Source organism: Rissa tridactyla, chromosome 1 (assembly GCF_028500815.1).
Source record: "Rissa tridactyla isolate bRisTri1 chromosome 1, bRisTri1.patW.cur.20221130, whole genome shotgun sequence".
Lineage (NCBI taxonomy): Eukaryota > Metazoa > Chordata > Aves > Charadriiformes > Laridae > Rissa > Rissa tridactyla.
The window spans coordinates 84598205-84660660 of NC_071466.1; the positions used below are offsets into that span (position 1 = coordinate 84598205).

General features: G+C 40.7%; 1 protein-coding gene across 2 annotated transcripts; it reads left to right on the forward strand.

Annotated features, from left to right (window-relative positions):
- The first annotated feature begins 8895 nt into the window (after positions 1-8895).
- On the forward strand, positions 8896-52514 carry EGFL6 (EGF like domain multiple 6). Of its 2 annotated transcripts, none has more exons than XM_054188925.1 (12): positions 8896-9021; positions 13931-14043; positions 16150-16242; positions 19117-19236; positions 22758-22877; positions 26588-26722; positions 28429-28551; positions 36522-36851; positions 46961-47041; positions 48816-48914; positions 50361-50626; positions 51867-52514. In XM_054188925.1, exons 1-12 carry the CDS (start codon positions 8954-8956, stop codon positions 51960-51962), a joined length of 1644 nt encoding a protein of 547 aa, XP_054044900.1. In that variant the 5' UTR covers positions 8896-8953; the 3' UTR covers positions 51963-52514. The 2 variants fall into 2 exon arrangements, with proteins under 2 accessions (XP_054044900.1, XP_054044902.1); XM_054188927.1 differs by having other exon boundaries at positions 48828-48914.
- Positions 52515-62456: the final 9942 nt, after the last annotated feature.

The window sequence follows — 62456 nt, forward strand, 5'->3', positions numbered from 1 at the left end:
GAATTACAGGACAGTCAATTACCATTTAACACTTATTAATATGACAAAATAAAGGTGTACATTACATGACCTTTTCATTTTTTTAAATGTAACATTATTGAACAAACTTTAAAATCATTGTTTTTTCTGTCAGAAAAAAAATAACCTACTAAGACAGAGGTACCATGTTATTGGGCTACCATATGGAAAGAGTTATATAAAAGAGGATCAACAGTGATTGAATTATTTTGTTATAGGCTAATGTAGTCGAGCAGCGAAAAACTTGTGCTTTACTAGAGAAATAACAATAAGAGAAAAAAAAAAGTCTAAATCTTTTTGGCAGGAGACCTGAAGCTAAAGAAAATCACGTCTAAAGCCAGGAATTTGTACTTATAAAATTCCTCAGTAAAAACCACACAGTGATCTCATATTACATTCATTCATAAAGCTGTTGGAAATGGCCATCCCTGATACATACATGGATTGTGTAGGTATCAATTAAAATAGGCCAGGTGGGAAAAAAGGGCCGACATGGGGGGTATCACATGTTAGATACTTGGTGCTGGGTTCTTCACACGGGACCTGCAGCACTTTTCAGAGTTCGAGGTTTAATTTGAAAACGTAACCCCTTCCTTTCTGTTTGAAAGGATGCTTGAAGTGTGGGAAAGAAAGGGGCAAACCTAGTACCGTTCTTCCATAGCCTGAGTGAGCCGCCTTCCATCCCACCCTTCCGCCCCTTTGAGTACGAGCGCAAGTGCCCCAGAGGAAAAAGCATGGTGAAGTGGGGTTCAGCCGAGTCACGTCAGTGCCTGTACTTCATGTACCTCAGCACACTGTGGAGACCGAATCTCCTCCCCTGCATGGGACCTCCAGGGTCCATGAGTCTACAGAGCTCGGTAACTTTCAGAGGGGAAGCAGCAAGTAGGAAAAGAAGGAAAAACCTAAGCAAATACACACTTGGTGCATTTTCCAGCACTTTGCAAAATACGTCACGAGGAGACTGAAGTGCATGAGGAGACTCAAGGCCTTAATTGCCTGGATGTATCAAGCTGAAGAAATAACTTTTCCACCCCGAATCTGGATTCAGAGATTATAGAGAAGGAAGCAGTCACGTGAGAGATACGAGCCTTCTCTAGGCCATCTTAATTACTGTAACTACCTTATAGCATAGCTAACTTCTAAATCCAGCTGAAAAGACAGCAGGAATATTGACAGTCATAAAAGACCCTCAAACATAATTTCATTTGTTAAAAATGATCAGCTTCAGTTTTCATTTTGTTTTCCCTTTTTATGTTTTCTTTCTGTTTGCTGTCACTACCATTCACCTGGAGCCATGAAACACATTTAGCGTGAAAGGCAAGAGGGCAACATCTGCAAAAAAACTGGTTCTTTGTCCACTAGGAACCTGAGCAGTTTCTGGCAAGAGCGGTCAGTCAGGGCTTTTGCAAACCTCTGCCAAAGCAATTGAGTTGTCACTGTAAGTAGGAAACAGATACCAGCTTCCCACCAGCGTTTAATAAGAGGAAAGCATGTGTGTTTCACTTGTGCCTTTAAAAATCACTTAATGGGCATTTTCAAAAAGTGCAGTTGAAATTTGGAGCCTAGGAAATCTTAGGTTCTTGAAGGCCAGAGATATCTTTCTGTAGAGATTCTGACAATGCTTCTCTACACCGGCTCAATCCCAGTTCCGTAGGGGTTGTCACTGCTAATGATGATGATGATGATGGGTAATGATGACGATGAATTATAGAAGAACTGTGACTTTCTCTAGTGGCTAATCTGGTCTATACAATGGGACTCAAAACTACTCAACCTTACTCATAGGAACTGTGTGAATGACCCAAAACGGAAACTCCCCTGTGATTACTGAGAGCAGCATCTGATTCTTAAATTCATAACCATAAAGGTTGTGCCAATTTTACAGTAAGATTATTTCTGATTAAGCTTCTGATAAGCTAAAATGGCATATCTGTATACTAAAATTGCTTTAAAACATCTTTTTACTTTTGAAGGCAAAATATACATCATTTAGTTTAGCCTTTTATTGTAAAAAATTACAATCTTTATGACTGTAAACCAAATGAAAGGAAGTTTTTCCATTATTGACCAGCCAATTTTACTGACAATATTTTGTGCAGGACTGAAAGCTGCCTATTTAACATAGTGATGGAAATCATTTTATGTGACAGACAAGGGAAATGCAGGGGATTATTCTGTGTTAGTAAGAAACCTAGTTAATCTCAAAGCCATATCTCTTTATGGGTCAGGTCCATCTTGCAGTATTTTTTTATTATTATTTTATACATGCAATACTCACTTTAAATACAAGAGCAATTTCATATCTGTGATGAAAACAGGGTTTAATTTCATAACGACAGAGGTCACTGAGTGGCAGGAGGTGCAATTTAAAATGTTGTGGTTTCTTACCTATTCTTGCAAAGCCCAAGCCTTTAATGAAATTAACTGCAAAGTGTTGCAAGGTTGCAACGAGCAGAAATGGGCTTGCAGAATGTGTCACGTTTTCAGGCTTTTCGCTTCTTCAGCATAAGCACGTTTTCACAGGTATCTCAATGGAGGATGCGATTGGACAGCTGTGGAGATACAATACGCAAGTCAAGCAGCCATAAACCTGATTGAAGGTTTTAATTTGAAACACCAACAGGAGGAAATGAGGAGGGTGATCAGGACCATCACCACACCACCCACCCCACCTCAAATTCAGAGCTGTTACATCTGTTCACTCCATTTTGGGAAACTGCACCCTCAGCCGGCAAAGCAGTCCTGTGATGGGGCCTCACCTGAGCCCAGAGATGACAAACTGGGGTATACAAGATAGCTAAGACCCAAAACTAGGGTCAGTGCTTCATGAAACAATAACATGAACAGTGTTCAGTCTAGCGACAGGATTAATAATTGCCATCCCATTAATTTTTCATTGTGCATTCGAAATCTCAAAAAAGAATAATGGACAAGAGGACCCATGAGCTCTGCTTTGGGACCAGGATTACATGGAGTAAAAAAGGGATTTCCTAAAAGCTGAGGGAGATTCCTGTAAGACACATTAAATATGACTCTGGAAGCCAAGGGCCACTCTTACGTCAGCCTGGTATAAAGCAGCCCCTGTGAGAGCTCAGGGCAAGATTGGGAAGATGGTCCAAAACCCACCCACTGGATTTCACACCGGAGGCAACCATGACTACAGCCCCAACAAATAGCTCCCTAATAAATCACAGGTAATGGGGGAGACCCAGGGCCAGTCCCGTTCCAGCGGGCATTGCTGTGAAATGCTACTTAGCAGGGACCACCAGGGCTGACAGATGATGGGGAAGATCACGCTGAGCTCTGGGAGTAGCCCAGAAAGGCAGGGTATTCCCCCGCGCCCCGCCGCAGGGATTTTCCTCTCATTTGTACAGGTGTGGATGAGGGGTTATTCCATTGAAATTTGCTGCCAGAAAATCCATGCAGATTCGCTGGTACAAAACGGCTGTATTGACAAAAATAAAAACATTTCCTGCAGATGGCTAAGGAATATACAGAAGTGTGTTCATGCTAGGTAGCGCATTTCTGGAGGATTACTGCCTCTTCCGCCTGAAATGGTAAGAGTGGCACTAAAAATGTACATATATGCTATGTATACGTATGGTTCACAGCATCCTAACGTTATTTTGGAATTGGTTTTTAAAGCAAAACAAAGGCATTGTAATAGAGTATTTTTTGTGTTTATGACTTTACCGACATTCATCAGTAGGCTGCGTCTCCTAATGAGTGAAAAGAAGCAAAATCTTTGTCAGGCAACGAGTCCTCTGACAAAAAAAACCCAACCTCTCAGAAACTTTCTTTTTCAGATACCTCTCTTTTAAGTGATAAAGTTTTTTCACATCTTCTATATTCTTTCCCAAATTATTTTCTAGTATTTTTTTCTGCTGCATTTTTTTTTGTGTTGCTGCTTCCTGGAAACAAGGTGTTGTGATATCAGGGCTCCGCAGCTGTGCTCGTGATTATGTGCTGCCCTTTATACATCTATTGCAAAACAACATTTCTTCTTCATAACTGCCTTTTGGGAAAAAATATATGTGCATTTTAAAATGCATTTAGAAATATACACGCTTAAATCACAGATTTTCCAAACAAATGTCAAAATAACTTAGTTTTTGCAATAAATCTGTTAAGACTTTGCATGGTCTTACAAATGTATGTTGAAATAGCAGACTCCCTATAGCCCATTGTTCAGCTAGTCGTCCCCTTTAACACATTAACCCACCAAATGCCTCCTGGCCAGGAGACAGGTAAGAAGCGGTATGTGTGAAGCATAGCCTGGGCATTTTTTGTGTCATTTACTCAGTGCAGCCTAGCTCTGTTTGCTGCAATAATCTGCTCTGTTTGCTGCTGCTGCTTCTTCACCTTCTGCCAGAGCAGTACTTTTCATACTCAGAGGAGTACAGATTGAATATATATTCTATGTATAAATCTGTCACGTTGGGAAGTTACATGGAGCCTGTGTGTTTTGTTTGTAACAGAAAAAAACCTTGAAAGTCTAGGTGGAGCCTTTTTATCACCTCACAATTTCTTTCTCTACTTCTGCACACCAGAGATTAAAAGTATGTAGAGATTAGCGGTCTAGAAGGTCAACACTGGCAGTAGTGGCTGGGGATAAGGTGGGGTGAGAAATCATAAATACATTAAAATATGCCCCACCTCGGGTTTCAGTTTAACAAGTGCTCTGCTCTGGTGGGTTAATGTTGCAGCCCCGGGGAAAGTAAAATTAAAATGTCCTGACATCCACAAGCACTTCCAAAAATGGTCTGCAACACACACGCTGTTCTCTTCTCTGTTTTTTCACTAAAAATGGCTTTTCTATGTAAAACTATCCCAAATAAGAAGGATCGAAGACTCTTCTCAACTCTTTTGTCTTGTACTGCTGTGTCACCATTTCCACTGGTACTGAAAAGCTTTGTAGAAGGCATTCCCAAATTCAGATTCCTCTGGCTACCCAAATTAAAAACAAACAAACAGCCAAAAAACCAAACAAAAACCCCTACTTAAGTCTGAACTTTAATGTTAGTGTGTTTGAATGTCAAAAACAACAAAGAGAAGGCAGAACTCTTATTGAAAAAAACTCTTGGATTTTTCCCCTTGTCCTCTGAATAAACTGTCTGCACTGTGGACAAGCACAAGCGATGCTTTGGCAGTGGAGTAAACATTTTCAGTGGGCAAACATGAGTTCGTCTTCCACTGCAAGGCAACAGTGAGGCGGCTTCTACAGCCGGCACGTGGACGGGCTCCAAACCATGAGCTGGGCAGAAGCTGCTCTCGACCAGCTGCAGATGTGAGGATGTGACCCTTGGGTAGAGGGCAGCACGGTGGGACACAGGAGCGCGTGCCACCCTGGCCAGTGAGAATGAACAGGAGAGGGTGTCAGGTGCGAGACTAAACTTTCTCTAGTGTCCCAATAAATCTGCGTTTCCTACTGGCAAATCAGCATGCTTAAACTCTGATGGAAATCACGGTTTACACACTGTGGCTCAGGTTGATTAGAACAGCTGATTAAAACATTTACATTCCCATTATAACCAGGTCAGGCAAGTTTTTTTTCCAAAATCGTAGGTAATAAAAGTATAATTGGAGCCTTGACCTCTTCTGTGGCAAAGTTACACGTGTAACTTTTTGGACGGTTAAAGCAAAACCAAATTAAAATGGTAAGTGTGAATAATATCTGTGTCCTGTTTTACTCTGTCCCGTCTTCTCAAGGGTGGGTCATGACCTGAGACTTGAGAACTTCTCACCTTGGGAATCATACAGCAAAACCCTGTGTGACAGGGCATCTCAGGAAAGCTTGGTGTCTTGCAACCCAGAAAGACTAAACAATGCAGACATTAATATCCTAGCAAACATAATCCTACTCTATGAAATCTACTGCTCTTTCTCTAATTATTGTTCTAAATGAAGGTCAGAGTTTCTGGTACTCATTTTATTACCTATCCACAAGTAACTCTTTGTAAAAAAGAAAGATTTTTGAGGAAATAATTTTAACTCATAACAGATTACATGCACTACAATTCAGAACTGAATTCTCTTCTGACTGGTAACACTCGTCTTGAATAGCGATCATTTTAATGGCAAGCCCAGCATCAAATGACACATTCGTATCTGTTTGTTGGAATAAATGTGCATAATGAAAACCGTGCATCTTTGAACACAGGCTTTAATAATTGGAATGCTTTCTAGTTGGTCCTTATTTAACTAAAATCAAAAGAGTACTCCTCCCGTACAGGAAGCCAAGTCTAATGAAGAGAGTTGGATAGTACCTGCAAGAGAAATGCAGGTACTACTGCATTTCAGAAAGACGTCAGAACAGCCACAAACCAGCAGCGGCTTTTGTGTCCAGCAGCCAGAAAAAAAGCAGACAAGTGTCTTTACCATCCTGCGGAGAACAAAACCAGCATTGCCCATGTTTGTTGTTTTTTTTTTTTTAATTAGATGTAATTTAATCCTGGGACTAAATTTGCCATCTTTTGGTAGCTCTGACTTTGTACTGCTCCACCCTTTAAGGTGACTTCTTAAATCTATTTTGGGGTTATATCTGTAGTTTCAGAAGTCTGAAGAAATCAGCAGCGGACGACAGTCTGGCACACACTCAAAACCACGAGTGAGCGTATGGGCAACACAGTAAAACATTTGTTTGTTTTAGGACCATTGGAAAAGTTATCTTATTTAAAGTGTTGTGATATAAGCATTGTGGAAACTCCTGGAAAACTTTTTTGCAGAGATTTTAGACTGACCCGAATAGGTACCACCACTTCAAATAGCTCTCTGGAGTGTAGGTGTTGATACTGCTCAGCAGAGGGTTAAGCTGGAGTGACTACAACAGTTGCCATCCCAGCTTTCCTGGGCCTTCCCATTCCTATGGCAAGGACGACAGAAAAACAAGCTGGCCAAAGGCTTGCGCTTAAAATGCTGAATTCAGTATGCCAGCATACAAACGCTCTCCTGCAACATCCCCGGCAATCCCTGGGGACCACAGACAGCTGGCAGCGCTCACTGTGCCAACCATCCCAGCCCAATCCGCTGAGGCATGCTTGTCGACACCTCCTGAACCGAATGGGGTGACTCACAGCAAGTGACCTTGCAAGAGGATCTGTTTTATTTTCCTGCCTTTACAACAGACTTCCTGGGAGATCACAGGTAAATCACTCATTCCTCAGCTTTCCCTTCTGTCAAAAAGGGAAAATTTGTCCCTTCAAGCTCCCAGCAATGTTCCAGGACCGACCTCACACTCACAAGGGTCTATGAGATGCCCGAGTGGGTAGAGTGACTCCAACACAGTCAAGAGTGATAAAAGCTTTCCCTATTTCATTTGATGTTAGGTACCTCATCACCACAATCAGAGCTATTGTAGGTGTCTCATAAGAAATTTAGCCAGTAAACAACATTGATTGGTGGTAGTGGTGGGTATTTTTACTCCAGAATTATCATTGTAGGTCAGAATTCTCTCAATGTAAACATTCATATTTGTTTCAACACTAGTTTTATAAATATGTCTGCTTTCTGAGTCAACTTATTGATTGTGAATATTACATTGCACATGTCAGCACTTGGGACTTTTAAGTATGAATTACTACTTCCTTGTGATTACTCAGGTTGTAACCTTCCATCAAGCTGGCCTTTGTAACAGCTGCTCTTTACACTCCCTGGTCTAATTCTGGATGCATCCAACTAAAGATGGGCTCAGAATCCAGTATCCAAATACTTTTGATAAGAACATTAAATCTGACTAAATAGCCCCTGCTTTGTACAGATGCTATGCTATCTCTGCTGATTCTGGCTGCCCTCTCCACATGCTCAATACAGCAGAGTCGCTTTTAATAGGAACTGCCTAGAGCTTGGGATGGGGAAAATTGTTCATAGCAGGGTCTGGAAATTGGGAACAGAGTCAATGGCTTTTTGATACAATATTCCTTATTGTGAAAAAGTGTTTAGCAAGTAGGCTACTGTGAACATTGGCATAAAAAAAAAAAAAAAAAGAAAAAAGAAAAGAGAGACATATCCTTTTCCTGCTGGGTGCTTTTGTAGTATGAGGAAGGCATCAAGGGATACAACACAGGCAGAACACAGCTTACCAGCACTGCACTGAATTTTTTTTAAATTTCCTAGCAAACATCAGTCACATCTCAACCAAGTTTCTCCATCACTTCAAAAAGACAGAGTCCTTGATTAACATTGGGAAAAAAAAACAAAAACAAACAAATAAAACAAAACCAAAAACCTAATACGAAACCCAGCACCCCCCAAAATGCAAGCATTATCCTAGGAGGACACACCGGGGGCTGAGGCAGTTCACATGGGATCGCAGCAACACGAAAGCCGAAGGACTGGCGAGCAAGAAGTAATGTAACCAATTAGCATCAGCAGCTTAAGTAAAAACTTATCCCCGGGGCAGCTGCCTTAAGCAGCTTAAGCAAAGTTTGGCCACGGAAGGCCCTGCGACCGAAAGGCAAAACCGACAAAAATCTTTCAGTGCGAATGTGATGTCTCCCGGGATGGAAACCCAGCGGTAGGTGCCGGCCGCATGCCGGGATGCCTCCTGGGGAGGCAGCACCCGCGGGGAAGCCGTCGCCGGGCCCCCTCCCGACCCCGACACGGCTTTCCCTGCGGGGCGCACCGCCGTGGCTCCGTGCCGGTACCCGCGGGGGAGCCTGGTACCCTCCTCCGGTAACCTCCTCCCGCCTGGGGCATCCCGCCCGCCTCCCCGGTCCCGTTCGCCCGTCGGAGCCGCTCGCCCCGCCGGTGCCGGCTGCCCGCCCCGTCCCGGGCGGCCGGAGGCGGGCCCGCCCCGCCCCGCCCCGCCAGGTTATACGGCCCCGTCCCGCCGCCCGCCCGCTCTCCCTTCCTCCGCTGCCGCCGCCGCCGAGGGCCAGCCAGCCGCCGCCTCACCGCCGCGGGGCCGGGGCAGGGGCCGCCTCCCCGCGGCCGGGCGATGGTGCCGGCGCCCGGGGTCGCCCTGCTCGCCGCCCTCCTCGCCGCCGGGCCGGCCGCCGCGGGCAGGTGAGCGGGGACGGCGGGGCGGCGGTGGGAAGGGGAGGGGACGCGGGGACCCCGGCGTGGGGTCCGGGGCTGGGTCCGGCTCCGCGGGTGGCCGTGCCCGGGGCCGCCGTGCTCGCCCGCTGGCGCGGGTGTGAGCCAGACCCTCCTCTGCCCGTGTCCGTGGGGGCTGGCCTTTCGCGAAAGGGTGAGGGGATCGCAGCCGGCGCGGGTGCCGGTTCCCTCGCAGCAGTCACACCGGAGCCGTGGGGTTGTTTCAGCCCGGGAGAAACGGTGACTGCAGTGGCCCGTGGGAGATGCAGACGTGAGCACAGCTGCACCACGTACCGAAAGGTGCGAGCTGCTCTGCTCTTCGGTTTGCTTCTCTAAACAGACGCTTTGAAACCAGCCTTGCCCTGGCAGCTGCTGCGTTCTGCAGAGAGGGTATGCTCCAGAAACAGCAGGAGATTTCGGGAGATGATAAATAAAGCCCTTTCCTTCAGATCAAGCCATTCCGTTGCTCTCCTTCCCAGTCCTCCAGAAGCCACAAGTGCTGCAGCAAGGGAGTAGCTAGGGAAAGGAGAATTCGCAGCAACTGGGGATGAAGCCTTCAAGATGTTTGTGTGCTTTATTTGTTTAGTATCAAATTCGTGAGCGGGAATGTTTATGATCAACAAGTGGCAGTGTGCCGTGCCGGCGCACGCAGGGCTGTCCAGTGGTCAGTTCCTGGGCAACTGGAAGTTTATCATCTCCAGACCTGCTCTTATAGGTAACACGTTTGCCCTCACAGCAGAGCTCTGTTTAAATGCTCCTTAGTTATTTTTTGATGTGGCGTATTTGCATTTCAAACACTTTGAAAGGTGTAAAGCCACAAAATTAGAGCATTATCTCCTTCCAGAAGAAAGCACGGAGTTACCTGGAGCAAAGAGGGATGTGTTTGGTAAAAATGATGTTATTTGACAGTAAGCCGTGAAACATACGGGAAACCGGCAACTAAGACTGATTGCCCTACGGCCTGGCTTGTCCAAGCTGATGGTGGATGATGGTGGTGGCACCTCTCTTTTCTACCAAGTTTGTCATTCTGCCTTTTCCATTGGGAGGAAAAGGAAAGAAGAGATTTTCAAACATCTTGATGGAAGTCTTAGATGACGAGGGATTCCAGTTTAAGAGGTCAAAGAAATTCTATCAGCTCTGAATAGCTAGGACAAAGGAACAGGAAATGGTGAAAATTAGAATCAGTTTGGAAAAAATGAATTAATTATGATGATTTTTGTCTCTTAGAAGTGTGGGTTTTTGTCTCTGGACTTTTCTGCTCTGAGCACTTCTTTTAAGGAGTTTGATGGGCACAGGAAGCCCTAAAGGAACTTCTACGAGCCCAAACTAAACTTCATTTGGTGTTTTGGGAGGGACTCGCAGTGAAGCATGACTGTTGGCATGCTGAGTGCCTGAAACTGGCTGAAGGGATATCTAAGACACAGTTATAAAGGTGACACTTCTTTGGTTTTATTTAATATGACTATGGGTGAACTTTTCTTTAGAAGGAAGTCACTCTTCAAATAAACTTCTGTAAAAAAAAAAAACAAACAAAAGCAAAAAGCCAACCAAACGCCACAACAAAAAACCCTATGCCTTCATTTGTCAAAGTGTTCAAATTTATCTCTGCATGACATACACTCATAATAGACTTTTTAGGAATTTCTTTCAAATTGCTAAATTATGAAATACCATCTATTTTTCCTTCCAAATATACCAGTTGATCAAAATTTTAGGTTTGCTTCTAGTTATCTTTTGCTAGCAACAATGTTGGGAATTTTTTTTAGAGGAAAATTAAAGAAAGGGGTAATATCCTGTCTTTGAAGTTGACTGGAAGCTGCTAATAATATAATTGAGGCCTCTCCCTGCCCACCCCCCAGCAGCAGGCAGCTATTGTATGGGCAAGAGCTGACCGAAAATGTCCTGTAGAGATCTTATGGAAACAGTGCACTGAATCTATTCAGCAGCTGTGTCTTGAAGGGAAAAAAAAAAAAAAAAGAGGTTAAAAAAGAATGAAACAACAAAAAAGAGGAGTAGGGGGTGGCGGGGGTGAGTCTGTTGGATAAGCAAGTCTCAACATTCAGGTGTCCTTTATTCACCTTTCTTTCCCTGGTTATTGTAATATTTTCCTTTGCAGTTGTTTGTGTATTTAAGCTATTGGGGATATCAGTCATACCCTATCAATCAACCTTGCTCTGCTGGAAGATCTATCTAGCTGCTTGATCAGTGGAGCAGGTGAACTTTCTGGACGTGTTTTACCGTAAATACATAAGTTTTCTTTTTTTCATGTCAAGTTAAGTAAATCACTGCAAGAAGTCAGAGGTACTGTGTAGGAGTTTAAGGTGTGTCTTCACATCACACACCCAATTTATTTTGTCTGCTGCTCACCACTGTAGGTATGGAGTTATACACTCACCTGGTCCTGGCCACTGTCTGAATGCTTTCCTCTGAACTGGTCTTGATGACTTCTTTTGGGATAGGATTCATAATCTTCATATTACTCCAGAGAGGAACAATTTTTTTCAGCAGCAGCTGAGCAAATGGGACGTTACGTCATTCATGCTTATGTTTGTATCGTTATAGGCAGCATTAGGTCTTTCTCAGTTTGTGAAAGAGAGTACATATCTTAAAATTAGGTAGGATTAGTTCTCCTGGTTCTTCAATGCTCTTCAAGACTCTCACCCCTCTTGTGGCTGTGTTCATACTCATGTCACCCTCCGAGCATTGATGGACAGCAGTACAAGAGCAAATGGATATAAATCGGGTTTTCTCTTAACAAGCTCTTCTCTCGCTCATTTGGAGCTGCCTGACACCTAGTAGGAAGCGATAAGATCCCCCTCTCAGCTTTTGGTTTGTTCAACTGGAGCCAAGTTCTTCGTGTCCTCTCTAAAACAGGTTTTTCATTCTTCGGATATCACCATATATACCATATACAATTCATATTTCTTCACCATGGATGTCAAGAACTGTACACAATACAACCTGATACAGCCGCAGTAAAACTTCCCTGGAATTTTGACTGAAACACCTGAGATTCCCACCTATTTTATAATGGTCCTAGTGGCTCACAGTGATCTTATGACAGCTAATATGACCACGTCAACTAAGGAGGCCCTGGCTTATTTTAGAAGTTCTTGTTATTCATCTTCAATGTTCTTTGCTGAATGCCATCCTACTGGTATCAACCTTGGATGGCTCAGTCTGCCACTTGTTACCTTTAGCACCAGTGCTGAAAGCTGCTGACTTTTGGAGGTTGGAGTTCTTCACTAGAAACTCAGAGACGGCTCTTGCCACTGACCTGCACAGTGATGCAACTTGTGCAGTCCACCCTCTCTTGCCTTTCTTCTTCAGTCCTGTGTTTAGGCTACATGTTCTTCAAGGCCTGGTGTATTTTGCACACTTAGCAGACAGTGACAAGCACAACAGTCTCACTTAGGCTTCTAGCTACTCCCCGTGAAATCATAGAATCACACAGAATCACAGAATGGTTTGGGTTGGAAGGGACCTTAAAGATCATCTAGTTCCAACCCCACTGCGATGGGCAGGGACACCTCCTACATGAGTGTCATATAGGCAGGGATCAGGAGTGTCCTATATCTCCAGTCTGCATTACTTCTCCCCCAGCACCCAGGAGGGTCCATGTGACATTGTCCCGGAAAGGATCTACCTGCCTGAAAGGATGTTCTCTTTATAAATAATCTTTCTTTTACACAAAATGTTGAACTGACAGCAATAGCTAAGCTGATGGCTGGTGGTTCTTCACAGGTCAGAGGGACTAACCTGGCAAAACAGTTTCTCCTCCCAGATTTTGGGATCCAGGTTGGCTCTCTGGTCTCATTGACCTTTCCCACTGCCAAAGGTTTTATTGTGCAGCAGACTAAAAAATGCAACAGTTCCTAACTTTTTGATTTTTTTCCACTTTTTTCCCTACCATGGGACTGTTTGTTGCTATGTATTGCTCCCCTCAGTATCCCAAGTATCTTGCTACGAAGCTCTCGCAGATAAGGTATTTTCTGTGTCAGAAACAACACTTTGGACTTTTTGAAGAAAATGCATTTTAAATTATGGCCTGGAAAAAGCAGTGGGGACAGAGTATTTTGTATAAAGAAGAGAATTTCATAAAGGGCATAGGCTTGTGGTAATGGAGAACTTAAGTAACAGCAAGCAGAGGGAGAAGAGAACCAGAGTCACAGCAGCCTTTGCAGCATGGAGTAGGTCTACAAGACTAACACGGTTGTGTATTTCCATCGGGTTTATAATTTTGGCAACTAACATCATAGGTTTTCCAACTCTTGTAGCTGTTACTTACTGGCAGATTAAATGAACGTTAATCTGTATGGCCAGGGAGTCCTGTGCAACCAGGATGCACGTAAGCCTCTGAGCTTATACAATCAGTCTACACACATGCAGTGGCTGTGAACCTACAAGTCACTAGCTTTTATGGGGCTGACTGATGTTCAGAAAGCTGCTTTTCTGTAGAATCATTACTTCATCATCCAAAGCAATAGCGCTGTCAGTTATGGCATCATATATCCAATCCAGATTCTTCACGTGACACAAGCTGGAGTAGCCCCATTGACTTCACTGATACTAAAAATGACTCATTCAAGCAGGGGACCTGGCTGTATTTTTTGCCTTTGCCGTGCTTCTCATTAGAAAGGATTTATGTTGCACAGTTAATTTATTGCAGATGAAACATTCCCATCTCCTGTTTCTCCAACCAAATGCAACTTTGCATTCCTTTGCATTTAGGTACATTGCTGAATGCTCCAAGGTTTGGTGAAATAAAAATGCCTGAGAGTGGATAACGCATGAGGGAAATGTACAATGGAGTACACGGAGCAGTGGATTAAAGTGTGTGAGTGCTTGCTGGAGCTAGCGTTTATCATTCTTTACACAGCTCGAGAGCTCGTGGGCAACTGATGACTGTGGGCCAGCCTGGGGTGTGTCGCTATGGTTCTAGGCTGGATTGCTGTTACGGCTGGAAAAAGAACAACAAGGGCCACTGCGAAGGTAACATTAATACTTAATGCTTGTTTCCTCTTCATGGCTGTGTACTTGGTACTAATAAAGGCATTTCATATACGTCTACCAGAAGCTACAGAAAGAAACCTTCCAAATGAAATCTCTTAACTGTGAGAGAGGGAATAAAACATGTTTGAGAGACCATCTCCTCAAAAAGGCAGAACTTTGGGTAAATAATAACAAACAACAAAATATATATTCAAAAATTCTTAGGTCCAGAAGGCACCATCTGTTCTTATCTCCTGCTCAGCCCTGGTCAGTGCCTATACTGTTACAGCTGTCGAGTAAGCGCCAAAAATGCCATGTCTTCTAATGCTTCATATGGACCCCTGAAGTGTTTTTTTTATCAGTTGGTATCCGTTATCTTCAGAAGTACACAGCCTCTGAGAACCAGGAGGTTTTAACTTTCTAAAAATATAAATCAAACTCAAGTAACATATCCACCTGTCTTCAGCTTGGGTAGCCAGCCAGTGTTCTGGTCTGTGGATCGTTGGCTCAACGAAGAGTCGATGTCTCTTAAGACGTTTCTAATTTGTTAAAATTTTAGAGATCTCAAGGAGAAGGTGATGTGGAAGCTCTCTCTAGCTGTACTTGGGCAAAACACAACAAAGTCATAAAACAGATGTTTTAAGAATCGTTCTCTGATGTTGCACCTGTTGTCCCGGAGAGTTTGGCATTGTATATCTGTAGAATTTGAATAGAGGCTTCGAGTTACTCATTGCTGAAAATCAACAGACTGACGTCTAAAAAGGAAACATGCCAAAAAGTCTCTGCTCTGTATATACAGCATGACAGTATAAAAAAGGAAAAACTGTTTAATACCTTTATTAATATTTATGCATTGCTTAATAACATTTTAGTTTGATGCTAATTAATACTTCGAGGTACAACTGGCAAATGTAACCGATCAACCAGTGGAGTAAGTTGTCTTGTTGTAACGCAATTGGGTGCTTTCACAGGTGCTTTCTTAGTAAAATTCAGTTTTCATAAACTTTTAAGATTCTTCTTCGGCAGATTTCTTTAGGCCAACTGTAATTCTGCATTGTGAATCCAGCTGCAGTGGTGTTCTCTGCTTCAGTGTTGATACTCAGCTGGTCTTGCAGTATGCCACAGTGCATTCAGCGATACAGGTAGTGTTGAAATATGCCTTAATCTGCAGAGCTAGTATATCTGAGCGAATTTTTAAAAGTAGGGAATATACTTGAATTCAGCAGTATGTGTTTTAATTAAGAATTTTACTGTATAGTAACTAACACCGTGACTTTCATGTTTCTTCTAGTTCGCATAGCAGCTTAATTACACAAGGTAGCAAGATGCGCATCATGGTTCATACTCCTTTGCTGTTTTTCCACGTTTTCCCGAATAACTCTCATGTTGACAATCATATTGACTTTAGGAACCTTTAGCCTTAAAAAAGTCAGCATTTAATTTCTGCCTAATGATCCAGAGGGATGAGAGTTAGAAAACCTTTACTTTCTAATGCATCCAGCGCTCTCAAGTCATCGTAAGCCTGATGCAATTATGCTTATTGGGATGTGTGGTAAGGATAGTTGTCTGATAGTTTGAGAGATGTACTCTGGCTGTTCCACCATGGGATGTACACGTTCCTCAGGTGTAGGTGAGGAGATCCAAGAGTGGAAAACTGCTGTAGGATAATGTGTCTCCTTTGACTGCAGGAGAGTGCCGTTGCCTCTTTCCTACTCCAGATGCCAAGCGTAGCAAGTCGAGCTGCTGGCTAGCTGGTTCTCACATAGGCTTCTTAAAAATAGGAAAAAGGCAAGAGTACAAAACTAAATGTGAATTGTAAGCATGGCAGAAAAATCACGAGGGAGAGAGCTAAAAGGAGTCCCTTCTTTTCCAGGTCTTTACAAACCTGGCAAAGCAGACACTCGTGTACACCATGCTAGTGTCACTTTTCTCCAGCAGAAATAAAGTGTTGATGGGTAGCTACCATGCCCAAACTAAAGGGAGAGGTATGAAGGATGCTGACCTTGTGCAACAAGTTTTTAGGCAACTAAGAAGGGACGAAGTTCTCAAATAGAGTCTTTCTAACTTTTTCTTTTTCTCTCTCCTTTCCCTGCCTGCCTCCTCCAGCTATCTGTGGACACGGCTGCAAGTATGGCGAGTGCACGGGACCAAACAAGTGCAAATGTTTCCCTGGATTTACGGGGAAGACCTGTAATCAAGGTTTGTGCACATGGGGGTATTACTCCAGAAAGCAGACTGTTGATGTTCTGTCTCCTTATCTTGTACTACGGATTGTGTCATCTTCCAAAATAGTAAAACAAGATATGTTCTTGTTTACATAAAAGAGCTTAGATTTTAAGACTCTTGCATGTCCAGCATCCCAGGCAAGCTCTAAGCCTCCTTCAGCACGCAGTAGTTTGAACCTATGTCATGTATCTCCTGCTGGCTGATGACAAGGGCAAACTCTCACATTTATAATCAGAGGACTAAGGCGGGGAGACATTATATAGGAAATTATTAGGAGAGCTGGAATTCAAATCCAGAACCCATGTTATTTTCTTAACTAGCAACCCATGTTACTTTCTTAACTAACCTTCTCATCAGAAAGACATGCAATTATGTGCTAGACATGTAATTTCTCAAGCTGCCTGGGCCAATGCCATCTGTTTGCATATGCCGATTGGTATTTTTGAGAACACAGAATTGGGAGTCTTTAGAACTGCATATTCAGAAACTTTGAATGCACCACTTTCCCTCCATAAACTTGCAATTCGACATGGAAATATTTCAGCTAACACGTTGGTGAGAACTCAGCTTTTTTTTTTTTTTTTTCCTTTCCTAATACATGAGACCCTTGTGTTGGATGAGATGAAAAGAGCAGGTCCCAGAGCATGGAGTGAGGTGGTCCCACTGCGCTGCAGATGAGTGAGGGAACGTGAGGGAACCATGATATAAATGGATGCATCTATTCTTGCTACCTTCCTAAGCACCTGCAGTCTTTGCTTGCAAATGTCACATTGACATGCTAAAAACATATTTCAGAGTCAAAACAACCCATTTATTACACAGTGTCTTTCAAACAATATGCTGTAAAGCTGTACTGTTAAGCATTTTGGAAAACCATCTTTTGCACTTTTGATATAAGTAAATTCCTCAGCACCAGTAGAGAGGGAAGTGAAACAGCAGCCGTGGCAGTGTGTAATTGATGTGTAGGTATCACTTACAACTTCATCCTCTAAACCCTGAAGTTTAACCTCAAAAATTATTTGACGTCTTGAGTGTTACCAAAAGGCAACAGAGAAGCCCCCAGCTTTTAGGTATTTTCTGTGCAGTAACTCCCGCTGGATTTGATATGCCCTCCATACACAAGCAGGTCAGTTCTGCACACTTGCAGTAGATTCAGAGACTGGGGCTTGGTGGAAACACCGCACAGACCTACATGTGCAAATTGCCTGTTAGCCCCCTGAGCTCTTCTACCTTCTGAAGCACAGCCAGGAATTTTTTCATAAAGCAGTGGCTGGCACAGGCCAGAAATGTCCTGGAGCTATTTCAATAGTATAGCCATATAGGTGGTCGTGTTCCAGCAGCCAGTAGTGCTCAGAGCCACTTTTAATTTACTGGCAGATGTAGCCTTGGTCTGTCCTTAAAGCAGAATGCCCTGCTGAGCAAGCTCAACATGAGCTAACTAAAATAACAGAGATAAGGGGGACTGTATTAGTCTGCCACCGAGTCTGAGCTAAATTAGCCTTATCTCCATGGGTTCCCTTTTAGAGCTGTGTATGCTATCTGTACATTACTGCGCATTGTGCAAGATAGGGCAGGTAAGCGCTTTTGAAAATGTATGGTCTAAGTGGAATAACTTTTGTTCCCCTCTAGTTTCTTTGTTAAGAGAGTCTTGGTTATTTAGCGGAGCCCCAGTAGCACAAAAATCCAATGTGATTTGCAAGCTGATAGGTTGTCCTTTTTCAAACAGACCCTGTGTTTAAATAATAGAATGCAACCCTCTTTCTTCCCTGGACTGAGCTGTAACAAACTCTTCTGCACACCTGTAACCACAAAAAAAGTTTATGCTTTGAATGGTATGGAGTTTCTTTTGTGGTCTGCAGGGCCCATAGACACGAGAACAGATGCTTCTCCCATTAGAAGTGGAGCCGCACAAGCTCAGTGCTTGGAGACCTGCCTCTACTGAAATTACATCATTGGTCTTGTGTGCCGTTAAGCAGATGTTGAACGGGCTGCGTACACTGGTGCATTCTGTTAATGAGTTCTGTCTGTTCACTAGTGAGGTTTCAAAATGCAAGAGGTAGAGGTGTTGGTTCACAGAAGTCACAAGCGCAGATGTTGTCCCCTTGCCACAGGACCACATAGCGTTGTCAGCCTGCACCACACAAATCAAACTCATCAGGATCCCGGTTTTCTCCTTGTGAAGGATAGCTATTGGCAATTTGAAATTAATTTAGCTTCCGCAAAGCTGGAATTTGATCTCAAAATCCTGGATTTTGAGAAGGATTTAGGATGCTTTTATTCTCAGGATTTTGAGATTTTTGAGATTTGTGAGATTTTGACTTTTATTCTCAAAGTCACATGATTTTTATGTATTGTATTTCATCTCTGCTAGACGTCCCTGCCCTGATAACCTTGATACCAACGTGTAGGTCGCCAAAAAAAATCTTTGTTTCACTTTATCTGAAGCTGATCTGCTGTTCTTAGTCTCACATCTTTGCCTTTCTAGTACAGAGGTCAGCTGGAGGACTGAAATCTCCAGCTAGAGTCAGAGAAATCCAGACAAATAACTCCCAGAAAACAGAGTAACTGCAATTTTCTCCCCACCCCTCCACCTCTTCCTAACAAGCTGCCAGATGTGGCCAGAGTTTGCATTAGTTTTTCAGGTGTAGAAGCCTGTGTGCGTTAGTTTTGCTAGCAGTCTTTCAGCCAGATGGTCTGCTAAACTCTCATCTTGCAAGGGGCTGGCTCACTTTCAGTCCGGGCGATTTTACTGTGGGGAATTCATGGCCTTAAGCAATATTATCCACCTATATGTATGAACGTATGTGTATAAACCCAGCACTCACTTCATTCCAATGACTTCTGCAGATCTGAACGAATGTGGACTGAAGCCACGTCCCTGTGAGCACAGATGTATGAATACACATGGCAGCTACAAGTGCTATTGTCTCAACGGGTACATGCTTATGCCAGATGGCACATGTGCAAGTAAGTAATAGAGCTGATAGGACAGGCACAGCAAAATCATCTAATCGCGTTTGATCCCGGCAGATTTTCTTCCTGCGATGAATGGATTTAGCTTATTCAGGACAGGGTCTTTGCCTCCGCTCTCTGGTACTGTCAGCAGCTGAAAGAGGCTTTCTATTTGGCAGTATATGGAGAAAGTAAACTAGGTCATACTTGTGTTTTGGTGTCCAGAGGAATTTCTGTCCTGCAAGAAGCAAGAATCTTTGATAGCGTTACTTCAGATGAAGGACAGCTAGTAAAACCTTGGTGTATAGTCCTGCCATTTCATCTGTTGAATAAGGATGAATGAAAGCAAAGCACCAATATAGGCTACTTTTTACTGTGCTGAATTTCTTGCCATTACTCCTTGCTTTACCTTTCTGTGCTCCTTGACTCATTTTCTCTGAGTGTTAACATGCTTCCCACACTTGCCGCCAGCTTCTTGCAAACATTTGTTCACTGAGCTAAGGCTTATCTAAACTGTACTTCTACCTATTTTCTTTGTCTTTAAGCCAGTATGTAGTGGAAAGGATTCTGCTTTCTTAGCCAACCTGATTTTTTAGACCTGAGGAAGCTTCCTATTTGTCAATGGCACTGTTTTGTTTGTAGAAAATACTCTCTTTTTTCTTCACCTGAGCTGTTCCGTACAGGTATTTTGGCTTTGAATTTCACAAAACCCTAGGTAACATGGTGACAGCCAGCCCTTTCTGGAGTCCACTGGACCGGAGCAGATGCATCAGTTGGACAAGGAAGCTAGCTGGTCCCTGCTTGAGAGGTCTGTCCTAAAGCAATGGACCTAGCTCTATGGGGTGCAGCACAATCTTTCCCATGGATATGCCAGAGAACCAGAAACTCTGAAAGGCTTTGATCTCCAAACCTTGGAGAAAATCACGCACCAGGCAGCGTGTCCGTTTGGCGAGTTTGCTGTCAGTTTTGGGATAACTGGAAAAATACCCAGCCTTGGCAAACATTCGCAGGAGTGCAGGGTCTGCAGCTCTGGGGCAGGCAGAAAAGCCAGAGCTCCGACTCCCTCTCTCTTAGGGCAGGGAGGCTGAAATTGCTGTGAAAGGTGCCTGGGGCCACAGCTTTTCGAGGGTTTCCCTTCCCGGCATCACAGCTCGGGGCTGTGCCTCTGCGTTACTAATCATGGTGGGTTATCTGCAGCAGACACCAGCTGCGGGGCCCTGAGAAACGGATATATATTCCATCCATTTCTTCCAAGATAATTTGTATATCTGCTGACATCATACGCCAAGCAGTTTTCTGTAAGGCCACTGGCTTATGGACAGCTGAAGTTGGCAGAAGCCAGAACTATAGTTAAAAGAAACTGTCCTGTCTCGCTTCCCCTTGAGCCCAGCGGCAGCTTTGTCCTGTCCGTCCCTCCCTCCCCCTGCTCTGAGTACAGACGCTTGCTGCCGCCATGCTTCAGCTTTCCACAGGTTGCGTTTCACTTTGGCACACGGAAATGTTATTTCTCAGTGGAACCCCAACAAACACTGACACGGAATGGAACCAAATTTCAGGGGAGAAAAAAAGGTTTCCCACAGAAGGGAAGTCTTCATTCTTCACAGCTCTAGTTAAGGAGGCAAAAACCTTTATATTCATCCAGCTTGTGCTTCATTAACTCAACCCATCTGCCACCTTCCAGTCCTGAAGAGCCTTTATTTTCTTAAGCAGAAACTATGATTACGACATGAAATAGTGAATTATTTACTCAAGTAGAAATTATTTTTGGTTAAGTTTACTAGCATCCCATTTCACTTGGTGCTAACTTGTGCTCGGATGAAATGCTGGGTTATTTAACCAACTGTAGAATCTCATCATTTTATTCAGGCAAACATTTTGTGCGTATTATTGCTCCTTTTGAATCAAATTCTCCGTGATGTAAGTCTTCTTCACAAGATGAAGTCTACCTAGTCTAAGCAGTCAGGCTTATCTGCAACCACACCAAGGGATTGTGGAGCTGGAAGAAGGGTATCAGAAGAATGTGGCTTTGGGCCACAGAGAATGATTGCTTAAAATAGTTAGTAGGTTAGTACCTAACACAAAATCACTCAAGTTTTGCAAGAGTTCCTATACTAGATATGATTAGCAATTCATCTAAACCAATATTATGCCTAACCAAAGCCAGCAACAGGAGCTTCAAACGAAAGAGAAAACAATTATCAGTTAAAGAATAATATTTAGTAAGTTTCTTTATTGCCACTTAGGAAGTAAATAATACCACAAAGTATTATGATTTACAGTCTGTCTTTTTTTCACTCTTACCTCCTGCTACTGTGTATGTTCTCATTCATGCAAAAGTAAAATACTTTTGCAAATACAGTGAATCATTGGCCTTGGATATTTATCACTTAGCCACGGAGTCTAAACAAACCAGGCTAAGAAAAACAATTTTAGCACAGAATATACAGATTAATTTTAATAGCACACAGAACTAATATGCATTATATTTTACATTCAAATCACAAATGATATGGCTGTAGCTATATATGCATGTGCACACATCATTGTCTTTTCTATAAACTCTGTTATTACGCATTCTGAAAGTGCTGCTACTTCTGACAATAAACATGTTGCATTTTGGAATAAAATTCGTATCTTTTTCTACTTAAACAGTAGCCAGTATTCAAGTTCTTGCAGTTGGTTTCTGTCTCTAGTAAACTGACAACTGTTCCAGGCTTTTCACTTACAAAGAACCTCTATACAGTTCTGTTCCCCTGAATACTACCAGAGCGAAATAGCTGGAAATACTTTCTTTGCACACACCTCCATCTGTCGAATAAACACTTCCAAATACTAATTCTCTCCCTGGCACCAAAACACTGATTTTAGAAATATCTCCCTATATGCTTAATACATTCGTCCTACTTTTCAAACCTCTCATAGGTCTCTCAAACAAGATCTAGAACCCTATGTTTCTCTTTAGCGGCTAATCAGCCGTCTCCAACAATTCACACCCCTCACCAGTCTGTGCAACCAGGACGTATTCTGGGTAGTGCCTCTTTAGAGTCAGACACCTGTTCTATAAAGGATCAAAATAAAGGGCATCAGGCTAAGTCCATCAGGCTAAATAGTTTTAAAAAACAAACTCTATACTAAAGCATGTTTAATGGTGAGCAATAAAAACATTTCACCACCAAATAGCGGTTTTACGTATTATAAAACTGTCGCAACGGAAAACGTAGAAAAACCCCACTTTTTGTCTACTTAGAGCAGTTCCGTCTCTGAATCGAAAAGGCAATAGTAAGAAATCACAGAAATTGGAACAGAGGAAGAAGAAGGAATAAGGGCAGATCAGGAAAGTACAAAGTGAAGGGGAGAGGGAATTTAAGATCTGTCTCATGGACTGCTGAATTGTTTAATATAGGAATATCTTGGTTAATGATGAATGTATTTTTGTTGTTCTGATGAATTTTCTGCGTTCGTCCAGATCTAAATTTTAAGCGTGTGATCCCAGTCTAGATTTTTGCTCTTTTTGTTATTTTCAACACTGTTTTCAGGTTCTAGGACTTGTGCCATGGTGAATTGCCAGTATGGATGTGAAGAAGTCAAAGGGGAGGTACAGTGTCTTTGTCCATCGGGTGGCCTTCAGTTGGGACCAAACGGAAGGACATGCATCGGTATGGTTAGAGAGATCACTCTCACCTTCTTTTCTATAGATTCTCAAAAAACTTAAGAGTCTGAGGAAAGGGTAATAAGTGGTTAGCTGTTCTCACTGGCTTGAATAATGCTTCTTGTTTCTCGGAGTGTGATGTAAGGCTTATGTGCTTTTTAAAAAAACCATTCTTGTAGCATTGGCCATGTAATTCTTTATGGGAGTCCATTCCCCAATAAAGAGTTAAATGTTTTGACATAATTTGGAGTCAGTAACAGATTCTGTTTCTCCCTATTGCTCTGAGGTCTACAATGCTACTGACATAATGCATTAGAGGATTTGAGGGTTGTGTTTGGAGAGGTTTTTCTTTTATTGTGATGACCCACAATACAAATGGCTGGAATTTTCTCCAGAAGCCTCAACATCACTTTAGCTGGGGGTTTCTTGGGTGATAAAGAAAGCGTTACTTACATCGCTTGGTACTGTTCTGTGATACCGGTTTTATATTGACATCTGACAAAACTGTGCTACAGAATGTAATCCCATGCTGAAATCATACCCATTTTAATACTGAAGCTAAATGAACTTATTTCAAACCCAATAGATGTGAAACAAACCCTCCAAAGTAGGGACCACTCCAACAGCTAGAGAATATGGGGCAGTGAAGATCATGTCAGGGAGGAGTTCCCTGCTCCTCAAGGAGGGGGTGATCCAGGAGTCATGAACGACCCCCGCAACAGCAAGGCTGTGCCCTGTGTCCAGGGTCTGTCTGGGCATCTTTCCAGCAGCTGGAATATTCTTGTTGCTGTTCATCACAGGCAAACCTGAAAGCCTCTGAAAGTGTTCGTTTTTCACACCGGATGCTTTTTGTTTTAAATTTAAGGGAAATACTGCTTTATATGTACTTTATGCCATTTCATTTTAAAATAGGACCAGTAGCAGAGCTTCATTTGTGAAAAAAAAAAAAAAAAAAAAAAAGAATTTTCAGTTCCAGATTTCTTCTTTAGAATAGTTTTAGTTCCTTCTTGAAATGCAAGTTTTCCTTTTGAATCAGTAAGTACATTTTCCTGTACAATGCTAACTGGTAGCATTCAAACAATTTCAATTTGAAAAAAGAAAGAAATCAGCCAGAAAATGATTATTTTTCCTTCTTTCTTACTTTCCCTCTTTTCCAATCTAGCCTTTCTTTCCTGGTCTCACCTGGCCTCTAGGGTATCACCCCTAGTCAATGCCAGGGAATGATATTTTGTGGGGGTTTTTTAACCTTTATTCCACTCGGGCAAGCATAGAAGACTGAAAATTGCATCTGGGAAATGTTTTACTTCCCAGAGCTGCCCAAATTCCAGTGGAAAATAGAGAATGAAAATTCCTCCTTGGAGATACTCAAAAGCCACACAGACGTGGTCCTGGGCAACCATCTCTAGGTGTTCCTGCTTGAGCAGACTAGATGACCTCCAGAGGTCCCTTCGAACCTCAACCATTCTGTGATTCTGTGAGAAAACGTCTTGCAACAGAGGCTATTTACTAAATGTCTTTAGCAACATACCTGATGATATTGATGATTTCATATATTTTTACTTTATTTCTGTCACGATGGTGCAAGTCCTCTAGATCACAAAAGGCAGGTTGGAAATGATACCTTACAGGCAAAGAATAACAGTAGCTAATCCATTTCAGACGCTGCTTACCGATACGTACTGGTTGAATGATTTCTACAGCTTAAAGAATATTTTAGATGTTGAGAGGTTTGACATTCAAACATAAAAAATTAATTTTAGCTCCAATCGTCAAAACAATATTATACTTAACATTTCAAACAAAAGATTAAGTGAATGTATCGACCAAGAAACACTGCTGGGTAGAAGGACAGCTACTATGCGAATTGTTCTCCTTAACACACAGCTGTAATATCGTCATGTATGACGGTCATACAGCCAGGGAATACTTTATCACGTTTAGGAGCTATCAAATAAACCCATATGGATACTTGGCTCAACTTCCAAACTATAAACTCTCCAACATGAGAACAGTATTTCCTTCTTTCAAATGAAATGAGTTTGTAATTGGAAATGTCCTGCTTTGAGTAATCAGCAAGGCTCTCGGACTACTCCCAGTCACAGTTAACGTTTGAATTATGTAAGAGCTATTGGAAGGTGAACATTTTAGACATATGCATTTAAATACAATAGACAAGATGAGTGGTTCTCTTCAATCTCTTACTGAATTATTCAGGCAACTATTTTTGTTCTTTTGTATTGAGTTTATTTCTATTTACTTGCCTTCTCAAATGGCTTTGGAAGAATGCTGATAGAAGATAAAATAGACAAAAATGTACATCCAATGGTTGGAAATATCAGACCTCTTCTTTCTCCATGACTTGTGGTATGTCATCAGTTCCCCACCTCTAAAATGAGAGAGATAGCATCATCCTGCTGTATAGCATAATAGTGCTTAATACATTATAGGATACTTTAATACTCTGGTATTAGTCACAGAAATACTATAAACAGATAAACATTTGAAGATCCCTTGCTATTAGTCTTAGCCTAATCCTCCTAAGAAGCTGCATTCCTTCTGGACCTGCAGAGCAGCACATTGATGTGTTCCAGTTTTCCTCTCCTCCACGTGCATAGGTGAAGGAAAAAAATAACAATTGCAAATTGCACCAAAATTTTTAAGTAAACCTAAACCTCTTGTTTCAAAGAGTACAGTGAGCCTTTAGTGTTCGGTGCAGACATAAGCTTCATGCTAGGATCGAGTGCAGCAGGCTCGTCCTTCAGCTTGTGACAGACCCTGGTCCTGTCAGAGGCATGGGGAAATGAGAACCTGGAGAGGTCTGGGAATGCCCTGGAGGCTGGGGAACAGAGGCCCTCATCAGGAACGCGTAGCATGGGCAGAAAGAGGGATTTTGACTACAGGTTTGTTTAAATATTTTTCTGCTGTTGTCCACTTCCCTTTGGTCACCTAAGCACTTAGAAAAAAATGGTAGATGTGATAAGAAGACCGATTGTGGTGTCCAGCAGCACTTCGCAGCAGTTCTAAGCTGTAAAGGGCAGCAGTGTGCTGTGTCACTGCTGAGTGCTAAAGTGGGAAGGACGAATGGCAAATATCATAATCTGCACTCTTTTAAATTTGATGTTATAACAAAACAAATCAAATTAGTAACATTGAATTACAATGGTTGTTGAATAATGTTCTTAGGGTCTTCCCATACCAAGCTTCCTCCTTCGCTGTCCAAAACGTCTGTCCCTGTCATCTGCCTTGCTGGGCAGACCACTTGCCCAGTGGGAAACTCTCTCCCCGCTATGTCTTGACTTCACCCAGCAAGGGGAATTGCAGAGATTCAGTAGAAGAGCTGCTGCTGCTCTCAGTTTCCTGTTTCTGGGGCTTTCTCTTAAACTATTCTCTGACATTTCCCTTCTCGAGGATATAATGGAATTTGTGGAGCTCCTCCTGACCCCGCTGCACGACTTTAGGGCAAATCATTGTCCTCAGCAGGGAGAATCCCCACTGCCAGTTACCCTAGCTTTTACCATGCCAGGGCTCAAAATCTTCCTTAAAGTCAGTTCACATTTTGCTGCTTCATTCATATGAACGCATGCAAAAAGCTGTCCCCAAGTGTGAAATTATAAGACTTATTTAATAAACAACTTGTGATGGCCAAATCCCAACTAGTTCTTGCTTTCCCATTTTACCTTTTCACGGATCTGACCAGCATCCCTTCTCCTGCTCTAGACATTGATGAATGCTCCACTGGCAAAGCTGTCTGCTCTTACAACCGCAGATGCGTCAACACATTTGGAAGCTACTACTGCAAGTGCCAGCTTGGTTATGAACTGAAATACATCAGCGGCCGTTATGACTGTGTAGGTAAGATTTAGCCCATGAATTTTGCTTCTTCATTCTTTTCATTCCCACATCGTGCATCTTTCCTGTCATTGCCCGAAGCATGTTGGCCTAGTCGGGGGTTATTGCCTCAAAAATGGATAAAAGATACCACACTAAGAATATTCTTGATGGTACTTTGAGTTTTTCTCTGGGTTTTCTCTGTAGCCTTCTGAAAAACCTAATCACTGGCCCTTGCAAATTAAATTGCCTCATTGTGCCAAGTCAAGATGTTGAAGAGCTTGTAGTACGTTAGCAAAAGCTGACTACAAAGATGTGCTACTTCTGGAACAGGTTTAGTTAAAGAGACATTCTTTGTTCTCTTGGCTCTCAGTGTGTGATGAACAAGCAGTCTCACAATCTTTTTGATCTTCTTTTTGGTGTCCTTAATGAGGAATGTGAATCAAGTGCTTTTATGACTGTAAAACCAGTTGTTTGGGTGGACAGTACATAACTTAAAAAAAAAAGTATGAAAAAAGTAGGTTTTAATTACTTTTGAGGTCTCTCTTGCACGCCTAAGTTTCTCCCAAACAAAAATAAATACAGGCTAAAAGTATCTTGACATGCCCAGGTGTTAAAACAAATGTCAAAACACCTTTACTGCTGTTTCAATCTATTAGCTGAATTTTAATCCATTAGCAGTTGATTGCACGAGGACCTGGAAGGGTTGGACCTGCTACAAAAAGTGCATACAAAAGAGAATTCATGGGTTTTGTTTATATTTGCTTGGTATTGGGAATTAGGGGTGGAAGGGAGAGCGTAAGGCAGGTTTTGGAGACTCAAGTTTGCATTTCCTGTTGTATGCAAACCCTGGGAGTTATAACGTGGAAAAAAATACTCACTTTTTCATACAATATGTATGCATGGGGGAAAAACTGGGGAGGTCTCAGAACTCAGGATTTTATCTGCAAACCTGAATCTCATTCTCAGACATATCATATTTTTGAGTCAGTCTTCCTGCTGCTTGTCTCCTACCTGACTTACTTTATGAGAGGACTCGTCAGCTGCTAAAAATGAAGCAATCTGGATAAAATGCAAGTGGTGCAAAAATTTGTGCAACAACTTGGCTCCCTCATGTGGCAGAAATCAGAAACAATGTAGCAAAACAATTGAAAAGAAGGAAATCAGTTACTCTTGATGCCTGTACATTTTGTTCTGTCAGTTGAACTTAGTATTTTCTACTGGATTTTTCCTGATTATATTTTTTCACACAGCATCATGTGTATGCTGGAATGTTAGAGGTAGATAGAAGATCTCAACATCTTGGCATGCTCAGGGTTACTTTCCATTGCATTTCTTCTAGAGTGAATGAAAGAATGAGAAAGATTTGGTGAATTGTTTTTTAATTGATGTCAGATACTCTCTTGGTGCCTTTTGCATTTTGTTAATAGAAGAGTGTGTACAACCTACAGTTTGAATCCTGTTCTCAGTCATAAAATCACTATGTTCATTTTGTCTGCACTGGGATGCTCTGCATTTTCCATGGATGCACATGCCAGCAGTTGTGCATTTGGAGCTGACGTTAAGCATTCTCTCCCAGTGTGAATTCTTCTGCTTCTAATGGTCTCTGGGCCACCTCGGTCTAAGACTAGTGCTTACAATACCTGGAAACAGATGGCCAGCACAAACAGGTTGTCATGAAGCTTGGGTTTCAGCGGAGTTTTCACTGAGGCATTTATATCTTTCCCTAGATGTAAATGAATGCGTGACAAATACACACAGGTGTAACCTCCATGCTGAATGCCTCAACACTGAAGGATCCTTCAAATGCAAATGTAAACAGGGCTACCGAGGAAGTGGCTTCGATTGTGCTGGTGAGTACCACTGGATGTCAGGAATAGTGCTATATTGTTTTTCTCCAATAATTGATGGTTATAAGGCATTTTCTAGGAAATGTCCTGTTGAACAGTCATTTAATACCAACTAAGCAAGACCTCTTCCCAAAATAATATACTGATTGCACGAGTCATTGCATAGTTAATACAAGTATTATTTGTTCAAATTTATTTTGCCTATGAGTCCCCAAGTCTCGTAGCGTCACTAGGAATCACAAATAAAACAGAGAAGAGAATTTGCCCTGAAGAAACAGAGAAAATAGAAAAAAGTCCACTTTCCTTCAACTCCCACAGCTAGCCTTGTGGAGAGCTGGGCAGTCCCTTCCAGAAGAGTTTCAGGCTAACTTAGCAAAAAGTGAGAGTAGGGAAACTATTTTCACTTATAATTTTGCATTTGTTTGTCTATTGAATATTGAAGACCTCCTATAAAGACATCACTGCCCGGTTCTAACTGAATATGACCCTCCAAGAAGGAAGAAAGAAAGGCTGTTCTTGTCTTTATATTTAAAATGAACCTTTTTATTGGATACCTTTATTAAACCTGGCAGAGGTTTCTTTTGCAACTTTGTTAGAGATGTTTTCCTCAGGAGGACCTCTGAGTGCTGCTCAAAATTTTTGACTAAAGACGTTATGAAAATATTTTAAAGGTTCTTGTCTAAAGCAGATGAAGTCTACCTAATGTATAAACCTTTTTTCCTGGGTCTTTTTCAAGCAATTGTCGATCAGATATGTATTATGATTATACCTCACGGTCACAGGTGTTCTATGAGTCTCTCTATTAATCATGTTCCTACTCCCATTAGGATAGTAATTGAAATCTCCAATATTGCATTGATAAGTTAAATTTCCGTCAAGTTTCTACTTCCAGTAAAAAACGTTGACTTTTAACATGGAAAAACTAAGCACACAAAAACCTGACTAGTACTGAAAGGTTTGTTTTGGACACAGATTGCCACAGCAGAGCTGTTTAGAAGGTTCTTCTGCTCAAATTCAACGTTGCGAGCCAGATTCCTTGCTAGACCACATCCCTTGTGATATGTCACTGCAGCTTACTGCAATGGAAGGATGCGATGGGGCTTGAGACTTGACTGAATATCAAAGCAAACTGACATGACACATCTTGATGTGGTTGTGTTAAAACAAATGTACCATAGATTAAATGTTAAACAAATACATCTTTGAGCAAAAAGGTCTGGGGTTTTTTTGGTTGTGGGGTTTTTTTTTCCTCTTTAATGAGAAGCTGAAAATTTCAAAGGAAATTTTCCTTTTGACCAAGTCTACATATAAAATATTCTTTCCTCAAGCAGAAACTATTCAACAGGAATTCTTGCTAAAATATGAACAAAGGAAATATTTTAGCTTGTGGAGAGGCTATGATACATTTTTTAATGTCTAGCCCTGTAAAAAAAATCAGTGCTGAAGACAGATGTTTTCTGTCTTCTCAGTGGTGTGTCTATTAAACTTTTTGCTCTCTCTCTGCATACTTCCTCATGTCATAGTTCCAATTACTGAAGTCCATTAGTAATTTAGAAGAGGAAGGAGTCATGCATTCATAAACTTAGCAGAACACGTGAAATGGAAAAGAGATTTAATACAAGACAGGATAGAGGTTTAACACACAGTAATGAGAGAAATCAGAGCCATAGGCAGAAGGTCGAAAGGCAAGGGTCTAGCTAGAAAGATGTACACAACAATAGAGGGGGGGGAAAATACAGTCAGTAATAGGTAAAACCTGAACAGCAGCGATGCTAAAAAGAAGCTGGTTTCTCTGGTCTTAATTCCCACATATACACCTCTTTCTAAGCAGAGAGGAGGAAGTTCTTTTAACCTTGAATGTTTCAGTAGTTGATTTTTACTGCAGTCCTCAAAAAAGTCTCATCAGAGCAACTGATGGGGGTAGGACATGCTATTGGGGAAAATGTTTTTCAAACAGTGACAAAAACGCCACTTAGATGTACCAATGTACACTGAAATGCTGTGTTCTCTGTGCCACATGGCAATTGTGGAAAACCTTTGGCTTTACTGAAGTCAAATTTCAATTTACTGAAATTTTGGTCTTGGTTTTAATAGGATGAGAACACCATCCTGGGAATCTGGTGGCTGGGGGCTGTGGCTTCACATTTCTTTTGGTGGCAGCAGCTGCAGCTCCTGCAGCCCATCCCAGCTCCCAACAGATGGGCCCGGGGTTGTGCTGCAGCTAAAAGAAAGGCTTCTTAAATATACCCTCAGTACTCCACGTAATTATTCTCACAGGGTGGGAATCTCATTTCCACAGGGAACCATTAGTCCTTTATAGCAATTGTCTCTAGTATATAACTACGTGGCTACCATGGCAGCAGTATTAGCTTTTTATATCAAATGAAAAACATTTTAATATATAGCGTTATTTTCAGAGTATGAAATGAGAGTAACTAAGCACGTTGTTTGTAATGAAGCCTCTATGGCTACATCTCCTTATGCTACCAAATAACCTAATAAGTGAAGTAACGTAAAATTCACCTTTGCATAGAAGGTGGGGGAAAGTTAATTTATATGTTAATATACTAACTTAGGAGAAAGCTGCTGAAACATCAGGCTGCAAACAGGGCTGCTTGCATGGATATGACGTGTGATCGTTAAGGCACCCTTTTGCCATTCAGTACTCCTATACACATGAAACATTGGAGGCTATTTCTGAACTGTCTCTAGCACACATTTCTTTTGAGAATCCATAGAGGTGTAACCTTTCAAATGCTCCCCAAAAGGGTCCTAGCCATTTCCACATCTGGCCTCTATCCTGCTGCAATCTGTTGCTGTTCTCAGGTTCATGTGTTTCCTGATTTCCTATTGTGCATTGAAAAACCACATTTCCCTCACCACATGCTTCTATGTCTATTCCAGCTTTTATTTAAGAGTAGGGTCTCACAAGGTTCCGTAAGCAATTAAGATTCCTGGGGGAAAAAATGAACCTATTTTTAATTCACATTTTTGGTAGGAAGCTACAAAATAACAGGAAAAAGCAGTACTAACTTAAAGCCTACAACCTTCAGCCGTCACTCTTCGGAGCTCAACAATGGCACTCTTGTTGTTGCTGGGCTGGAGGCAGAGGTTACTATTCTTCATTATGCTTTGCTGGATATATAAATGGCAATACAGGGTCACAACAGCTCTCTTTGTCCCTCTTGTATTACTCAGGTTCCTTTTTTTGCTCATAGGGTAACCCCGAAAAACCCATATATGATTTTGCTTTCTTATTACCCTGCCATTCCTGAGTTGGGTTTGACATCATAAAATTTCAAAGCTTCAAAAGCAATTCTGGTCCTATCACTGGTGAGATTCTTATGATTCAATTCAGTGTGGAGCCAATACTGCTGTCATTCTTCAATGGATAACACTTCAGCTTTTGTCATCCCACATTTCCTACTGAAAGCATTGCTGGCTGGTGCAGTCATTTATTAAGCACAGCCCAGTGTGGTGAACTTGCCCTCATTTCTCAAAGCATCCTTCCCTAAATAGGATGGTAAAAATTTTAGAAATGAAACAGGCTAGTAACATATATTGGTTGATGACATTCCATGGTGCTTAAAAGAGAATAAGAGTCTAGAATCTGTGCTTTAACCTATCTATGAAAGCTTTCAGACTCTCTAAAGACTCTCTAAAAAAGGCATCCTTCATTATGAGGTCGAGGACTTCTTAGACTGATTTCTGAAACCGTGTCCTGCTGATGTAATCTTTACTCACATCTACAGACTCCCCCTAAATATGGTAAACAGTTGTCTGTATCCCTCATCCCCTCTCCCACTTTTATTTACAGAAGCTACAGAGGGAGCTACAAAAGGGCTTGTAAGCCAGTCTCCTAGGCTTGTCTCTTACCAGGTTTTTAAATGTATTGCTAGGCGTGAAGGTGGAAGCAGTGCGGTGCCTGCTGCAGTGCAGAGCAAGCTGTCTCCTGTTGCAGCCCCCTTATGTTCAGAGCCCCAGCCAGCGCCGGCTGCGGTCACAGAGCGTGTGGGAGGAAAACAGATCACTGTCTGTCCCTCTCCTGTATCATCCCCAGAGTATTTCCCTTTACACAATACAGCACAGGGACAGGGGGCTGGCATCTGCTCTCTCTCTGTTTTTTTCCAATTCGACTTTCACAACTTGGTCATTAGGCATCCTACACCAAGCCATTTCTGTGGTCTTACAATCTTGCACCGCAGACAGAAAAAATATACTTGTAGCCAGCATTTGCCTTTGTTTTTCCACCTCTCTGTAATTCAAAGAAACAATATACCTTTGAGAGCTGAGACATTTTCATACTAGGGCAATAAACATAAACTGTTTTAGAGCAGGAAGCGTTAATCTGCACGCATAAGGGAGAGCTGGGATGAAATGTACTCCATTTCTTTTCACTTTCTAAAATTCTGTATGCAGTCATGTGGATGGATAAATGCACAAATGTTCGTGGGCAACACCTGTGTATTTATATACATGTCTTGAGGTGAACAGTTCTGAAATATCGCTGCCTCAGCTGTAGCACCCCAGATGGTCAGAAGTGGTGAGCTGTGCATTCAGGCAAGTCCACAGGCAGTGGATTCAACAGAACAGACTGAGTTTAAGGTGGTCTATCCTTACGCTTGGATTATTCTTCCTGCAATTTATGGGTAGCTTTAAAAAGCCTTAAATACACACCTCCAGCTACTCTAAAGCTGAATGTGGATTAGAAGGATGCTAGTGATAAATCCTGAAATATGCTTGCTGTCTAGTCCCTCTTTGTCCCCATGAGCATCCCGATTTTCATATTGCAGCAGCAAACTGGAGCCTGCAAGCACATGGGGATTATACACTTTCATCTCCCTATTTTTGTCACTCCCGACAGTTGATTTTCTGCACTGCTTAGTTTTGCACATACAAGGAGACTGGTTTTCTGACACCACAGAGTTTATTATGTTGAGCTGTAAGAATTTTTCATTTCACTAGGAAGACTTCAAAGCAGAAACTAAAAGCAGATGTTCAGGTTTTCTGAGCAGTCAGTCCTGGCTTGAAAATCTCCATAGCCTCTTTATTAACAGCCTCAAGTTTCTTGTTACTGATTGTCAAGAGGAAATTTGTTTGGAATGAAGCTTTCCTGTGTAATTTTTGTTGCTGCATTCTGAGCTTAGACCCAGAGAACCTTACATCCTCCATGACATCATCCTCCAGAGGAAAGGCTCGCTTAACGGAGTATTAGTAAAGTTGTAATAAAGCAAGTATCTGACAAACAAGACTACAAGTTTTATGCAAAGGAAAACAAAAACAAAATCCTAAATTTTCATTTATTTTTTTATTGGCGTCCATTTACTTTATACCTCCAACTGCAGCCTCAGAATATCTGAATTCTCCAGCGAGCACACCAAGAGAGTCTGATTCTATTCCTGGGATACTAAAAAGCATGTAGTTGCATTTGCCATAAAAAAAATGTGATGAATTAACAGTGATAGGATTGTATTTTCCAGGAGTGAGTATAAATTCAGGGAACTTTCCCCTTTTCCTACTAGACTACAGTTCTATTTTATTAACTGGTGTTTTTATTTCTGCTATGTTTCCATAAAAAGAAGCACACAGAAAAAAGTACTACCCAAGGTTACAAGTCCAGTCCATCTGTCCCAAAATGCTACTATAATTTTTTTATTATTATAAAGTGAGGAGCAAAACAAGAACATATTCTTGCCCTGATAATGCAAGCACTAGACAGCAAAAGCAGAGGGGAAATAAAAATTGCTGACTTGCCCCACCATTTGCAATCCCAAAAGGCTGTAGGCATTACAGCATCAACACTGATGGAGAACCAAAGATAGGAAGCAGCAAATATGAGGCTATTCTGACCCATTCGTGGAAATGGTCTCCATCTATGGAAGAGCCTTTGTACAGCAGACTGGAACGGCTCAGCTCTATTTCCAAGGTACTTCACATAAAGGACTCAAACTGCAAAAGGCTGTCAGTAGCTTATGACACGGTTGTGCTATCCTACTCACCAGTCCTTCTTCCTAACCCACACAGATTCAGGCTGTGGCCAACACTAGAGTGCTGAGTATATAGTTGCATACTGTCTGGTCACGACATAGCAGTCATGAAATCCTGAGCTGATTTGTCTCAAGCCTCAAAGTCCATTGCCGTGGACTTTAAACCCCAAGGACACTCTCTTCCTCAGTAGCTCTGGTGCAATGGCAGGTAGGGACTTGGTTAACCCTAATGGAATCCTTATGGTGGGATGGGATCATCTCATAAACTAGAGCTCCTCAGATTTATGTCTTCTCTAAAACTTGCATATTTGTCACACAAAGCCTTCCAGACCTAGTTTTGGCACAACGGTGTTCCTCTACTGATGTTGAGCAGCAATTGACGTTGCCGATAAAAAGCAACAACTGCAATAGTGCCATAATTTCTCCTGTGAATTTGCTTTGTACTGTACACATACCTTGAACAAACTGATCCGAAGTAGTCCTGGCTTTCTCCCTCAATTTTGATTTGGCCGTCAGCACAAAGAGCCATCAGTCTTTGTCAGATGATAAAAGAGTACATCTGGAAGCAACTAAAAAAGATCAGTTAGTCTGTTCTTTTGCTCTGAGGCAGATCACGTTCAGCCTATTAATGACAGATCATAGCGTAACCATTTTAAAAAACTTCTAGTGATACAAATAATCAAATAATCATGTGGTTTACTATCCTATAGCAAGGATAATAAGCAAGTTTTTCATAATATGTAACTAAAATCTCTCCTCATTTCATGTAAACTGACAATTTTCCTATCTTAATAGAACATGGAGAACAGCTGGCCAACAACCTATCTCAAAGGAGCCCTTTGTGCTGCTACTGGGTCCCAGCACTGGTGGAAAATGGGTCCTGCATCCCCACATCCCTAGAAATTAATCTTCAAATGGATTCCTGAGAAAAATGTCCCTCATTCAAGCATCCAAACACAGTTTGATGATTTTAGAGAGAGAAAAAAATGAATTTTAAAAGAAATAAAAGGCCTGTGTCTTGAAACTGAATACATTGACAAGGAAAGCATGATTTGAAAAATCAGGCCTGCCATGTAAATGTAAAAATGTCCTCTTATCAATTAATGTTTTGAATTTTTTGGATGGATATAGAGGATATTTGACTTCATGATACTTCATAATAGGGAAAACCCCAAATTCAGTTTTTTTTTTCTTTCGTTTTACAGGTTTGAACAATCTCAATCGACTTTTACCCCACTCCCAAGTTTTTCACTTCTGGCAGTCTTTATGATTCTCAACAGAATCCAAAGTTTCAAGATACTACAAGGCTGGTTATCCTTTTAGTATTTTGTAGCCAAGAGGAATAATAAAATAGTAACAATCTCAGGAAATTTTATGTTCTAGTTCACCTTGATATTGCAAGATAATAATTTGGCGTTCTTGGATGCCTCTCTGAAGATTTGGGGTTTACCCCTGAGAACTAAATATCCCTTAGAGCTAAATGAAATGTAACAGAGCAGCTTGAGGTATCTACTCTCAAAATCCTTTCCATTTCAGTGGCTTCCAGCCTGTGGTGCAAGTAAAGTTAAGTCAGAGAAGTTCACACAAGACAGCTAAGAAAAATGCTCATTGCTAGCAGACTGACATTTGTTATGCAGGGAATCATACCTCCATGGACAATTTTAAGTAGTCCACAAATTGAAGAAGGACAATTTTTTTTTTTTTTTTTTTAACCAAGCTCCAGTGTAAAAATAATTCATGTCAGGGGCTCTATGTCCCATGTTACACAGGAGTCCAAATGAGGTTACGGTCTTTTCTGTAACTCAATAGAGCTAAACACATGTACATATATTCAGTTCTATGCAGAGCTTAGTTTATATCTCATAGTAGAAATTTGGCTGTATGGGTCTCTGGACATTGTAAAGGACACCGTGGTGCCATTTATAAATGTTGTCATTGCTGAATTGTTCCTTAGATGAATATTTAATATTTTCTTCTTGGTTCTAGTTATCCCTGAAAAGTCGGTGAAGGAAATTGCAAGAATCCCTGGAACGGCTAAAGACACAATTAAGAAACTTCTTGCACATAAAAACAGTGTGAAAAAGCATGAAACAATCAAGAATGTGATCCCAGAAGCAGCCATGACACTGGCTTCTAAGACCCACTTGCAGTTATTGGACTATGAAGGTGGTATTGATCTTGGCAGGAGCTACACTGAGGAAGAGAAAGAAACTGAAGCTACTGCAGAAGAGGAGGCAGAGGAGTCAGACGAAGAGGAGAAGGAAGATTTTGAGAATCAAATTGAGCATGAGCGAAGCCTTAGAGGAGATGTCTTTTGTAAGTCTCTTCATTTTCTTAAGAATCTGGTTTCCATGTAAAAATATATATAAACACTAACAAAATCATCATGAAACATTACAGCCATTTTATCAGAAATTACTTGTAGAGAATGAAAAGCAACCTAACGTACCTATGGGTGAGACTAAAGGCACTGAATCTCCCTTTTAGGGGAATCTGTCTGCAGTCAACGTGAGCAGGGAGGGACTGCGCTATGCTTTCAGAGCAGCTTAGACATAGCACATGGCTTGTCCCCATTTTCTTCACGGAAGCCCCAGCAAAACAAGATAGTGTGCTGCTTCATTATGAGTAAGACAATAATTAGCTTTGATTCATGATAGGCATACTCATCATCCTAAGTAGTGTGCTTTGTTCAGAGGAAAAACACAGACTTTGGTGGTGTTGTGTTTCAAATAATATAGACTATAATAATAGGCACCACTGTTGTTCATGTTGTCCCCAACAGAAAAATAACAACGTGAATCACAGAGCATTTTTTTTATCCCTTTTGTTTAAATGTGAGGCTTTATCTGAATGAACACTCTCAAATTTAAAGCATTTGATGGTATTTGAGCAGGAGTCTTGCTTAATTTCTGATATTAGTCATTTATCTGGAACACTGACATAGGTTTCCTCAGTCCACTTTCAGATGTTTCCTTCCAGCTATTATCTTGTATGCTATGCAATTTCTTGCTGTGTTCTTTAAAGTTTTCAAATGCATTTTAATTGTTTTTTAGTACATCTGGCTCAGTCAAACATTCTTCAAGGTAGTCGCAAAAACACAGAATATGAAAAATAAACCCTGCTAATAGTTTATTCATGATACTTTCTCTTTTCCGAAGTATAGAAAAATAATAGATACTATCCTACAGCAATTAAAATTATGCATCATATTTCATAATGATAAAAATGAACACAAATTCAGTTTAAGTTAGCATTCAAATTGTTGCTATTTGATTTGGAAAAATACACGAGTATAATTTCTTTAAAGGAAAGATCATTTTAAAGTCCTCTGGGAAAAAATGGTCTGTAATATTGCTCCTGTAAGAAAGCCAAGAAAAAAATGTGATTATTCACCTAAATACATTTGAGAACGCAAGCTTTATTGCCAAAGGCAATCTTCTCCTAAAATTGCTTTTTTTTTTTTTGGTTTCCAGTGGTAATTGTCCTGTTTCAGTTCAGGCTAAGGTTATAGATTAATATTGCTTCCCCAAATTATGCTAGCGAGCTGATAAACAGAGTGAAGTCAGGTCTTTGTTCCCCAACCTCCGCCCTTCCTGCAGATATTAACAGTGAGGGCTTATGGCATGTTTCAGGTTTGCTGACAACACCAAACCAGGGAGAGTGACCCATAGGCTAAAGGGCAGCACTGCTATTAAGAGGGACCTGGCCAGGCTGTGGCAATGGCCTGACAGGAACATTATGAAGTTGAAAAAAAGCAAATGCAAAGGGAGAGAAAAGCCTCATGCAACATTACAGACATGGGATGACTGCTTAAGAAGAAGCCTTGCAGAAAAAGGGAAGTGGTTCTTCCCCTCTGTTTGGCACATGTGAGACCACATCTGAGGTGCTATGTCCAGTTTTGGCCTCTCTATTACAAGACAGATATGGACATACTGGCATGAGTCTAGCAGCGCTCCACCAAGGTCAGGGGCGTGGAGAACATGGCATATGAGGAGAGGCTGAGAGTAACTTATTTTCAGCCTGAAGAGGAGAAGGGTAAGGGGAGATCTTATAATTGTCTTCAACTTTCTAATGGAAGGTTATAGGGAAGGCACAGCCAGACTCTTCTTGAAAATATACAGCAATAGGACAAGAAGAAATGAACGCTGGAACAAAAACAAAACAAAGAAAAAGATCTGATTAGATATAATTAAAAGAACGTTTTACCATGAAGGTGGACAAAAATTACTACAGGTATGAGGAGAGGTTGTGAAATAACCATCCTTGGAGACATTCATAACATGACTGAGCTGGGCCTTGAGCATCTTCCTGATGCACCTAGCCACATGCAAAAATACACTTCTGCATGTCAGCTTTTAGCTGGACCAAATGGTGAAAATACTCAGGACTGACATGCCACATCAAGCCCTTCCTTGCACAAGAAGAAAAGTTCAGGGTGGGAGTACCAAAGTGAAGGAATGACAGATAGAGCGCTCACTCTCTTTCATGGTGGGACTTTGGTGTATTGAGACCCCTCTTCGGACCTTTTGACTGTCGGAGGTAGGAGGCAGTTGGCATACAGGCCAACACAAAAAGAGAACAGCAAGATACTCAGGTTGAAAAAAAAAATTAAAAAACCAAAACCAACAGCCAGAGCAAAAGCAGCATGTTCATGTTTCCATCTGATAAATTAGGAAGCCCAGCTGGCATACAGAACATCCCCCCTAATTCAAAATCTGTATTACACAGACAACAGTGACTTTAACCCACCTTACCTTCTCCAATGACTGTCGTAAGCTCCAGGCTATACTCAATCTCTCTGCTTTTTGTGAAAAGTTTCTGGCTAATGGTGCCATGCCTCCAAAGTTGAGGGTCCTGTGCTCAGGATGCCACCCTCCTTCTGGCCAGCCACACCAGATTCATTAGCTAAGTCTCAGCCTATCTCTTTACTCAGCCTTTCACTCCTGACAAGCTTATGCCACTTCCTGTCCACCTTCTAAGGACCCCTTCATAAATCACCTGCCTAAAAGAGGTAGCAGGTGCAGGAGCTGAAGCCAAATTGGGGTTGAAGTTTTCACTGGATGGCAAACTCCCCTTGGGGTTCAGCCTTACCATGTTGGTACTGCCAAATGCATTTGAGGCTCTCAGACCAAAGGATTAAGTGACTTGCTTCTCTTCTCTCACAAGAAGCAATAACACCCAGGTCTCCTGATGGCTAATCTCATACTTTAGTCTTATGACTACAGAATTCTGTTTCACAGACATTTCCACTAAAATACTCTCCTGAAGAAGGACATCACTCTTCCCAGTCATGCCAGTTAATCCAAAGCTGGACATAATTTTGCAGGAAGTATGGAGAAAGTGAGCAGAAGACAGCTGCAATATATATGTGGCGCCTTTTGTTAAGACTAGGTTCTCAGGTACTCAAGCTTCTTCATGAAGGTAAATTGGTGGGGAGCTTGCACGTGCCAAGAGAATGGTGTGAACTGACCAGCACTGGTAGCACCAGATACATTCAACTAAATGTGGTTAGACTGGGAAGGATTCAAAAAGATAGACTAATTAACTGCAAAATGCTAGTTGAATCTGAAGGGAACATTTACGCTCTGCAAGAGTATGCTTCCCTGTAGTTGTGATTTCTGTAGGGACAAAAGCAGGTTTCTTCTGTAACCTGCCTGGACAGGACAGGAAGGATTGCCAGAAATAGTGCCCCCACGGTAGGGTTACCATCTTTTTTTTGGTTAAAAGGACATGGGGCTCTGCCCTCTGGGTGTGGTGTTACAAGGGGAATGTGCTCTCCCATACTGGGCTACATGACATTGCAAAGCGTGGATCGTGTAACCTTCCTGTTGAGTACTTGGTGCTACACTATTTGGAAAAGATTAATTTCCCAGATTTCAGTTTCAGTGAGGGCACACAGGGAAGATCCTTTGTCCGTAGGAAAAGCCAAGTCCAAATAATATACAAGAGATTTTTGTTGTGATGTATGGCGAGATTCTTTTTCAAGGGCTTTCTCAACCAAACCAGGACATTTGAACACCATATACCTGGGCGAGGCTGAGACTACTCGTCTCTACAAAATTGCCACTACAACTGACAGCAATGACAATTAAATTATTGCTTGAAAATATTAAAGCACTGTGTTTTACCTGTACTGTTGCCTATACTGTCTTTGTTCCAGTCACATTTAGCTGGAATTTTCTATTATTAATATAAGGGATTTATATGCTGAACACGCCAGAGAGATTTTATTTCACCGGGGAATACTGGCAGAAGGTTGGTGTGCTGCTTTATACAGGGATACTAGTTTGCCCAAGATGTAGCTTCATTAAGTATGTGATCTTGTATTATTTATGGCTTTCTTGTTTGATACCAACTATATATAGCACTTAAGGCATTGTGCCATTTGCATTTTTCTTTCAGGATGGGTTGCGTATGTTAACTGTGCTTCCTTTTCTTTTAAATTTTTACATGCTGTCCTTGTGACTATAAAAATTCAGTGATGATTCAGGCACTTAATTGGTTGTACTTTTGGCTTTAAAAAACTTTCCTTTTTAATGATATTGAATGATCCTTTGGAGTACATGATTAGCTCAAATTTACAGCTCATAAATTTAAACATCGGGGTTTTTTTCCTCCTCTGCTGATGTCTATTCAGCAGTGACTCCTTTACTACCACATTAAGTTCCTCAATATAACTCCCTCTAGTACTCACACAGCGTCTGCCTTTGTATTATTAATATTGGTATTGTTTGTCTTCCAGGAAAAATAGTTATTTAGGAAAAATGGATAGGTCACACTTTTCAGAGATCCTAATTATTATTTTTAAATTCATGTATTATTTTATCATAGTAGTTTTACTACATAATAAATATATAGGGAGCTACATAAAAATCCTGTAGGGAAAAAAGGGTTTGCTATATGGAGATTGAAATTACTAAAATAGGCCGATTGTCAAAATACAGCACCTTCAAGAAAAATACTACTCACAGGTTTTTTAAAAAATGCAATAGTCAAAGATAGCAAAGTGAAGCCCCCAACATTTAAGAACTGTCAAAATTAAGGTTATCTGTGAAAACTTAATTTTTGTATTATTTATATTATATATTATATTATTTATATTTATAATTTTTATATTATTTTAATTTTTTATATTATTTTTATTTTTATACCTTATGATATGGTCTGTAATGACTTTACATGACTATTTTCCGTGGGATCCTTACCTTGTTAAGTGTGAAGGAAGGACCCATCCTGCTGTGAAGGATGCAGTTTAATAAATAGGCTTCTATCCTAGCAATTACAAAAATTGCAGAAAAATTATCAACTTATGAAACTCATATCGTGCTTCAAACACTCCCATAGTATGACGTATGTAGCCAGCTGTGTTAATTACAGAGCCCCCTCCTTCGATAGCACCAAGAATGATAAAGGGGTTTTGGTTTTCTGGTTTATTTGGCAATACTGAAAGTGGACTGTTTCCCTCATGGATTCTAGGCTCTTAATTCTGAAAGAGAGCACTCTCTCAGTTAATCAGGATGTTTGCTCTTATTCTTTCCTGATAATTAGACCACAGTGTGAGTAAATAATGCTCAGACCACAGCTCAGTCCGCGGCTAGAGATAAAAGGCTCAAAAGCTGTCAGACATCCGGCGAAGGTAATCCTTTCAGAGGAGGATGTGGTAGCAGAGATGCGGCATATTCCTTTCAGTACAACATAGTGATATACATAGGAAGCTAGACTTCTACTACCTCTTGTATTCCACTTGGGTTTTTTACAGTGTGCACTCTTGTTTTCTGGGGGTTTTTTATGGGCTTTAAACATCAGAGAGCGGTGTTAGAAAGACAGCAAGTACCATATTTTTGTGAGAGTTCCCACATGCTGCAGTTGCAAGCACTTAAGAATTCTACGTGTTAGAATTAGCAAGAGTGAGTTACTTTTCCCAAATTTCGTATTTTATTTTTTCTTGGACTAACAAAATAATAACATTGAATTTTACATCTAGACTAACCTACCTAGGCAAAACCTAGGCACAGGCATTTTCCAGGGGACAGAAAAATCAAACAGCTGTTACAAGAAATAAAAATATACCGCATTGCCCACAACTAGCACACTTAAATGCATGAGTGCTTATATTCTGCCGTGTATCTGTTCTTCCAGTATAGCTGCCTCAGCAAGAGCTCAATGTGATGCCACAGATGATTTATAAGAAATACAGTCCCACTAACAGAAAAAAAAAGGAATTAAAGTTTTAAGGATAGCACATGCATTACTGCAGATAAATAGAAAATTACTTCCAAGCTATAAACCAAGACATATTTTTCAGACAAAAATGTAATTTCCAAATGCACTAGAAGTGATTTTATATACAGCAGTTGGCAAAGCAGAGAGGTGAAACCAAGTGCACACAAGGGAAAATCTATCAGTGTTTTCAGTAAACTCCTTTAGCACCACAGAGTCACTTACTTACCAGTGCTTTTGTACTGCCTCTGAAGGGTGCCCATAAAGCGGTGCTCCACAGACATATTCTACTGAGCTTCTGCCTGTTGGGTTTGGGGTTTCGGCTTCTTTTCATTTACTTTTTCTTTATATTATTATATTTTCTTAATATTTTCTTAATATTTTCTTAATATTGCAGCTCAGTCCAAGCTGCAATATTAAGAAAATATTAAGAAAATATAATGTGCTTTTCCAGATGTGCTCCTGAAGCTTCCTATTGCTTTTGTGATCTTGTTGCCCCTTATTTGGCTTATAGACTGACTTGAGGGTCCATCCACGTGGTACTTTTCAGGCGGACCTGAGCTCACTCCAGTTCTGCTCCAAGCACACCAGATGCAGGCCAGTTCCCAACCAGAACTCATGTAGTCAGAGTCGGCGCCATTGGCAGACCAGTGCTAACAAACCTGTTGGACAGGCAGAGTGAACTGGTGCCTGCCTGCACCTCTAGGAGGACACCGCTGTGCGCTGTATGAAAGGATACGCTTGAACCCAACTAGGTCTTTTAGTGGCAGTCTGCGATCTTTCTTTACTCAGCTATCTAAAGGTCCCTGGACAGGGGGATGGCTAGGAGGTGGCTCTCAAACCTCATCTATTTCTTTATGTACAGCGCTCCCTGTAAGCCTGGTGTTTTTAAAGTGGAATTCTAGTTCCATGTATAAATTTGTTTCTAAATCCCCTTTGTGACACTGTATTTAGGCACGTTTATACTAGAACAATGTCTCCATGCTTCTTCTCAGCAGTACTTTCTCATTTTCCGAGGTTATTGCTAAGAAGTGTTTCCATGATTGCAGACATCCTCACAGTAGTTTCAGAGTTGGTTTATGTGAGTCCTACTATTTTTTAGGGAAGTCTTTTCAGCCAGATAGAGCTGGCTGGGGCTATTCTGTTTTGCAGTCTCTTTCCTCGCTGCAGTTCCTGGTATATAATACAATTGACAAACTGCATCTAACATGACTCAACGAGAGTTCCCCTCCTCAGAACAGGGGCAAAATTCAGGTATGTGTCGCAGATAGCAGCACTGAATTCCTTGCAGATGCAAGAACCTGTGTTAGCAACAAGGTGGGTGTTCTCAGGACCAGAACGTCACCAATTTACTTAAACTCAGCTCATCATAGACATTCACAGACACAGCTCCTATGGAAATCAGTGGTACCAATTAGTTACATAGATACCTCTGAAGACCCGGGCATTAGTTCTCTCTGTCACTAACTCCTGCTCAGAAGATCAACCCATCTTACCTCATAAGGGTCTCCTTATGACATTAATGATTAAGAATGTGTGGCACCATGATACAAAGGGTTTTATATGTAGAGATTATATAGCAGCTAAGTGCTGCAGGTAAGTAGATGGGTGGGCACCAGCAGTACAGAAAGAAGGACAGGCTCTGCTGTGCCTAAAGGGGGACATATGTGAGCTTTTGTTGGTGAGAGTGTGTTCTTAGGGAACATGAGACGAGGCCTGCCTTTCTGCAAGCTCCACTTGACAGCAAGAGAGCTGAACAGAGCAATCCTGATTCCTGCCTAGTACTTAGGAGGGGATAAACTTTGGATCCTGGCTATGTCCAATGATGGTCTGATGTAAAATGTAGGTATATTCCAGGAAGTAAGGTTTCTTGGAAACCTTTCTGTAGGCTGAAGCTTACAGTTTCTCATAATATGCAGGTGATAACTTCCAGTAAGTGTAGAACCTGAGTGCAATGCCTGACACTGAAAACAAAAATAGATTTGGATACAAAATTTGCCTCCTTTTATGTGCATGAAACTTCTTCACTTGAAGCATCAGCAGCACGCAGCTACACCTGCATGTATATCCCTCAAGTGAATTCAAGTGTAATTCAATAACTTGATAAATAAATCATTCTGGCAGCTGTTGTCTTCTGTTAAATCACTCCACTCTTTCCAGAACTGATCATATTTTAATAGCTCTCTTCATTTTGGCAAGAGTTTTCACAGCCTGAGCCTCTTTCACTAAGCATGAGGCCAAGTTTATGGCACGACAGTGAACTTAACACCTAATCTCTATGTGCCTGTTCCAAAATGTGTATATGTAGACATATATTAATTTGGAGAAAGATATATTAATCCTTGCCTTAAGTAAGAATATTATCCAGGTGATTTAAGCAATGGTCTAGGAGAGGGGAAGGCTTCAAGGGCAACAAGAGAGGACACGCTCCTGGCAGTTCATCAGAAAGCTCGTAAGATCGCATGAGTCTCCTTTCTCGGCTCAATTCAGCACCTCTGGAAGTGCCTCCAGGGCCTCTTCGTTAGTGTGTGTTTTCTCTGGTGTACACACAGAACAATTTTTGACAGTTCTGAAGAAGAAGAAAGGTTAAGTAGATGGCATAGTCTTTATGGTGCTAGGAGGCTCTGGATTGCATTAGGTTGTAAGTATATTCTTAAAATTGAGTATGTGTTTACGACTGTGAGTATGTTGGAGTATTTCAATGGAAAGCCCTAGCTCAGTGGAACTCACGGGAACAAACTCCCCTCTGAACAAATGTGCATGCATGTGAAAGTAATAACTTTAAAAACATTTGGCATTTGCAACTTTCTAATAGCATGTATGATATAATGCTGAGTAGGGAAAAGTAATTTTCATTTCCATAGCTCCTATCATCTGTCACTGTTGAGGAAGTCTGAGCTTTTCTGAGCGCTGCCCACATGGCGTGGCTGAAAAGTGAACTTCAGTCTGTCAGGCTTTCCACTAACACCTTCTGTATGCAGTAATCCAAAGGGTCCTCCTCTAAAATGGCACATTTAAGTTCCTCCTGTTTTCATAAGTGTGACTGTATATATCATAGATATCATCTGCATATGTGTTTGCAAAGGATAGAAACTTCTGCCAGTGAAAGCAGAGCTTCCCCTTATCTCATGTGTGATTAATTACTTACACAGGCTCTGCACAAAGAAGGTGAGACTATCTTTTATTTTTTTAGTGAGTGCCCTTCTCTACTAATCACTTAAAATATTACAAAAGAAGCTTAATCACAGAACTTTAAAAATACTTATTTTACAGTATTACTTAGAGTAAATAAGAGTTTGCAAGCTTGTATACCTTTGTAGCTCATCAGACAGGAGAGATTTTGCCTTGGTCTCTGAGGTTGCTGCTGAAAAATAGTGCTGCTTGAGTTACTGTCTCCTTTAGGCCAGTATCTTAGAGAATGCGCCTAACATTCATTGACTGTGCTGCTGTACCGACTTGTCCAGTTTGGCACAAGACACGTCAACCAATTTTTACACAGGAACTTGTTTGGGGATTTTCACCGGCACTGGCTATCAAAACATCAGGCTGTGCTTGCCAGCTGTTGCAGGGAGGGTGAGGAAGAGGTAGGGCAGTTGCTGCACCCTTCCTTCCCAACAGACAGCAGAGCTGATCAGGTTTGCAGGAGAACATGTACCCCAGAAGAGAGTACGGCTTCAGAAAAATAATTTCCTGGGGCTTCTGTTAGAGCAGCACCACCTATCACTTACCTGAATACAGAGCTGTGGGCCCTTAATCCCCCAACGTTTATGGCTTTTACCAAGTCTCTGACATTACTCATTTTTTGAGGCTGCTGGTTGGCAAAGTGCTGCCAAGCCACTGAGTCATTGTCTTCGCTGTCTAGCATAGTTCAGGTACTTCAATCAAAACTTCAGTTGAACTTTTGTAGCAAGAAAGCAGATCACCACGCCAAAGAAAGATCATGTTCAATGTTTTATGACCTTGTGAATCTTGCATCTCCATTGCCCACAGCTTAGAAGGCACAGTGCTGTACGAAACAGCAATTTAAACCAAGTTTTAAAATTCAGAGTTAGTATCTAACTGGGGTTAGGAACATGAATTTGGTGGTGGAGTGGAAAACACATCCATTGAGTTATTTAAAGAAATGATGGCAACTGGTGTAAAGGAATAAAGTCCCATTTTCTATTCATGTGATAACTCAGCACTTGACAAGTTGTCTTCTCTAGTTCCCAAGGTGAAAGAAGCAGCTGCCTTCGGACCTCTCCTGGCACAGAGGAAAGTTCCAGTGTCAAGACCAAAGCAAGAAGGTAGATTATTTTCATTCTACAGCATTTATTTTCCTATGTATTGTGTATTTTTATAACAACAGCCAAGCCAGAACCAGTTTAAAAGCCTTTAACATAAACCAAAGGTTCGGTGAGCACATTAGAGGCAGCATCTGGCCAAACCATTCAGCCAGTTCAAATGTGAGAAGTTTTTTTTGTATCCTTTTCAAAACATACTTTAACAATGTCCTTTAGCCATGTTCTCTTGGTTTTTCTCCTGGTCCTCTGTCAGAAGTCAATAGAAGTCTCCCCTGAACAAGACTGAATAAATATTTACCCTGAATCTTAAATAGCCTGGCTATGAATTTATGATGGTTCACAATTCATCAGTAAGTCTTGTGGATATCAGAGTAAGATGATACTACCTGTTCTTTCTCACATTAAAAAATTGTTGTAAAATCAGTCAGGGGAGCATACAAGGTCCAAGACCTGCCAATTTAGGTACACAAACAACTTAGGCTTCTGCCATGCCTTAGGAAACCGCTTCATGCATTTTCAAACAGAAAACTTTACTGCCTCTTGGGAACCACAACAGACTGCAGTGTAGGTCTGGTCAAAGCAGAGTATAAAAGCTGATCAAAGGGCACTCTCCCCCTCTCTTCTGGTGGGAAACAGTTTCCCTGTGATGGACAGAATCACAAAGCTGACTATAAAGACCTGCTTACGAGAGCCACAGAAAAAAAGCAGAATCCAAAAGGGGGGATTGAAAGATCGTATGGAGCTGATGTGTTTACAGGGCAGCAGCATCCTCCTGGGGAGTTACCAGACAAGTGGGCAGGGGCTGAAAGGCTGTGATTGGCTGTAGCTGAGATTATTTTTAGGACAAGGTGGGTTTCACCCAAAAACAATCCACAAATGCTTCCAAATCTTAAAAGAAAATTAAAAAAACCCAACAAAATAGACTGATATGCTGTCTGACACAAAGGGTAAGATACTGGGTTTCTTCCAATTCAAATGCAGTACTCTCAGAAACAACGGATTTATACAGTAAAGTTCTCTAAATGCCATGTACTGCACTTCTCTGTCTCATGATAAAATACATGAAAAGAACAAGAAGGATGCCTCTTTCTGAGGAAAGTCAAACGGCTGATGTATTATTCTTAATCTGATCTGTCATGCTTGCCTTGCACAGTGTTTCTTTCTCTGTGTATGTAATGCTTTTCATCTGCGCAGTCACGAAGGCTGTGGTGTGCTCTGGGTGGCACCCTTTTTCAGTGTGCTCTAAAGGTCAACTGATTTGGGCTATTCCCAGCTCCATGGAGGATGAGTATCAGGTGCTAGCATAAAGGATTCCTCTCATGGGAGGCCAGCTTTTCTCTTTCAATGGATAGAACTGGAGCTCGAGCATCTTGGCTGATTACAACTACAGCAGTATAACAAATGGAGGGAGGAAAGCTCTAAAGTTGGCAGATCCCAAACCATTTATCATGCAAGAGTTCAAAACTAACACCTCCAACTATATGTGGCGATCAGCAGGCACTCAGTGGACAGGAGTCACAGCATATAAACTCATGTGCAGATGGGAGACTGGCAGTAAAAAGACACAACAGATTTTCTTGTGAGTTAAAGAAAGAACTACCACATAAATTCTAATATTTTCTCTCTTCAATTTAATGTAGGTCATCACTATGTGAACTCTGATTGTAGATAATTTTAGAATGACCTATGAATTCATAACTGGGTGAATAAAGAGCAAATTATTTTTATCAGTACTTATGATATAGTGCTCCTCTTATCTCCAAGTCTCCATTGCCAGTTTTTTTTGCAGTTGATTGCAGCTTCAGTCGAGGGGTCTGCGACTGGAAACAAGATGCTGATGATGACTTTGACTGGAATCCTGCTGATCGAGATAGAGGTATTTAAATATTTGTCGTTTAGTTATGCTTTGATTTGATGGCTCACCCCCCCAAAAAAAAGGGGGGATGGAGGGGAAAACGGAATCAAGAATTAGCTTTCCTATCATAGAATCATAGAATAGTTAGAGTTGGAAGGGGCCTAAATATCATCTCATTCCAACCCCCCTGCCATGGGCAGGGACACCTCCAGTGGGTTATCTTTATAAAAGAAAAAAGGAGGCAGAGAATTCTGGGAGTGGTAATCGTTTCTTTGAAATATCCAGTGGCAAATGGTTATCAGCAACATATTTCAACACAAATGTATCAAAATATGAGAAAAAGGATTAGAATATAGCTGTTCAGAATTGCAAGGTACAAGGCAATGGAAACCTTATTAGTTACGCATTGTGTCTCTCCAAGACCGGTAGGGCGTTTAACCACATATCTGCCATGTAGATGGATGTGGCAATCCATGGCTTAGACAGCACTGTGATAATTGCTCAGAAATCTCAAACTCTGCAAGACAAATGAGTGACGGCATTCCTCAGAATGAGCCAAGGGCAGTGGGCTCTTCAAGAACAACCGATACCTGACGTGGTACCGATGCCAGGCCTGCTAAAACCTGAGAGAGAGCTCTGCGAGTGCAATGTGTGACTGTTGTGCTGGTGTATATAAAAAGGTGGGGCTGAAGAAACTTGTTTGAAAGGATGTCTCTTCCCCTGTGACACAGGAACCGTTGCAGAACTTAGTGCAGTAGGGACCAGTGGATCCTGCAGATCCTACAGGCGACCTGCTCCAGTTCCTACACACACGTAGCCTCCATCTTCCCTCACGGTCTTTCCATCCCAGTCTTTCTTCAGTATCCCTTCTGCTCCTGCTGTATATATTTCCTTTTCCCCAAGTCCCTTCTCTGTCCTGTCACTTCCAGGAAGACTTGACCCTGACCTTAACCTCCCCAAACTTATATCTGCTGATTATGACTTTATTTATGGGCTCAGATGGTTTAGCCCTTTATCACTTTGTGGATCTCTGTCATTTCATTGGTCCTCCAGGATTTGGGGAATAAACTGTCAGTTCCTTTATGAGTTTGTCATCACTGCAGGGGACAGTGGAGAAAGTACTGAGATAGCTCAAGTACTGGAAATGGTCTGAACTCAGAGGCACAGCAGCATCTTTCAGGCTGTTGCATTTGAAAAACTGATACGATTTTGCCTTTGAAAGGTAGTGCAAGGAAGAATGACTGTAATTGCCAATGAAATACAAACTCATGTCCTCTGTAAACTGATCTGACTTCCAGCAGCGCAAGCGTATTCCTTGTAAAATACACTCCCTGCTGCTTTTCTCCAGTCTGACTTTAAAGTATTGAAGTAACACAGCTTCCACGTATTTTCTTAGCAAATACATATTCAATTTGCTAATACATAAGTCCATTAAAGATGTGTTTTCCTGTTTTTTTTTGTTACAAGGTGATGGGTACTACATGGCAGTTCCAGCCTTTGTGGGGCACAAGAAGGATATGGGGCGTCTAAAACTTCTCCTCACCGACCTCAAACCAAAGAGCAGCTACTGCTTGATTTTCAGTTATCGGCTTGCTGGCGAGAGAGTGGGGAAACTTCGAGTGTTCCTTGCAAACAAAAAACCCACTCCTGTCTGGGAGCAGAACAAAGGAAAAGATGAAAGGTGGAGAACTGGAAAAATAGATATATTTCAGGGGGCTGAAACAACCAACAGTGTAAGTGTAACATGATTTATAAGCCAACTACCATAATCAACATAACAGCTTAATTTCCTAATCCTCAAGTGTTCCACCAACTGTTTTATAGGCATCGCTTACTGGCAATTGAAAGGCTTATCTGAAATGGGAAACAGAAGCACAGATTTTAGGAGGCAGAAAAGTTACTATCCGGTTGTAATTTCAGAACTGAATTACCCCAGTTGGTTAGAACACTGATGCCAGTAATACCGTCATTTTGTAAAAACTGCATCAGATCATAAATTAACACAAACAATGAAAATCTCTCTTTAATATCTCATGCAACAGAAACATATTTCCAGCAAACATATGTTGTTGGAAAAATGAAAATTATCCCTTTTTCATAGAAGAGGATGCTCTCAAACCACGCTAGGCCAGATAATTAGTGCAAGGGGAGACATCATGTATAATCAAGGGTGGCCAATTGCCCTAGGAGCAAGACATACTAGCTAGCCAGCAGGGAACACTATGCACTGATGTATGTCTGAAAACTGCCTCAATCAGGGCTTCAGATAGTTTCTCCTTGAAGTTCTAGGGCCTGGTTTTCTTTTATGTGGCTGAACATTTTCAGTGCTGTGTAAAGGCTTCCACTGTATAATTGAATACTGTGATTATAAATGAAATGCAAGCTCTTTTCAAGGTTCTTTGCACTGCTGGAATGATATAGAAAAGCCCTTACATAAATGTAAATCAGACTATAAAAACCCCAGCCATCGTATTCATAAAAATGAACCTACTTTCTAGATACAATATACATACTATACTATACATATACATACTATATATATAAAAAAATATATGTAGTATATACACTATATATGTAGTATATATAAAGTATATATATCTCTCAAAACTAAGGATCAAAATAGATTGAAAACAAAGAGCTGTAATGCCTTCAAGAAAAGGAGTGCGCTAGCATCCCATACTGTGGTAAAACTACATTATTATAAGAGGATTTCACTCAATTTGCATTTTCTCTGTACAATGGAAATAAGTAATCTTATTAAAGGAATCCATTCGGTATTGTAAATCTGCAGAAGATTATCAGTCTAGTTCAAATAATACACAGAAAATCTAAGAACTGCAAGGATTTAAGTCATTAAGTCCTGTATTGTGGTAAAACATTTCTCAAATATAGCATTATTATTAATTAACATTACAAGTTGCTAAATGGTTGGATAAATGACATTTTGACAATACCTCTCTTTTCTTACGACAGGTCACTTTTGAATCAGAACGTGGGAAGGGCAAAACTGGAGAAATTGGAGTGGACAATGTTATACTAATTTCTGGCCTATGCCCAGAAGATACCTGATAATGGCTATTGGAGTATACCGGATTTAATCCTATTTTTAATATTTGCCTTACTAGTAGCGTATTTTTGTATAATTTTCTTTATAAAAACCAAAACCATGAAAACTGTGCCTTGAACTTAACGCAGCAATGCAAACAGAAAAACTGACGTGCAAGAAGCAGAGTACACTTTTTTAATGAGTTATTCTAATACACGCTTTGAGTGTAGCACTACTGTATTTTATCACTCAAGGTCAGGGTTTCTAAAGTATTATTTGTCTAGCTTTTTTACAAATTTTACAAGCTTTTATTGCTTAAAGTCCTTTTCAAGACTATTCTTAAGTCTTCTATTTCATTTTTTCTACTTCACGAGGACATCGAGCAGTATTTAAGAGGATGTTACTACTTCTGGTGACATAATTTTAACTTCCTACTTAGTTTGTAGATATTCAATCTATTCAACAAGTAAGAGAAAAGAGAGGAGCTTTATTTCCTTCTTGACGGAGCTATGCAAATTGCAAGTGGAGTCATGTCTTTGAGGAATATTTTCATTACTAATAAAGAATGTAAAATACCTTGTTTGTCATCAATGTCTTTGAGTCACACAAATCAGTATTTAGAAATGATCCCTTTATAGTTTTATAAGCGTGTAGTGTTCATCTTTAACAGATGATGTTACCAACTGGCACTGAAAAAAAAGAACAAAAAGAACGACCCATTATTAGCACTTTAAAAAATTCACACTATGTACTGACCTTCAGGGAAAAACTAGTTCCTGTTGGATTGTAGGCATACTTTACCCCACAGAGGTATGAAGGAATAGTTTTCATTTTCCAGTAGACAGTATAGCCTAGTGCCCACACGATAACGCTCCTTCTTACACAACTGAAAAAAACCCCTCTGCTGCAAGTCCCTTCATGTCCCTTCAAATTTCAGCAAAAGGGATGGAGACTATCTGCCATCGCCAGCAGCAAGGAGGTGAGAAGAACCTCTCCCACAAACCAGGAGCTGCTGGCCTGCCACCCCCACCACGCTTTCCCATGAACACACACATGTACACGTATACATACACTTACATGTACAGGCACATGTACATGTGCATGTACACATTTGAGGAGGGCCTAGAATCCAGGTTCCACCTCTTCTTAGAAGAAGTTGAATGACAATGCTGTGGAGGACAAAACCATCTTCTGTCTTGTGATCTCTTCTGAAAGTAGGTGGTCTGAATCCCAAGAGGACAGAGATGCCCATGGAGAAGGCCTAGTTCAGGCAGTGCTCCGTTAAACGTGCATGCATGCATTTTCCTCGTGGTTAGCTCTGTGTATCCCCTTCTAGGTTGACTGCTCACTGTTTATTATTAGTGATGCTCTTGATTTTGTTTCCTGTATGAAGAAAGGGACATTCAAAACAACTGAATAGAATTTTATAGAGAAATACTGAAGAACCCTGAAGAATTCAGCCTATACGAATCTAAGCTTTTTAAAAAAATACAACTCCAACAGTTCAAACACCTTGAATTGCAACTAGTCAGGGATGCTTGAGACATTTCTTGTTGAAATACAATATTTTTGCACTTCGCACACAGTTCAGGAAAGGGTAAGCAAGACTGAAAATGTCTGAAAAGTTTACAATAGCTATGTAATCAGGAAGTGCTTGTTCTTCGCTAGAACTAGTCTGTGTTACAAAACAGGTGCTCTGAGAACTGTACGTGGACTTCACCTTTGACACGTGAATTTCTTTCCTGGTGTCTCTGGAGGTGCTGAGGCAATTACAGAATAAGACTTGAGAGAACCAAATTCTCTTTAATCTCAGACAAAGACCCTGGGAGTTGCAAAGCACAGGGAAATTTCCCTCAGTAGTGGAGGACTGTGATCTCAGGATGCCTGAAGAACCTGGTCAAAATGAGGCAGAAAAGTGAAACAAGTATTTTTCTGGACCCAGTCCTCCTTGTCTGACTCTCCGAACTACCCTTACTGAAGACTGAGAAAATGAAAGATCAATTTTATTGAAATCGAATTCTGTGTCTAGCTTCAAGCAGCAATAACTTACACATACACAGTGCCCCTAAAGCCTAAGAAGCCTAAGAATTGTTACAGTATTGAGCATTACAGTGCAAATTATATATTTGAAATATATACGTGGAGCAAATTGAGTCTACCTAAAAACATGCAGCTAGGCATTTCTTGCACGTGCAGTTACTTGGCATGGAAAGATAAATACTGCCTGTGGGAAGGCATAATGTCTAAAGACTATTTGCTCAGTAGACAAACAATAGAGAGTAAACACAATGAACATGGTCTGATATGGAGCCAGATATGATGATATTTATTTGTTGTTGGTGGAATTGTAGCCCACCATGAATCCTGACTGTGACAATTACTTTAGGAGTAGCATTCCACCCAAAAGGCAAAATAAAAAGCAAAGGTTTTGCATTTTATGGAACGGGTAAGAAAATGATTTGCACAGATCAGCACGGACTGCAATAGCTGCCATAAGGCTTTCTACAGTAGATGAAGAAGTTGTTTCTCATTTGTTTGCAATGGATTGTCCGATACACGACAGCTTGCATCACAGCAGATCATAAAAATAACTCTAGCATAATAAGATCTGAAGAGCAAAACTGAAACCTTTTTTGTTGTGAATACATTCAAAGATAGCTGCTGCAGAAGCAATAAAATAAATCCATTATGTATAGGCATTCATACAAACCGTGTCAGCCCATCAGCAAATTAACTGGTATTGTTTGCAACATTCATTCAAAAGATGCAACTGCTCAGGGCAAAAGCTATGTGTTTCTCCTTCAGATGAAAACAGTTAAAGGGCATATTATGCCCACAGTCATTAATGCCTCAAAATGTTCCTGACAGTTTTCCATTACTGTGAAATGTGAAATCCATTAGCTACTTGATTATTTTAGACAGCAAGGAAACCGCACTGGGAGTATTTGAAAACGTTAAAGGTACGCTACAATCAAGTGGCTTGAACTTTGATTCACAGCTCTTAAGTCTGATAATAAACTTTGGAGACAGTACTCTGCCTACAAGTTAATGGAAAAAAAAAGAGCTTCTAGCTAATTACCCAAATCTATACTACATCCTCCAAAAACTACTCAACAGATGTGATCACTTAATCTTGAAGGTTGTATAACGAAAGGTTTCAATCACTTTTCTTCAACTGCCAAAAGAATTAAAAGAGAGATTTCATTTTGTCAACCTTGAATACATGGAAATGCTGAGGCATGTTCCCACAAGATGATTATCTTGTAGCCTGCAATTGAAAAGCTATTAGATGTTATTTTTATACATGAAATAAGGATTCCCCACTGCAATTTTTAAGGATCATAAAGTTGAAGATAATGGTGAGATGCCTTCGATGACTGATTGCCACTCATATTTACTTCGTAATTGCTATATATTTTAGAAAAGAGTCATACACCTGCATGTACTGGAGGTATTGAAATTCATGACAATATATTAATGAAAAGGTAAATAACAAGAAAGTGTGGATAATAATTTATTTGGTCATATGTGCACTGCTACATAAAAGCTCATCACAGGAAAATATTTTTAATGGAAAAGAATTTCTTATTTCGATACTTATTAACCTCTCAAATACATGACTTTAAAGTTTGATTTCAGCAAAGTTAGACATTCAGTCTCTCTGACTTTCCCCCTTCCAAACTCCAGCTCTTCAGGAAGTGCACATTACAGAGTACACCAATTGTTATTTTTTTATTTGGGGAGTATTTAGTAGTGATTCAGTAAAGCATGACTGAATGTTTTAGAAGGTTCTTTCCTTTTCCTTTTTTTTTTTTTTAGGAAATAGCCTAATACTCTGCCTGAAAATCTCTCAATTTCTTAAAATTTGTGTAATGCATTATACCGATTCCTATTTCCAATACACCCCTGAGACAGATTTGAGAAACATTTGAATAGCGATTCTTTTAGGTCCTCAGATTAAAACTATCTTTAATCTCACAATTGAAGTGTTCTATTAATTTTAAAATGAAATAAAAATATTTCAAAGCTAAATATCATCAGGAATAATACAATTTATTATGAATAATCAGTGTATTTGATGCCAATAGAAATATATATTTGAGTTAAAGGAAATAGCATCTCCCTAAACTTGCTTTAAAATAGCATTTCATTCTTTTTACTTCCATACAAAGATGGTGCTTCTCCAACAAGCTGGATGGTGTGCAGGAGCACTGAATTACTCCACAGACATGCTTTCTCAAGACCCAACTCCCAGCACTCCCTCAAACGATTCACAGGTAGAGTTTGGAAGCCAAAATTCCGAAGGAACCAGTTCCAGGAGGCAGTTCGCATGCAGCAACTCCATTTTTTGTAGCACTGAGGAGGTGGCATGTTTAATTTGCTGCTGTTCATTCTGTATACAGACAATAGCAAAGTTGGTAGCTCATTTGGGCATTATAAATCTTCTTCCAGAGCTGACTGCCCTGCTCCATTGCTTTCTCCTGGCTGTACAGGGAAAATCGTTGGCTAACTGTGATACCCAAAATCTATTTGCAGAATTGGACACCTCTGCGTTGGAGCCGGTAAATCTGATTTAGGCAGGCAAAGCAGACAATCAGAATCTGGCCCTTGATTTCAGGCTCATAGCAATTTAACATTAAATCTCTGTGTTTTGACTCACTGCAGTTTATTGGTTTTCTTGCTATAGCCGATAGCTTAATACATGACATTTTTGTGTACTGCATCTGGATTTGTCTTCTCACCTGAAAACATGACTCAACTTACAATTATATAATACTATAAAAAACAGAAGTCACAAACTTGCTAAAATGATAGAAAATTATGATAAAACGTGTTGAGAAATACATGCCACATGACACAAAATATATTTCTAAAAAAAACCCCCCAAACCTATTATTCCCTCAAACACTAATTTTATTCTAAACTAAGAACATTCACAGCAGATTTTAAAAGTGCAAGAGCAGATCCTGTACTCAAGAAAGCCACATGTGCACATACAGTGAACTACTCATTAACATCACTTTCTTTCCCAGGATGTAGACATATGGCAGTCCTAATTTTCCTTGTTTCCTTTGGAACTGCCAGAACATTAAAATAAATAGCCACCTTCTCTAGAGGCAAGGGGGCACTTCTAGAATGGCCCAACTATACACACTATTGAAAACGTCAGTGAAAGTGTGAATAACAAGGTGACAAAGTTTGCCTTCATGGTTCAAGACAGTCAAACCGAAAGCTGACTGCTGCCACTGTGCCAACACACAGGAAAGAAGAGGAGCTTTGGCTTTGCAGTGCATGAAGACATGAAGGCACTACCCTCGCTGTCACAGACTAGCTGGTGGGTGGCAGTTGTATAAGTGTCCTACCCAGTGCCCAAGAACTAGCTAGAGTGGGTTTAACCCACGGTGGCTGGGACACATGGAAATAAACAGCATGAGGATCCATAAACAAGAGAGGTGATCAGCGTTACTGCCAAGCTCATCCATCGCCCGGTTATGAAGGTTTTATCTGATGACACATAAATGGCAGCAGTTCAAAGCTGGCCTAAGGAAATTCAGGGCCTGATCTATCCCCCTCTAAAGACTGGATCAGAGCCTAAAAACGTGAAAGTGATCCTCGAAATGAATAGCCACCCAAGACTTCTTTCTTTGTGTGAATAAACACACTTCAAATGCCATGAGCGGAGGTAGAAAACAAAATCTGTCAGAATACCAAAGTATTCTTGGTATAACCCAATTCTTGGATTTTCACAGTCTATAGACATGAAATTTGGGCAGGTTTCGCTTCCACATCTCATTAAGGATGGAGGAAGAGGTGATTGTTTAAAACACTTTGGTGCCCATTTAATTTCATTATGACTCACTTACTAGTGCTCCCATTATGTAATTTTTTTTCCTTACTTGCTCGCAGAACCATAGTGAGCCTTTTCATGAACTGAATCATAAGTCTGGATCATAGAGAGATTTTGGGTTTTTTTTCTGTGAACTCTAAAAACAATATAAATTCAAGACTTATTGACAAAATAACCGTAAAACTGAAGCAATCTTAAACCAAAGAAAGCTCTCCAGAAAGAACTACAGCACTGCACCATGAAATGAATGCCATTGAGAGGGCCTCTCTTTCTGTGGGCCCCTCTTTCTGTGGGCCCTTTTATATTTCTTTCAAAATTTGCTAGATCTGAGCACCTCTCTTAAGAGAGCACAAATCTTGTTATGGTATCCTGCCACTGAAGCAAACTGGACACTACCAAGTTCGGTAGTGGCCACTACTGGCCAATAACTCAACACTGGAGGAAGTTGACATTAGGCAACCCAAGAACACGAAAGTGAACCCGAGAGACAGGTCACTAATTAGAGCATGGGAGAAATATGAAAGCCAACCTCAAATGCAGATACACGGTGAGGGATATTTTCTTGCGTCTGGTTCTTACTGCTCCCTCACCATATTCATGTTTCTTCTTACTACAAGGTTTGGTATCTCAATCAATCAATTCAATTATTACATAAACAAACCATTTTGAAAGTATTGTGTAGCTTTTCCTGCTGTCCCAGCTGCCTTCCCACAAAAGATGGAAATGATTTTGAGGGCTTTATGCCAGAATAGATATAGTTGTATACCTCCACTCAAACTGCATGCAAAGTTAAAAATCGTTTTTCGACGTATATTCCCCTGTCAGGAGACAGATGCCTCATCTGGCTATTGTCTGTTGGATTTGGGAGACAGATACAATTGCAAAGACATGAAATCTCCTGCCAATGACAAATTAGGCATGAATATATTGGCCACTCTGGGCTCCCACAGGAATTCAAGCAGTTGGAAAGATGTCTTCGGAACCACTGGAGGATATTTTCCTAGTAGCCTCCCACACCTCCAACTTCACCAGTTTGCTATTTGCAGTACCTGTCCCTCTGCTTGTTGCTGCTGCTCTGCTACTCCGGGAACATCCTTTCCCGACAACAAGGCCATCTAGGGTCCTTCTCCTTAGTCGGTCAGTGCCATCATTAATCATTCTTGGCTTTCTCGATTTTCAAGGATGACACAATCTAATTCTTCCTAGGCAGGAAACACAATAATAAAAATCGTGCTTTAAAGTCAGTGCCAGAAAATGTCCACAATTCTGAACAAATCCATTTTATTCAGCCATGCTAATAAAGAGTTTCTGAACTGTTGCCACCTTTCATTTTGTCTTTACAGTCATATTATCATGGAGATTTAATACAAAACTATCCTGTGGCCAAATCAGTGCTTTACAAACCTATAACAAGAAAGGCTGTATGAGCTATAAATCAAAAAATGTGATGGTTTTCTATAGGATTAGTAGTACTTTTAATAATGATATTTGTAATTCTGCCTTTCTTTTTCAGTCAGGAAGTAAGAACATTTTTAATCATGTATCACAACTTTGGTGTTCAAGCTTTTTGCTCAAGACACATTCTGTTCCCAGCCATGTTTACGGAAATCTTTTACTCATCTCATTTCATGATTGACACTTGGATTTACTCTGGTGTTACGGAAAGCTGACATTGACTTTGCCTCCCTGTCTAGGAGGATTTCTAGCAAGTGACCAGTTCCCTTTCAGGTTTTCAGAGAGGATACAATTTCCTTGATTGCTCTCCGTAAGGAACAGCTGCTGCCGTTACCTGTGCACAAGGTTTCAGAAAGTTCAAACCACAGCTCCAGTGCCTGTACCCAGGGATTTTAGAGGAAATGCCTGTCCGTCAGTCCTTCCTGCCACAACACATTTTGCCTGAGCTATTCTGAAGAGGCAGTTGTTACCAGTCCAAGAGTGGACAATAAAAGGAAGAGATTAAATCTTACCCTTTGAAAAATAAATTGAAGAAAGACTTCAAGGGAGCTCACACATACTTTGTTTCAAATACAAATTACATTACAAATTACATACAAATATAAATACAAATACTTTACAAATCTTTTGTGAATGGCAGTACATCTCTGCAACATTTCATTGCTAATGTATGATCAACACACAACATCTTCAAAACTGGTAAAAAAAAGCTTTTTATTTCATTAAAAGAAACTGCATATCACTGTTCTTCTAGTGATTGTGATCTCTTTCATAGATACGGGTATGAGTTAATAAACAAGCAAAGCAATAATTGTGGCAGTTTTCCAGGTCTCCTGCTTGATGGCAAGCCAGAACTGATCACATGCGTTCTTATGCTAATGTTGCCTTTATATAGATCACGTGCAGAAAATATAAACCTGCAGCTCATTTAAACTCAGAAATGTTAAATTTTTACAGTATGTCCAAAATGATGTGTTGTACCACTGTGGGACTATATGACAAAGCAGTAAATTACATGATAAAATAGTAGCCTGTTATGACATTATGATATGACATAATTTAAAAAATAAAATAAAAAAATATAAAAATTAGTTTTATAGAATAAATAATACCCAATTATTTTGTTTTGATTTTGTTTTTCTTTAAACAGAACCATTGTTTTATAAAAAACTTTTTTAGGGATGCTTATTTGAAACTGATACTATTCTGTGCAAAAACTTTATGATGAACATTGTTTGACCAACATTTTTCCAACTAGTTCTGTGGTTATTTAACACTTTATCTGCTGGCAGAATATCTCACTTCGTTGAATAGAAGCTTATGTTTTTAGAGAAGCAGACACTTATCACAGCCCATACTGAAGCCTCAAGGAAGCTGTCGCTGTTCGAGTAGCACTGATTTTATCCTGGAAAACCATGCAAGCACAAAGATGTACATACATATCATTACATACCTATAAAAATATGTATGATTATAATGGGAATATATTTTCATCTGGGTTTTTTTTGTTTTATTGTTTACTTCAGGGGTAATTAAGAAAGCATTATGATCTGTTTTACAGATGGGAAACTGGAATAATGATCCCTTTACTCATTAGATCAAAGAGGATTTAATGGAGATGCCCAAGCAGTCTTTGGAGTGAGGAACCTGCCTTGAGGAGAGGCATCCTCAGTTTTGATCCCTAATCCAAGGAGGGCTAATCACAAGGAACAAGTCACACTCCGCTCCTTCTTGTGCCTTCCTGCCAAGGGAGATCTGTGCCTTTGCAGCAGGCAAGGCACTTTGAGGATATAAGGAATTCTATACATACCGTGCTTACAATTGTACAGATAGAGAAAGGTTAAAGAAAAATAGCATTCAAAAGCCTTACCCTGGGAGCCCCAAAGTGAAACTAAACTTCAAACTCTTGAATATTGCAATGATAGCTACTGTTGAGCTCATGACATGCATATGCTGCAAAAATACTTAAAAATATGTAAGACAGGCCATTGGATGACATGCCACATTTGGACCTGGAAGGCTTAGACTGCGTTCCTGTTCTGCTACTATTTTATTGTGCCAGTTCTGGGCAGTCATGTCATCTGCTTCAAATTCTTCATCTCTTGTTTCATAAAATTATGGACCTTTTTTGTCCCACACTTTGTTTCTGTGTGAGCCACAAAGACAAGGCAAAAAGGAAGACTGATCTCAACTGTGGCCTCCAGGTAGCCATGGCTAACCATTGTACCACGCGTTCAATGAATTTGTGAGTTTGACACAAATACATAGCAAGTTAGGTATTAAACAGAATTAGCAATCATTCAGGGTTCTTCAGTTACCAGTGTATAATGCAACCGCTGCAGCAGTAGCAAGGAAAAGTTTGATACCACTCAATATCAAACACTGTTCACTGGTTCATTACAATAATTTAATAAATTGCTTATGTGTTTTTTTTACATCCTATACAACATGAGGCTTTTTTTTTTCCTTTGTGATTGGTACTAGTGATGTTCATTATGTGAAAACAGGGAAAAAGACGTGTGTCTGCCGTACATGATATCCATGCTGAAACATATTGGCAAGTTCAGGTAAGTAAATTCAGTTTACTCTCAGCAGAGGGCAATAAAGGGCTCATTAGGGAATAAAACCAATAACATGCATTAAAAAAATCACACCAACTTTTTACTGTTACTGAGATTAAACCCCTGTACATACACCTGTACATTTGCTGTAGAGCCTTCATTCTAGAAGAATGAATAGAATATTCTAGAATAGAATCTTTTACAAAATCATTTTGAATACACTAAAACATATAGAAAAGATGAAACCACAGCAATAAAAGCAATGACAAATACCTTTGCTCTGAATAAAATGCATCACCTTTTAGGTGTTTACTGCATAATCTGATATGTCCAGCACACTTCATTATATCCAAAAGCTGCCACCCTGTGAACTAAGTTTTGTAATATTTAACACTGCGTGTACCAAGAGCTCAGTTTGTCATCCAAAAGACTAGCTGGTTACACCAAAAGTAATGCCGTACAATGTTGAAAATGAGAAGTTTTACAATGTTTTTTTCTGCTTTCCATTAGCTATGATACTAATTTACCCCACCTGGCGTGTCACACTGCCTTTCCCTGTGTTTGCTTGAGAAGGACCATGTCACGACCGAGGTTAAAGTTTAAAATCACGTGAATATCATCTACTTTTCCATCAGGCTCAGGGCTGAGGGGAG

Coding starts and splice junctions, on each gene's coding strand:
- EGFL6 (XM_054188925.1), top strand. CDS start 8,954: ATGGTGCCGGCGCCCGGGGTCGCCCTGCTCGCCGCCCTCCTCGCCGCC. Junction 9,022..13,930: donor GGGCCGGCCGCCGCGGGCAG/GTGAGCGGGGAC, acceptor TTCTTTACACAG/CTCGAGAGCTCGTGGGCAAC. Junction 22,878..26,587: donor AAACGGAAGGACATGCATCG/GTATGGTTAGAG, acceptor CTCCTGCTCTAG/ACATTGATGAATGCTCCACT.